At 33.0% G+C, this 72,089-nt stretch overlaps 3 protein-coding genes and 2 long non-coding RNA genes across 8 annotated transcripts in view; 1 reads left to right on the top strand and 4 right to left on the bottom strand.

The window, feature by feature from the left end:
- Positions 1-5,249: 5,249 nt before the first annotated feature.
- LOC140889852 (uncharacterized) lies at positions 5,250-6,396 on the bottom strand. The gene is made up of 2 exons (XM_073297584.1): positions 5,809-6,396; positions 5,250-5,735 (listed from the first exon to the last, which is right to left on the bottom strand). Exons 1-2 carry the CDS (start codon positions 6,394-6,396, stop codon positions 5,250-5,252), a joined length of 1,074 nt encoding a protein of 357 aa, XP_073153685.1.
- A 6,365-nt stretch (positions 6,397-12,761) lies between these two features.
- On the bottom strand, positions 12,762-14,821 carry LOC140886203 (probable aquaporin PIP2-1). Of its 2 annotated transcripts, none has more exons than XM_073292709.1 (4): positions 14,464-14,821; positions 13,715-14,010; positions 13,453-13,593; positions 12,762-13,021 (listed from the first exon to the last, which is right to left on the bottom strand). In XM_073292709.1, exons 1-4 carry the CDS (start codon positions 14,756-14,758, stop codon positions 12,998-13,000), a joined length of 756 nt encoding a protein of 251 aa, XP_073148810.1. In that variant the 5' UTR covers positions 14,759-14,821; the 3' UTR covers positions 12,762-12,997. The 2 variants fall into 2 exon arrangements, with proteins under 2 accessions (XP_073148810.1, XP_073148809.1); XM_073292708.1 differs by having other exon boundaries at positions 12,766-13,064; positions 14,464-14,820.
- A 22,585-nt stretch (positions 14,822-37,406) lies between these two features.
- On the top strand, positions 37,407-50,323 carry LOC140886151 (uncharacterized). Its single transcript, XR_012151445.1, has 3 exons — positions 37,407-37,508; positions 38,073-38,144; positions 50,098-50,323. It is a non-coding gene; the product is annotated as an uncharacterized lncRNA (long non-coding RNA).
- Positions 50,324-50,801: 478 nt separating this feature from the next.
- LOC140886242 (ABC transporter G family member 31) lies at positions 50,802-62,850 on the bottom strand. 2 transcript variants are annotated; one of them, XM_073292758.1, is made up of 24 exons: positions 62,489-62,850; positions 62,234-62,354; positions 62,061-62,149; positions 61,353-61,437; positions 60,963-61,125; positions 60,340-60,416; positions 60,114-60,258; positions 58,794-59,095; positions 58,443-58,724; positions 57,810-58,126; positions 57,572-57,732; positions 57,392-57,495; positions 57,125-57,281; positions 56,468-56,530; positions 56,263-56,357; positions 55,850-56,182; positions 55,465-55,755; positions 55,313-55,396; positions 54,997-55,130; positions 54,669-54,896; positions 53,571-53,742; positions 52,967-53,054; positions 52,068-52,234; positions 50,802-51,263 (listed from the first exon to the last, which is right to left on the bottom strand). In XM_073292758.1, exons 1-24 carry the CDS (start codon positions 62,821-62,823, stop codon positions 50,997-50,999), a joined length of 4,260 nt encoding a protein of 1,419 aa, XP_073148859.1. In that variant the 5' UTR covers positions 62,824-62,850; the 3' UTR covers positions 50,802-50,996. The 2 variants fall into 2 exon arrangements, with proteins under 2 accessions (XP_073148859.1, XP_073148860.1); XM_073292759.1 differs by lacking the exons at positions 60,963-61,125; positions 61,353-61,437; positions 62,061-62,149; positions 62,234-62,354; positions 62,489-62,850 and adding an exon at positions 60,487-60,600.
- Positions 62,851-70,857: 8,007 nt separating this feature from the next.
- LOC140891005 (uncharacterized) overlaps positions 70,858-72,089 on the bottom strand; it is a 2,955-nt gene continuing 1,723 nt past the window's right edge. Inside the window, exons 3-4 of one of the 2 annotated variants that reach the window (XR_012152396.1) lie at positions 71,467-71,525; positions 70,858-71,110 (exon numbers count right to left, since the gene is read on the bottom strand). This is a non-coding gene — a long non-coding RNA (uncharacterized lncRNA). The remainder of the gene's footprint in view (positions 71,111-71,466; positions 71,526-72,089) is intronic. The other variant, XR_012152395.1, reaches the window with a different exon arrangement.

Raw genomic sequence — 72,089 nt, 5'->3', positions numbered from 1 at the left:
AACTAAGGGCTTAGGACCCATAGCTAAGAATCGACGCACAGTGAAACGCTCGTCTTCATGGTGACGATGACGCCGTTCTCGACGAGGCTCCCGGTCGGCATCACCCCAACGCCCACCAACACTGCCATGAGAACTCTGGTCGTCACGATTTGACATCTACAAAAATACCTCAAGATGAGACTAAATCCCAAGAAATCTTTTGCATGCTCTGATACAATAAATGTAGTGACCCTTACCCGGATCACCTACTAAACAGAACTTATGCATGCAATTAACTTAATAAAACAGATATCAGAATAAAACTGCGGAATCCAATAACATTATACAATCCCAAGTAAAGGAATCTGTAATTATCCAATAATATACAACCAAATCGAATAGCTGTATAAACCCAAACAACAGTAATAAAACCTAGACGAAGCTCCAGCTGGCCAACCACTGACTAGCCCCTCCTGGATCCACCCTCCTCGTCCAATCGCAAACCTGCCCCATGGAATAGGGTGTCCAGAAACACAAAGTACGAGACGTGAGCATAAAACGCTCAGTGCGAGAGTATGAGTATACATGCATGCAAAGTGAACTCCCTATAGACTCGAGGTCAAGGATCAGATAACAGAGACAGACCGGGCCCTGGTATGTAGCACGCTGTGCCGTCGCTTCAGGAGGTGGCTCCCATACCGAGATAACCGTGGAAACGCCGGACCCAAATCGATGGAAGTCCATCCACTAACAGGATAGGGTACAACCCTACTAACAGACATCTCGAAGGAGATACAGCAAGATGCAAATGAATGCAGCATAATATCATGGCATATAAATCATGCGGTCACATAATACATGCATACTCAGTCAGGATATCTCGAACAGTACTTTCGTACCTCAATACAGTGCAAGCTCTACCAACTCTAGGTCCTCGCCTATAGTCTGCTCTACACTGCCAAATGATACTACTATCATTAAAGTGCTCTAAAAGCCTTAACTAAGCTATTGCATACTCCTAAATATTTATAGGGAGCAAAAGCTGTACCTTCGTCTGTCGTTAGCCCTTTGATGTCGATGCCTCCAGAACTTGGGCACAACTCCGCTACGACTACCGAACGCCTCGCCGACCTCCGGACCAAGCCTAAGAAGACTAGAACAGCTCCAAAAGGACTAGAAAGGAAAGGAGAACTCGAAATTGGCAAATGAAAGTGAAGTCTCGGCCTTCTATTTATAGACAACGATCGAAACTTCCGATCCTTGATCGGAACGTTCGAACCTCGATCGGAACGTCCGATCCTGCCATCGGAGCTTCCGAAGATCCTGATCTGCCACGTGTCAAAATATCACTTGTTGACTCCGGATAGGGGTGATCGGAGCTTCCGATCCAACCACACGTCATGCCTGACGTAATAACATCGGTGCCTCCGATCGCTCATCGGAGCTTCCGATCCTGTTCGGAGCTTCCGATCGTGCCTTCGGAGCTTCCGATCCGTCCGATGCCTAATTCAATTAATTAGCATTAATCCTTTAATTACTCAATTAGGGCACGGGCTACTACACTCGTATCATATCTTGAGGTCTAACGAGGTAGAATTGTATAGTCCTTTAGCTATCCTATTTAGAAAAACTTATTTTTTGTTGCTAAGTATTTTGTGAACCTGTGAATTTCTTCAGAGCTCAAGTTGTATATCATGCGAGTTAAGTTTAATTGGTAAGTAGACGATAAGCGTAGTTTTGTTGTTAGAAAGTTTTTAAGTCTTGTTCGAGGTCGACATAAATTATTTATTGGTTATATGGACTCTATTGCTTGGAATTCCGACGTAGGATATAAGGTCTGCATAATGTAGGTCGTGCAATGACTTAAAGATCTAAGAATTTGTAGGTTGCAGAACTTATCGGTTGCGGTATGATGACGTTTTTAAGTTTGTAAATTTAGATCGAAAGGAAATTTGAGGAGTGATAAAAAATTCATAGAGGATAAGACCAATTGAGAAGATGTAAGAATTGTAAATTTTATATAGCAATAAGAGTTAGTCAGATCTTTGATGATATAGATATCAATAAGCATCAGAGTGCGCAACGAAAGCTGATTTAGACCAACTCACGTGGGTGCAAAGTTGGAAAATTTAGTGTTGATCTGGTCTAAGATATTCAATCTTGTGTTTTATTTAGTAAAATTAAATTCATTTTCCTAAGTTGCTAAGTTTGGTCTAGCGCTTCTTAAAAGTGTGTAGCACTTTTTCCTAAAATGCATACACTCAAATTTCCTATAGATACACTTATACTTACACAATTAGACTTAAACTAAACCCTAGCCCCAATCTACACAAACAACACACACACTAAACTCACACACACGCCTCTCGATACAACCCATTCTTCCCCTGTTCCTCCATAGAAAACCATCAGCCATCTTTTCCTCTTCAACTCACGTCGTCGTAGCTCCATCTTCCTTCTTAATTTCCGGCGTAGCTCCTCCACGGCGAGCTGAAGGAGTTGGTGCATCCATTTTTCCAGCTCGATTCCAGCTCCTTCCAGCTTCCTCTTCGATCGACACTAAGATTTTGAGCTTCTTATTTCCTTCTATTTTTGGTAGATAAGGCAAGGATATGGATTCATTTTCTCACCTTGTAGATTTATTATGTAGTGTGCTTGGTTTATAAATGCATTTCATTATTTTCGAAAAAAAAATAAAAGAATAGCTGGTGCCCTGTTCGATATTTTCTTCCTCATTTCTGTCGTGAGTTTTGCACTCTTATATGCGAAAGGAATATGTGATATTATAAATACTTGATGAAGATTTGAATGTTTTTTGAGTTGAAATGAAGTTGGCATTGATGCCTTATTATTTCAAAATTTTCAGAAACTTTCTTGACTTGTAAATTCTTGGTTCGATCGGCTGTTTTGTTTGTGATGCTTGGTTGGTGATTTAGGAACTACAATGGGTGAAATTTAGTTCACATGGTAGTGTTTAGGATGGCTCAAAGTCGGTTTGTAAGTTGGATTGGTGGGCCTTTTGAATTTGAGGGCAAGGTGGGGCTCGGTTTTGAGGATGGCTGGGGCTTCCTTAGAACTGAGTAGGTGGGTTTGAGGGGCTGGTTTAGTGGTGTGAGTGAGTCTAATGCATTGGTCATGTTTCTAGTTTATTGGTTTGGGATATTGGAGTCAAATAGCTAAGGTTTTCATTGGATATAAAACTAGGGCATGAGCAGAATTATAGGTGATGTTTGAGCTGTACAGAAACGTATGGCTAAGGTTGGGATAAAATCAGAATTTGGTTATGGGCTCGGGTCTGGAGTTAGTCTTATATTTTAGGAATACTTCGGTGAAAGCGGGAATTAATTTAGTTAAGTTTTGGTCGAGTTCTAAGCATTTGAAGAAATAGGTGCAGAATTCTAGACTTATGAGCTGCTGTCCGGAAATAAATTTGCATAAAATGATTGGATAGGAATATTACCTTGAGAATGACTTCTTGAATTAGTACGAAGTGTATGGGAGTCGTGGCTTCAAGCGGAATCCTTTTTGAATAAGAAATGAGTGAGTTATAAGTTTTACGGGCGAACCGCTCGATATGTCCTAAGCGCAAATCTATGGTTTAGATTCCTATCCTTTGGTTTGTCTCCTAAATCACCATCTCGGTCATTCATGTGTGAGTCATTTGCATGATTATCGAGTAAATGTTTATAAGTACAATTTATTTACATATGCATGCTAAGTCCATAAATCAAGAATGAAAGAAAATATTTTTAGGAATGAAGTGAGATGATTGTGACTATAGAAAGTATGGGTTTGGACGAGTTGGGAGACTTTCTGACTTTTCTTAACAAATTTATGGGTTTGGACGAGTTGGGAGAAATCCCGACTTCCCTTACCAAGTATGGGTTTGGACAAGTTGGGAGAAATCCTGGCTTCCTTTACCAAGTATGGGCAAGACGAGTTGGGGGTTATCCTGACTTCCTTGCAGCATAGTGCACTGCAGCCATGATAATGATCAAAATCACCGAGTCACAATTCAAGTATCTAAGTTCAAATATTTATGACTATGTTTCAGTACAGTTTATTCAGTTACAGTGATTTTATTCGTCTTAGCCATGCATATGTTTCATTTATGTTTACTTTTTTTTTTCCTTTAGAAATAATTTATTTAAATTAAGGGGCGCAAACAAAAGTATTTTTAGTATGAGCTATTTTTAATTTGTGTGTGTATGTATTTATGTAGTACTCGTTATTTCTCCCATATTCTTGTTGGGCCCCTAGACTAACTACATCTACTTGGTGTAGGTATAGGTTATCATTAAGATTGCGGGGCAGGACTATCGAGTGGACTATGATGTGGGCACGGCACATCCCTCTGACCATGCCAGTCTTCAGAAAAAGTTTATTTTAGCACTTTAAAGTCCTTCATCTTGTTAATTTAGTAAATGTAAATGTAAAAATAATATTCTTTGGAATTGTTTGTAGGCACTTATGTACCAAATTGTTTAAATTTTGGATAGTTTGGAGTGTCAATCTTTTTCTTAGGTTTTCGTTATTTTATTTTCTCGTTCTAGTTTATTTAGTTTTGTTGTTTGTATTTTAAATTTGTTGTCTGTGACAGGCGGGTTTGAATATAAATAGAGAGGTCATGCCAAAAATTTTTGAAAATTCGTATTTTTATTTAGTTAATTTAAAGTAGAACTAGGGTCGTTTCATATACAATGTACATCACAAAATTTATTGAATTCTTGGGATGTAAATTCTCCTCCGCGATCGGTGCGTAAACCTTGAATGGATGTGTTTGTCTCTTTTTCAACACGAACTTTAAATATTTTGAAACCATCAAAGGCTTCTAATTTCTCTGTTAAAAATAAAACCCATGTTTTTTGACTAAAATCATCTGTAAAGGTAAGCAAATACCTTTTCTTGCTGTTGGAGAGAGGTTTGATTGGTCCACAAATATCAGCATGTATAAGCTAAAGAATTTTGGTAGCTCTCCAGGTGCTTCTTTTTGGAAAAGAGTCTCTTTGTTGTTTGCCTATCAGACAGTGTTGAAATACCCTTGAAGGAGACTGAAATGAAGGTAAATCATTTACCATGTTCTTTTTCATAAGAGTTTTGAGGCCCATAAAACTCAGTGTCCATATCTGTGATGCCAAAGCTACCCCAAATCATCAGTGATGGTGCTGAAGCAAATAGATTGTGAAGGTTGCGAGATGGCATGCATCACAAACATTCGATTTGCAGTCATCTTTATATCCATAATCAAGCCTTTTTCACAGTGAAACACCTTATATCGGCAATGTTGAAACTGAATAGTAAGCCCCTTTTTCCTGCAGTTGCCCAATACTCAATAGATTACTCTTCAGATCCGGTACATAGAACACTCCAGTGATAATATGAGCTACTCCATGCACCTGTAACCTGACATTTCCCTTCCCTAATACTGCCATGCTGGAGTTGTTGCCGAGTGTTACCGAATCTCTGAAATTTTCATCCATTTCTGAGAAGTATTCCATTTTCCCGCACATATGATTGCTGCATCCAGAGTCAAAGAACCATAAATCTTCATTGTTAGCTTTATTCATATCTACTTGTGCCATTAAAAGCATTTCTTCTTGAGTTTCTGCGTAATTTTCTTCCTCCTCTTTGGACATTCCCTTGAAAATGTCCCAACTTGTGACAACGTTAGCATTCCACAGTGGATTTGTCAAAGCTTTGTCTGCTTCGTCCTCGTCCTCTTCCCCTAGAATATCCACGAACTCGACCCCTGCCTCCTGTGTGATCTCCATGAGTTATTTTCAGAGCTTGTTCTTCTCCAGTATGAGTCCTCATACGTTGCTCATGTACAAGAAGGCTGCTTTGCAACTCATCAATGGTTGGCGAGTTGATATCTCTTGACTCCTCAATTGAACACACAACATAATCAAATTTTGAAGTCATGGATCTCAAAATCTTTTCTATGACAGCAACATCTCCTTTGCTTTCACCATTTACTTTCATCTTTTTAGCAATGGTAAGAGTCCGAGCAAAGTACTCGTTCACCGATTCTCCTTCCTGCATGTGGATAATTTCGAATTCTTTTCGTAGTGTTTGCAACAAAGCACGCTTGACTCGAGTTGTCCCTTGGTATTTCTGTCTCATAGAATCCCATATGTTTTTTGATGTATCAGTGTTGAGGATTGTTTCCAGGACTGAACGATCCAAAGCTTGAAATAGATAGTTTTTTGCCTTCAAATCTTTCAGCTTTTGATCATCAATGTTCTTTCTCTGTGTTTCTGTGAGAACTGCTCCATCTGCTGCCGCAGGAACTCCATTCTCTATTATGCCCCAATATTCCTTTGAACGCAGAAAATTCTCCATGAGCATTGCCCAGTGATCATAATGCCCATCAAATTGAGGGACTTCTTGTTGAACAAATGATCCTTCCGTCGTCATATTTTGAAAGACTGCAGCTTCCAAATGTAATCAGGCCCCTCGAGGCTCTGATGACAAATGATAATGTTTAGAACAAAATGTAAATACAAGATTTGAGAGAAAAGATGTTCTCTGCATTATTACTGTCAAAGTCCATCAGCTATATAAAAATAGCTTACTAACAAACCAAACAAGAAACAAGCAACGATTCCTACAAAAATGGAAAGACTGGAAAAACAAATAATATCATCCTGAACAATAGGGATTTTATTGAACTAAACAACAGCAAACTAGCTTAACATCCTCAGCCTCGGGCGTGACATTATTATTAGTTTATTGCGGTCCAAGAAGATCTCTCCACTTATCTCTCCACTTTTGTGGCCTTCTCTTAGCGCCGCTCTTTACATCTGTCTATCTCCAACGAGTTAAATTTTCTTTTAATATTTTCAATTCTTGTGAATTCCATGAAATTAAGGTCAATTAATATTGGTTTCTATTCTCTCTTCCATTCTTTTAAGGGTTAATTGGGCTTAAATCCCTCTGCCCAATCTTTCAATTGGATTCATTCCCCGTGTATTGTTTTTGGTCTGCACTACGTGGTACAATATATTGTATTTTCATAGCTCCCTAAACTGGTTATTACTATTATACCCCTGCTTCCTTATGAAATATATTAATTATTTGTGTTCCCACTCCAATCGAGAATAGAAATTGCATCTGAAAAAACTCACGGGGACTTGAAGGAGATCATAGCTGGGACAGAGCTAGAAAAACTCACATCGGAGCTGGGGAGAACTCGAATTTATTCGAGCAACCGACCTCAGAGGGACAACAAGCTGACGAATCAAGTGTAAGCTCATCTTTGCACTGGGTTTTCAAACCGACTACTACGAATATTTTTGTTGTTTAATTAGTTAAATGTTAGTGCAAAGTTGAGAGTGAGTTTAAACAATTCATGTATATATATTTTTTATTTTCCAATCACACAACGATTATTACGTGGTTTCACCGTTAAGTTAATTGAACTTTGGTTGTGTGAGGAAGATTGTGGGATCAAAGTGGAAAACGGACTGGTGGATTTCTCCGAGAATGATTGATCGATGGATGGTCGGTTGTAGTGATGTGGCAAGTTATTCCATGTTTTTCAAACTTGATAAATAGCATAGATATGGTATATCCTTGTAAAAAAATATCGTGTATTGTAAAAAAATTGTTTAAAAAATAACCTTAAAACTCATTTTTCAATAATATAAAAGTTCGTACGCACAATAATTTATGCTTACATTTTCCTTGACATTTTGAAGATGAATTGGTCTCATATTTCATTTTCTATAACTATATATAACATGATTGTAGCTTTTGCAAAGTTTGAAAAATCTCATCACAATCCTTAGTTTTCCAAAAAAAAAATTGAAATCTTGCCAATAATAATAATAATAATATTGACGAAAATAGTCGTCGGACTATCTTTCGTTGTTGGCAATCCACATTATTTTTGAATATGTTATACATTCTCGGCTTGTTCCATGCATTGCAATAATATCAGAGTGATTTGATTATGTCGTTGTCAAAGTTTGTTTGTCGACTTCCATAAACTAACGGTGACCCCATGTGTAAACACTTAACCTATTTGAGATTTGACTTTATGTGGATCTGAAAACTTGACTGCATCTACATATCTTATTAAAGAGAACGAAATATGTGTTTTACACAATTCTGTAACATGAAATATTTCACCAAATTGCATAATCAAATAGTGCGACAAATCATGCAATACTCTTAAGCCATAATAATATTTTTTTAAAAATAATTTTTTAAGTTAACATATGAAATATTATTCCAAGCACAAGAAATTTCAAACATTCAATTTATTCAAAAATAGAGCAAATTCAAAAAAAAAAAAAAAAAGTAATAACCATCTCTTCGCACATGTGACCCCTTTCGATTTAAGTCCACGATTAAGACTCAAAAATTATAATGACCCAACAAATTTTGATAGGACACTCAGATTACATAAACTCTTATGCTTTTACTGAGATGACTGATTTGCGGCTAATTAAGAATTAAATTTTTGATTAAAATTGCACGGTTTTGCTGCTGGACTTTAATCACATAACGACATAATGTTATCGTTGATTTTTTATTTTTTATTTTTTAATCATTTGGTCATTAGGGTTGTGTTTTCCTTTTGTTTCTTGTTTTTTTGTTTTTATTTATTTACAGTAAGCTAGCCAGGACTCCCAATGTATTTTCTCGGGTATGATTATCGTTCTAATTCTCATACATATATTTTTCCTTGGAAGTTGGAAACATAATCTCTCCATTTTCGTGTCTTTTGGGCAACAAGCGGAACGGTACTGAAATTGTCTGCCACTTCGCTATGCAATAGTTTATTTTTCTTGTTTTTGTACTATGATCTTTAAATTAACGGTTAATTTTTTTAATTTTTTTTGACGTGGAACCCGCAGCCATTATCTTTCGGTGCACTGTGGATAAACCCCCGAACTAACGCAATAGCCTGCAAACTATGTTAGTCAGGTAAACCACACTAGGCAAGCCCTGTGTGACATGTTAGTCCAAGAAGATGTTGGCAGGGTGAATCGAACTCCTAACCTATGACCAAGAGTTCACTTACTCCACCAACTTGGACACCCCTTTGGGGGCTAAGTGTTAACTTTTTTGGATACTAGTGTGGTGGAATGTTTATTATAAAATCTAAGTGAAAGATTCATGAGTAATGTAATTCCATAGAAAACATTGTTTTTATTATGTATTTGTTTCCTAATATATTATTTCGTAGAAAACATTTTTTTCCCGGGATTCAAGACAAATTTTGCCGTGGGTGTGGTGTCTGTGCTGCTGTTTGATGCTGTGTATGTAATTCTCGCGGTCCATTTTTTTTTTTGTTTTGTTCTTTGACTTGGCCCCTAATATTTGCAGGCTTTCAGAACTTTGGTATGTAATCTTGTAATTAAAGTTTTTTTTCAAAGTGCGCACTCCCTTAGTTCTCATAGAGGCTTTATTTTGCAACAGTGCCATATACACAAGGCCACGAGAGCTCATGTGTTGTAGGTTTGAAATCTTTGCTTCATCGACTACTAGTCTTATTTTGGATCATTTTTTCGGTATGTTTATTTGCGTGGCATATTACCTCAAAGAATATATTATACATGGATCCAGCTCCCTAGCTCAATCGATGCCCGCCCATATTCATAAATAATAATATTGGTATATGTTTTCTTTTGTTAATTTCTAATTATACCAAGTTCAGGGAACAACACAAAAACAAAAAAAATAAAAAAAGGTAATGGCCAAATGTTGTCCAAACTTTACTAATTAATGGTAGTTGTGATTAAGTTTGTATCAATCAATGAGTCGATAATTTTGAAATTGGGTTGCAGTTGTAAAAGCTAATTAATTACAACAACATATTTGTTATTTATTTTCCTTTTTGTCCTTTAGGGTAGGAAGCAAAACTAATTAGAAGCATTCCGGGCAGGGCAGCTTCTTGTAGGAGAAAAAACAGGTTTGTTTTAGGGTTAATATTGGCTTTTGGGGACATACCTAGGGGTGGGTTTTCGGTATACCGTATCTATTATATTTGTATGAAAAAAATTCATATAGATATCGATATTGAAATTTTGAAATTTTGGTATGGAAAAAATTCATATTGATACCGTATAGATACTGGAAAAAAATTCGATATACCAAAAAAATGTCTAAAAATCGAAATAATTTCGGTACGTTATCCCAAAAAATCGATATTTTGGTTCGATAACCCAGCCCTTGACATACCGCATGTGATGGATAATTAATCCATTGCCATACATTAGATTATTTAATAATCTTTAATTTAATAGATAATCCTTGGCACATGAATGGTTGATAAAAAAAACAATCATTATCATATATGTATACTATTAATTATATTGAAGTATTATAGTACTCAGCAAAGTTTGATACACTTTTATATGTGAATGATTAATAAATTATTCTCTCTAATCTCATGTTTGGTATATTTTTAGGGCATGGTAAGCATACTGCATATATGCAAACTTCTCTTAATTCATTTTTTCTTTAAATTCTTGCAAATTATCTTATTATTATTAAAACATCTTCTTTCAATTCCAGGATTTGTTCATGGTGACAGCTTTTGCTCTCATTTTATATTTGATAAAATAAAGTTGTTGTACTATATTTGAAAAGGATTTTCTCTACGAGTTCTAATATTACAAAGAGCTTTACAATTTATTTATAGGAAGAGGATCAAACATGAAGAGAGAAAGAGAGCTATAAGGTTGCTGAAGTTATAATATATATCTTCGATCCCATGCACCATTAATATTTTCACTCGCTAATTTTTCATCTATTTGACGTTACCCAATCTTTTTAGAGGAAAAAAAAAAACCATGCGAACAAAATTTTCTCTAAAATGGTAGGTACGTGTACGTGATCTTCACTCTGCCTTGAAAAATTTGTTCACTAGCTACAAGCAAGACATGTAGATATTTTGAGGTTTCAAACCAATTTTTTTTTTTTTTATCCCTAATAAATATCTTCTTGTCATAAAATTTGCCTGTTTAGTAGTATTTTTTTATTTGCTAACAAAAATTTAAAATAAACTTATATATGTGATGATTTTTTATTATTAATGTAATAAATGAACGATAAAGGATTTTTTTAATATAGGAATTAGGAAGTATTATTTATTTTCATGTTATCATTGCTAGAACCTACCTTAGTGTTCTCATAATTAATAAAACTTATATGGTTGAGTGTTTGTTCTGAATTTGATTTTGTGGATTTATGGTGAACTTATTTGTCAAAGAATTACTGATGATCATCAGCTAAAAATTATTTACGGTATAATATATTTCACCATCTATTGGCTATTTACATCAAATTGTAACAGTACTAAAGAATGAAATTAGCTACCCTCTTGAAGAGTCCAATGGTTCTTAATTTGATAACACATTACATGCTCAAAATTAAAGGGCTATAATAAGAAGTGCAATTGCTGATTTATAACATATTACATGCTCAAAATTAAAGCGCTATAAGAGAAAGAGATCCCGCTTCATCGAGGAGTTGGGGTTTGAGACCCCGACTCCACATTTGTTATTTTCGAGGATTAATGCAAATTAACTTCTCTTCATTCATTTTTTTTTCTTTAAATTCTTGCAAATCTCATTATTATTAAAACATCTTCTTTCAATTCCAGGATTTGTTCATGGTGGCTGAACGATAAAGAATTTTTTTTAATATAGGAATTAGGAAGTATGATTTATTTTTCATGTTATTATTGCTAAAACCTACCTCAGTTTTATCATAAATAAATTGTTGTTGCCAACAATTCATTTTCAAAAAAAACAGTAAGGATATATGTATCGGGGTGTCACAAAACACATCTGATTTACAATAGGCTGGATTTAATGGAAAAAAGTTTTTACCAGATTTTAATTAGTGATAATTATGGTTCAAATCACAATCAACCTTTGATTCATGAAAGTTAAATTTATTTAAACAAAATGCCAATCTTTATCATGTATATATTTACATGTGTGATATATATTTTTAGTTCAGAATTAATTATAGTTTTGTAATTATATAATATCGTATGCTAGTCACTATCATGAAATAAGAAATCATATAATTAAATGGCTGAAACATTTTTTAAATTTTCAAACTTCCGGTATATAGAGTCGAATTAAAATTAAACTAATTTGAAGTCTAACTGAGTCAGGCTTTTCCACGAGAAAAAAAATTCCTAATATTTGATCATAATATTGGAAATCATTTCCTTATATTTATTTGTAATGTTAATTTAATGTTGCATAAAATTGGTTGAGAAAATATTTATTATAACCGACCCGACATATAAAATTCGGGTTCTTTTTAAAAATAATTACCCAACGAAATCAGGCCATATCGGGTACCGTAATCATTGGTGGTTGAGTGTTTGTTCTGAATTTAATTTTGTGGATTTATATATTGTGAACTTTATAAGTCAATTACAATCACTCATCAGTTTAAAATTATTAACGGAATAATATGTTTCACCTTCTATTGTCTATTTGCTTCACGAATTGATTCAGTTTGATCAACTGATTTAAAATATGCGATACATAAATTTGTAGATCAACCAACGAATCCTAAGCTTTTTTTTTTAATCTCGTAAAACATGCAAGACTTGTGACCAAATAGATCCTTAGAAGGATAGAAGATTTTGACTTATTCTTATATTTTTAATACCCCTAATTACTAAATTTCTGGTGCATTAAAAAATTTGATGAAAATACTTACGAGCTTGACAAATTATGCATACAAATTTAGAATGTTTATTTGACGGCTACTATTAGGCATTAACTACCTCTTGAAAAATCCAATGGTGCTTAATTTGACGTATTGTAATCACTCTGAAGAATGGAACAATTAAGAAGTGCACTTGATGATTGATAACATATTACATGCTCAAAATTAAAGGGCTATAAGAAAAAGAGAAGCCAATATATAAAAGGACACATATGGGAAAATTTGTAACCCATATTACATTTTACTTTCCAATATTCTCAATAATTAGAAGAGCTCCTGAATGAACCCAGAGCTTTGATTGCTCCTGCCCTTAGTATAAACTGGTGATAGATGGCTGCAATTGCGGCTCCGATGAAGGGCCCAACCCAAAAAATCCACTGTAAAAACATAATTAAATAATGTGCTAATTAAATTAATATAAATTGGTATTTTGTAACATTTTCTTAAGTACAAAACTGATCCTGTTGGCTAGCATATAAATTAAGGGGAAATTGCATATATTATTCTTGTGAAATCTCTTGTTTGCTGATAACCCCCTATGAAATTTTTTAAAGCTAATAACCCCTTCTGATTCTAGATATGTATCATGCACGCCATTTTCAGCTAAAAATAACGGTATTTTCGTCATTTTTTAGCTGTAAAGGTTTGCTTGCTACATATCTAAAATCACAGGGAGTTATTTGGTTAAGAAACTTTCATAGGGGTTATCAGCAAACCCGAGATTTCACAAGGGTAATATATGCAATTTCCCCTATAATTAAATACCTGATCATCCCAGGCCTTATCTTTGCCAAAGATTACGGCAGCTCCGAAGCTCCGGGCCGGATTGATACCGGTCCCTGTAATTGGGATAGTCGCCAAATGAACCATGAACACGGCAAACCCAATGGGGAGTGGTGCCAGAACCTGTAGTCGAATTCAAAACATGAACATGAAACCACGTACTTAACGAACTAGATTCAAAACCAAAATTAAAATTTGCATGGGTTCGAAAACTCATAATTAATTAATTTGTCCACGCACGCACCGGGACATGGGAGTCTCTGGCATTTCTCTTGGGGTCTGTGGCGGAGAAGACGGTGTAAACGAGCACGAATGTGCCGATGATCTCGGCTGCGAGACCGGTGCCTTTGCTGTAGCCATCGTTCAACATGTTGGCGCCTCCTCCGTATCGAACGTAGTAGGACTTTTGGAATGCCTTGACGAGCCCACAGCCGCAGATGGCTCCCAAACATTGAGCCACCATGTAGAGGATGGCGCGAACCAGCGACACTTTACGAGCTAGGAACAATCCGAATGTCACCGCCGGGTTGATGTGCCCTCCTGCACACATCCATCAACAACTTGTTAGCAAATATTGTTTTGCCTTAAAAGTAGTCGAGCTAGCTAATGGGAATTAGTAGACCAATAAAGTAAATATGTAATCAAATCTTAAGTAACACAATCTCTTACCATTAAAATTCAACGAATTGATCATTTTGAGAAAAATTGCATATAAAAATTCAAGTATTTTTTAATGATAATAATGTCTTGTTTTCCAGCAATAAAGTTGACTACTTTTCTTGTGTATCTATCCGGATATAAATGGACGTCAAAATTTGAAAGCTCGAACCCAACAAAATACATAAGCTCAATATATCGAAAAGACATTAAATATATATCTCAAACAAAAAATAAAGACATTTTAATAGACTTAATTAATTAGTTTACGTTAAAATCAGAATTATATATGTACGTAACGTAAAAGAAGAGAATATTATAGTACTCTAAACTAACCGGAAATGCCAGCGGTGCAGTAAACAAGGATGAAGATCATGCCACCAAAGGCCCAAGCAATTCCGAGAATGCCAACGCCGCCGCACTGATCGGCGGCGTTCTGGCTGCTGTACCCAATCACAGTCAACACAGTAATGTACAAGAACAAGAGGGTGGCAATGAACTCAGCAATTATGGCCCTGTAAAACGACCACTTCCCCAGCTCCTCCCGGTCCACCAGCGGAGCCGGCGGTGGGTCGTGGTAGTCTCTGGCGGAGAATTCGGTGGCGCCACCTTCAACATCCTTAATGCCCATTTGCTAAAATTTAATTTCTTTCTTGTTTTTGTTAATCTGTGTGGCGATGATGAGTGATATATGGAGTAGTGGAGGGATATGATATGATATTTATAGGGGAAGAATATATAAGAGAATGATACATATGATTATATCTATTAAAATTTGCCGCCCCATCCATTCAACAAATTAATTATTTTTCACTTGTTTAATTTCTTTCATCATTTGAGTGAGCCTAGCTACCCCACCACTCACCTCCCCTGTTATCTGATTGGCCTAAACACATTATTTGAGTTGAATTTCAATTTGTATTATATATATACAAGTCGAGTAATTCATGTGATAATTAAGCAACACAAGATGATGCGGCAACATTTATTAAAATTAAATTATATATAAGTGTATTCATGCATGTATTCGCCATTAATCTCTTTCAACTCGGTTTGCTCTATTTTTGAATTTTTATGTTATATGATTGTGTTCTTATTAATTTGTAAAGTAGGATTTTGGATTGCAAGTTGGTGTAAAAAATAAGATATAGGGTTATGATATTGGTATTTGAGATATCAATTATTGAGACTAATTATTTTAGGGCGAGGGACATACTCTCACACTGTTCTAATTTTTTTTTTTTTGGAATGGTGTGTGATGTGGTAATAAATGGGGAATGATTATTCGGTTGATTGTAGAGCTTGTCCGGTGTCTTGCGAATTGGGTGTTATTTAATGGTAGATAACGTGATATTTATATGCATTCTATGCTTACGCAGCATGCTTAGGCTGTGGGTTTTTCAAAAAAAAAATTGTAAATCTTCGTTGACTCATTGCAATTTTTTAATAAAATTGCTAGGTTGGTTGTTAAGTGATGTGAAGTTTTTTTAACAGTTCAAACTTGATTTATCAATGATTTTTTTTGGGGAAAATAAGGTATAGACTGTTCAAACTAAAAAAATCTTTTCTTTTAATTGTATTTTTTCTGCTTTGTTACCGTGAAAGTTGTTTATCATATTTATGACATGTTTTATTTTTTGATTTAGAAATGGTTCGAAAACGAGTAGGATAAGAAAGTAATGTAGATATGCAAATATGTATTATTTCCTATTGGTGTGAGATCCCATTGGTTTCTATTTGTGTGGAGTAATGAAAAAGAAAATTAGTGCTGAGGAACTCAACAAACAGTCCATATGACAGGACAAGTGCGAGAAAGTTTTTAAGTATTGCATTATTGTACCTCCGTCATTATGTGATTCAATTAGTTTACTATTACAATAATTTGATTTGTGTCCAAGTTGAATTTTTGTTAGGATACTTGAGGATTTTCAAGGATGTTGACTTTGCCAATTACAACGTGGGATTCCCAAAGTGTAGAAACCATGGGACTATTCCCGATTGTGGTGTGCTTACTTGCTTATGGACGGAGTGCTATGCTGGCGATGACCCTTTTACATGAAATTATCAGACTGATTTCAACATAGACGGTACAAGTGGCACACGTTGCTGCAACCATACTAAATGACGAATATGGGTTGATGAAAATGGATTCAGGAAAATGAGAATGGAGTGGACAATTAGTTTTGGTATATTTTGTACTGTATTTTGATCGGATGGATAACTGTCTTGATGAAGTTTGTACTGTATTTTGGCAGAATGGATGTGTAATTTTCATTTATTGAATCTCTAATATGTGTCGGTTGTGGTTGTTAACACTTATAAATTGATTACGTCACACTTTTATACAAAATTTGACAAAAAATGATACTTCACATAACCAATGTTATACTACATTTACCTGTTAATGTACCACGAGTCAATACAACTGGTACTATGTTTCTGACCTAGTACCAAAATATTATACCAAGTTAAACTAATTTTATACTACACTTGTCTAATAATGTACTACAAGTTAATACAGCTAGTACTATGTTTTTTAATTCACACCAACACCGTCATGGTAAAAAGTATGAAAGATGTACCAAATTTAACATAACATTATACCACAATAAGTCTCTAGCATACTTTTTTTTCCATCTATTGTACTACTAGTCAATATAATTGGTACTGCATTTCTGACCATGAACCAATACCACCATGGTAAACATGTATGGATGATATACCAAATTTAACATAAACTCATACCGCAAATCGTCTCTATGATACTTCATTTTCCATCTATTGTACTACTGATTAATATAACTAGTACTATGTTTCTGACCACGAACCAACACCACCATGGTAAACATGTTGGAAGATGTACCAAATTTAACAACATATAATACCGCAAATAGCCTCCATTATACCTCAGTTTGCATATATTGTACTACGGGACAATATAATCATTACTGCGTTTCTGACCGCGCACCAACACCACCATGGTTAACATGTATAGAAGATGTACCAAATTTAACATAAACTCATACCGCAAATAGCCTTTATTATACTTCTTTTTCTATACTGTACTACTGATCAATATAACTAGTACTGCGTTTCTTACCACGAACCAATGCTACCATGGTAAATATGCATGGAAGATGTAAAAAATTTAAAAACAAATAATACCTCAAATAGCCTCTATTATACCTCATTTTTTATATATTGTACTATCGGACAATATAACCAGTACTGCGTTTCTGACCATGCACCAACACCACCATGGTAAAATATGTATGGAAGATGTACCAAATTTAACAACACATAATACTGCAAATAGCCTCTATTATACCACATTTTCCATATATTATACTACTGGGCTCTAAAACCGATACTGCATTTCTGACTGCGCACCAACACCACCATAGTAAACATGCATGGAAGATGTATCAAATTTAACAAACCATCATACCACAAATAATCTCTATTATACTTTATTTTTGATCTATTATACTACAGTTCAATATAACCAATGCTACATCTGAACACACACCAACATCACCATTGATGTTACAAAATTAGGACATTGGATGCATACATAAGGTTGTTTTAACCATAGATGCTACAAACATATACATGTGTTTGTTAATCACCATACATGCTATCAAATTCGACATTAGAATGCATAAACATGTGATAATCATTATTGATATTACAAAATTAGACATTTGATGTGTAAACATGTGTTGATCACCATTGATGTTACAAAATTAGGACATTGGATGCATACATAATGTTGTTTTAACCATATATGTTACAAATATATACAATGGATACATATACATGTGTTTGTTAGTCACTATATATGCAATAAAATTAGTCATTTCATGCATAAACATGTGTCAATCATCATTGATGCTATAAAATTAGATATTTTATGCATAAACATGTGTTTATGCACTCTAATGTCTAATTTAGTAGCATATATGGTTCTTAACAAACATATGTATATGTATTCATTGTATATGCTTGTAATATCTATGGTTAAAACAAATTTATCTATGCATGCAATGTCCTGATTTTGTATCATCCATGGTGATTAACACATGTTTACACATCAAATGTCTAATTTTATAGTATAAACCAAAATACTTTAGCTTGAAATGAAGTAGTCAACAATGCAGTACCATTTATATCTATATGTAGTACTTTAGCTAGCAAATAAAATATAATAACATCTAACTGTGGTATGAAAATGTGTTAAATTTGGTACATTTTCTATACATGTTTTATATTATGGTGTTGGTGAGTGGTCAGAAACATAGTACCATTTGTATTTATATGTAGTATCGTTGCTTAAAACTGAAGTATAATAACGTCTAATTGTAGTATGAGAATTTGTTAAATTTGGTACATATTTCATACATGTTTTACATTGTGGTGTTGGTGCGTGATCAGAAACACAGTACCATTTATATCTATACGTAGTACTTTAGTTAGCAAATAAAGTATAATAAACTCGAATTGTGGTGTTGGTGCATGGTTCAGAAACGCAGTACCATTTATATTGATACGTATTACATTTACTTGAAAATGAGTATAATAACATCTAATTGTGGTATGAGAATCTGTTAAATTTAGTACATATTTCATACATGTTTTACATTATGGTGTTGTTGCGTGATTAAAAATGCAGTAGCATTTGTAACTATACGTAGTACTTTTGCTTGAAAATGAAGTATAATAACGTTTAATTTTGGCATGAGAATTTGTTAAATTTGGTACATCTTCCATATATGTTTTACATTGTGGTGTTGGTGCGTGATCAGAAACGTAGTATCATTTGTAACTATACGTAGTATTTTTGCTTGAAAATGAAGTATAATAACGTCTAATTGTGGTACGAGAACTGGTTAAATTTGGTACATCTTTCATCCATGTTTTACAGTGTGGTGTTGGGACGTGATCAGAAACGCAGTACCATTTGTAACTATACGTAGAACTTTTGCTTGAAAATGAAGTATAATAACGTTTAATTGTGATATGAGAATTTGTTAAATTTGGTACATCTTTCATTCATGTTTTACATTATGGTGTTGGTGCGTGATCAGAAACGCAGTACCATTTGTAACTATACGTAGTACTTTTGTTTGAAAATGATGTATAATAACATCTAATTGTGGTATGAGAATTTGTTAAATTTGGTACATCTTTCATACATGTTTTACATTGTGGTGTTGGTGCGTGATCAAAAACGCAGTACCATTTGTAACAATACGTAGTACTTTTGCTTGAAAATAAAGTATAATAATGTCTAATTATGGTATGCGAATTTGTTAAATTTTGTACATCTTTCATAAATATTTTACATTGTGGTGTTGGTGCTTGGTCAGAAACGCAGTACCATTTATAACGATATGTAGTACATTTGCTTGAAAATAAAGTATAATAACATCTAATTGTGGTATGAAAATTGGTTAAATTTGGTCCATCTTTCATACATGTTTTACATTGTGGTGTTGGGGCGTGATCAGAAACGCAGTACCATTTGTAACTATACGTAGTACTTTTGCTTGAAAATGAAGTATAATAACGTTTAATTGTGGTATGAAAATTTGTTAAATTTGGTACATTTTCCATTCATGTTTTACATTATGGTGTTTGTGCGTGATCAGAAACGCACTACCATTTGTAACTATACGTAGTACTTTTGCTTGAAAATGATGTATAATAACGTCTAATTGTGGTATGAAAATTTGTTAAATTTTGTACATCTTCCATACATATTTATATTGTGGTGTTGGTGCGTGATCAAAAACGCAGTACCATTTGTAACGATACGTAGTACTTTTGCTTGACAGTATAATAATGTCTAATTGTGGTATGCGAATTTGTTAAATTTGGTACATCTTACATAAATATTTTACATTGTGGTGTTGGTGCTTGGTCAGAAACGCAGTACTATTTATAACGATATGTAGTACATTTGCTTGAAAATAAAGTATAATAACGTCTAATTGTGGTATGAGAATTAAACATCCATTCTACCAAAATTAAACATCCAACTTCATCAAGTTTTTGATTGGGTATTTATATCCAATTTACCGTATAATATTTGTCGAACAATCAATTATTAGATTAATATCTAATTAGAATTTAAATCTGAAAATTAAATGTAACTATCGAGTAATTACCTCTAAATTTTATTTTATTTTATTTTTAAACAAAGAAGTGTCAATGATCACTTAGTCTGATGGCAACACCTTTCCTAAATTTTGGAGAGGTCAAGGTTCTTATTACTTATAAATTTTATTTTAGTGGTAAAGGAAATAAATGACTTGCTCACTCACGTTAAAAATTTTCCTCTTTCCCTCACTTTTCCGGCATTGGTCACGTTGATTCGCATAGTGTATTAGAAATGGTGGATTTGTAATTAAATTATTGCTCTATTTTCATCTCACCAAATTGGAGTGTAGCTGTAAAACATGTAACATCACTAGAACCGACCATCCATCCATCAATCATTATCGGACTAGAGTAGTCCGCCACCGTCCATTTTCACACAATCTTCCTCCGCCATTAGCTCTTCGCCACCTCACTCCACCCCGCCACCATTGCATCCTATTTTTCGCCTTTCTTTTAGCGGAAATGTATTTCATTAAATTAAATTCGAAGCTATTGCATCATTTCGGCCTTCAAAATCAATTGTAGAATCAATTGTTCGAATCAGAACATGAGCTACTTATTCGTTGATCGACGAGCGAAAGTAAAAGTACATGACGATATTTTTAACGTTATGTTTTTACAATCATAAATAATTAAATCAAAACTAAAGTAATCCTCAGACCTTTTATTCAAAGAATTAAAAACTAACTAGAAGCGCATAAGACTCTATAATGATGCTTGAAAATTAGAGCTCATTTGGCCTCTCTAATACTTAATTAGGGGGTGTTCACGGTTTGGGACAAGAACTGTTCAGCCTAGGGATTTACAGGTCGTCTCAAAGGGATCTGTAGACTCGAGAAAGTGGGCTTTCCATATATTAGAGTTAGCACTAAAATTTGAATCTTATTGTTGTTGTTACTAGAAAGGTATTGGTATAGTCCCTCTCTCCTGTACTGATTTCTTTTTTATATATACAGGTAGGTTTATGGAAAAAAATCAATTCATGGCGCGCCTATCAATGGAGCTCATTTTTATATTTGATTTTAAATTTTGAATTAGGTGTTTCATATTTTCCCCCGTTAATTCTTAAGATGGATATATACAACATATATCATGATGTTCAATTTTTTCTTATATAGGGATTTCATGTATTGGCAAATCTAGGATCTTTATTCATAAAACTATATTATATATCATATTTCAAAATATTGCATGTAGTGAGATTTAAAAATTTTACTACATATAATATTTGATTAGATCAATTTCTAATTAGACATTAAATCTGAAAATTAAATGTAACTATCGAATGTGTATTATTTTCAATATCCAACGTAATTACCTCTAGATTTTTTTTTAATGGGGAAGGAAATAAATGGCTTGCTAACTCACGTTAAATTTTGCCTCTTGACCTCACTTTTCTGGCGTTGGTCACGTTGATTTTTTTTTTTTTCTTTAGGCATTGGTACTCACGTTGATGAGCATAAGTTACTAAAATTCTTAGAGTGATTGAATGAATACACCCCGTTATTTGAAATGGTGGATTTGTAATTGTGTAGTACCCAATTATTGCTCTATTTTCCTCTCACCTAATTGGAGTGTTATGTGAAAATACTATAAAAAAAACGGATTTTTATTGTTATTCAAATATTAACTCGTTCGAGAAATATGATGGCGCTGCATAATTGTATTGTATGTACGTTCGATAAGAATTACATTAGCAATATTTTCTTTTTAATGAAACCATTTTTTTAAAAAAAAAAATCATCAAGTTTAAAGTGGCCAAACACAGGGGCGGACCCATGTAGGGTCCGGAGAGGGCATGGCCCCCCCTCAAATTTTTTTAAAAAATTATTAGTGTATATTTATATTAAGGGCAATTTGCTCAAAATCCCCAAATGCAAACATATTTTGCTTTGGGGTCCCTAATCATAAAATGTGGTACAAAACAATATAATATGTGGTACAAAATCATACAAGATATGGTACAAATTAACAAAAATTGTGGTACAAAAAAGTGGGCAGGGAGTGCAGAGCAAAACATGTTTGCATTGGGGATTTTTGAGCAATTTGCACTTATATTAATTTTTTATTAAATAAAATATGGTAGATGTTAATTTAAATAATATTGATGTATTGTATTTCAAAGAAAATATGTTTAATAACTCATCAAATAATTGTAAATGAATTATTATGAATTGATTATAATATTTTAACTTTTCTGGCCGTCTTTTAGTTGATATAAAATGCACATTCATGATTGTTTTATGAATTGTATCCAATAACGGAGCCATATTTTTATCTCTATTCAAACTAAAATTTTCTAAGCTCTCTATTTTTTTTTATGTGTTGAGCTTTTATCTTTTTATTTTTAAAATTGTTCACAGGGATTTTGACAAAATTGACTAAATGCAATGTATAAAAAATACGTAAAAAAATTAGTTCGTCCAAGCGACCACCCGGGCGAAACAACACATAGTTCCGTCCATAATTGTGCCCCTCTGACCAAATTTTTTGAGTCGGCCCCTAACCAAACATGTAACATCACTAGAACCGACCATCCATCAAGCATTCTAGATTAGTCCACCACCGTCCATTTACACACAATCTTCCTCCGCCATTAGCTCTTCGCCACCTCACTCCACCCCGCAGCCATCATATCATATTTTTTGCCCCGACATCGGCAAATAATTTGATTAATTTTTTATTTTTAAAATTCGAAAATTAGTTTTTTTAGGGAAAACATATTTCGTATTAAACTAAATTCGAATCTATTACATCAATTCGGCCTTCAAAATCAGTTGTAGAACCAATTGTTCGAGCTAGAACATGAGCGGTTTGATTCACTGATCGACGAGCAAAAATAAAGATACATGACGGTATTTTCAACGCCATATTTTTACAGTCATCAATAATTAAACCAAAACTAGAGTAATTCCCAGGCGCCGTTTTATTCAAAGCATTGACAACTAGCTAGAAGCGCATTAGACTCTATAATGATGCTTGAAAATTAGAGCTCCATGAGCCAACTGAGGGCTTCTCTACAGGGCAGATCTAGGATTCTATATTAGTAAGGGTCATGTCAGTATACACAATTATAAAAATAATTATTATATGTTTATATATAATTTTAAATAACAAGAATACAATAAATATTATGACGTCCTGTATTTTTCATTCATACTTATGAAAATACTAGTAAACAGCACATGCGATGCACGTGATGACACTTTGTTTATATAATATATCTATTTATTATTTTTTATAATTATTGAGATTTTCATGGCCTTATAATAAAAAATCATATAAACTTTAATTATTAATTATGAAAATCAACTGAAATAATACAATGATCATTTTTTTTCATTTTTAGTCATATTAATGGTGAATTTGTATTTTCAATCTTGTAACTTGAATTTTTCATTTTTAGTCATATTACGATGCATTTTCATTTTTAATCATGTCACTTGTATATTGTTTTTATTTTGATCATTTAACTCGCATGTTTTTTTTTGTTCTTTTGTGGTATATAAATTTTCTAACTTGTATATTATTTTTATTATTTGTCATTTAACTTGTATTATATCCCTATATATTATTATATGACCTTACTTGTAGTGTAAATAAAATTGCAAATTTGTTATTTCACAATGATAAAACTTTACCTTTTTATTCACAATTTTAGATAGGTAATAGATTCACAATGATAAAACTTTACCCTTTTATCCACACTTTTAGATAGGTAATAAATAATAGATAGATAGATAGTTTTCACAATGATAAAATTTACCTTTTTTATTCACATTTTTAGGTAGATAATAGATTTAATTTATACTCCTGCATTAATTTCGTAAATATGTTTTTAACTCTAACTTTTAATATTATTACCGTAAATTTTAGTTTTTAGTTTTGTTCTTTTTCAAGATTTATATTCTTATATTTTTTTAATTATAACTTTTTATATTAATACCTTAAGTTTTAATTTTTCTTTTATTCTTTTAAAAATTTATTTATCTATTTGATTAACTGTAACTCATTAATTAAACCACAAACTAAAATTTATCTTATTCTTATATATTTTTATATTACCGAACATTACATAAGGTGTAAATAAATAAAAACAAATTGTGAAAAATGAAAAAATAGTTCTTTTCGAAAAAAATAATTAAAAAATGAATTATGTAATGGTATTAATGGACGCATTAGTTGCAATTTAATGAAGATGTATAATGTATTTATGAATATTAATATGTACATATAATATAATAAAAATATTTATTTACTTTTATGTCTCAACTAAAATGTTATTTTTACTTTTATATCTCTATATATTTTTATATGACCTTACTTATAGTGTAAATAAAACGGCAAATTTGTTATTTTACAATGATAAAATTTTATCCTTTTATTCACACTTTTAGATAGGTAAGGTAATAGATTATTAAATATACATGATTTTTTTTAATAATTTGAGTGAAAATATTTTTTATTTGTCAGACATATATATATATATATATATATATATTCACTTTATATATCATTTTTTATATTTTTAAAGCATTATGTAGAAAATCTCAATACAATTAATCAAAATAATACACAATCTAAGGACAAAATAGAAAATTTAGAGTGAAAATATTTATTATGTTAATTGTTTTAGATTGAAATAATACACAATCTAATAAAATAAATATTTACTATCTTTAATAATTTTAATAAATATATATTTTTAATTTTCAACATATAATCATTTTTATATTAATCCAAATAATACACATTAATTTAATAAAATGAATAAGGGGATTTGGAGATAATTTCCTATTACCAAACCCAACTTAGAGATCAGTCCCCATGCCCTTCAATTTAGTACTACACTCCCTGAACCTCAAAAGTTATTTCTTTTAACTCCCTAGTCAACACAATCATGTGTATTTCACCTTCTCTCTCTTCCCTTCACCTCTTTTCTCATGCCGTTTGTTTTTAACCTATTTTCTCACAAGCAGGTTTATTTTTCACCTCTTTTCTTATCTTCTCTTACACGATTTTGACTGTAAAACCCCAGTCATGGACGACGAAGGCCACCGGAGAGGAAGCTGACCTCTTCCCTTCACGTTTTTCACCTGTTTTCTCATCTCCTCTTTCAAGATTTGTACAGTAAAACTCCACCATGTACGAGGAAGGCGACTGGAGAGAAAGCTGACTCCGTGATAAAAATTATACGGTAAATCATCTCCTTGTATTTTTTCTAGTTGATACGATCTTACCTTGCGATTTTCTCCTTTCCTCTATTTAACGATTTCTACATTAAATCCCTAGCCTCTCGGACAACGAAGGTGTTGAAGATGAATCTGAAAACCTTGAATTAATATTTGTAATCCCAGTAAGCATGACAATGTTTCTATAGTTTTCATAGATTTGATTTTTCACATTATGCCTCGTGATTTTGATTCAATTTTCTTGATGCGTATAGGTAGATTTATGTAATTGATTTTGTTGTTTTGAATGCTGCTTTGATTGTTCGAATCAAAGCAGCAGTAGCAGCGAAACTATTAGAAATTCTCTTTGGTGTTATTTTTTTAATTGAATTAGAGATTCCGTTAATATAATCTATGTTTGTGGTTGAATTTTTTGGATTGGAAATTAATGTAAGCTAAGTGGTGTTTTTTTAAGAAAAAAATTAAAGTGTTATTGATTCAATTACACAATTTGATAAATTGCATTGTGTGGTTGTTAAAGGGTCGGAGGAAATAGGTGATTGATTTATTTATTGCATTCAAACTCCTTGTGTGGTGTGTTGATTAATTTAATGTTGCACTTGCGATTTCATATTTTCCTCATATTTTGCAAAACATTTGCGGAATAAAAAGGGTCTGTTGGATGAAGATAATGATCGTTGGTGGTTATATTTTTTAGCTGTATATTCTTCTTGGGTGTCGTTGGTCAATGTTTCGCTCTTTGATCAGGGGCTAAATTTATGTGATTTATTTTGTAGGTTATCGATATAATTTGTGTTATTATGCTATCGTTCAAGAAGGCTGGAAGATCCAAGTGTGTTAACAAAGACAGTTAATTCCTTTGATAATTACATATTTTAGTTGGTAGAAGTTGCAAGTAGTTTTCTGCAATTGTCAATATAAAAGTGAGCTACCAGAAGATATGAAATTGAAAAATTGATGATTAATCACAATCATAAAATATAAGATGGTGTCCAGTCCTTATAATACATTTTATTCGTTTTTTTTGTTTATATTTGAATTTCGTTTAAGCTAAAAATTATGGTTATCGTCTTTTTTTCAAGTTTATGTGCATTTTTTGTTTATTTTGTTGAAGTTTATTTTTCAAACCATTGTTTGTTTGATCGATTTTTTCTTGTAGTTTATTGTACTAAAAAATGGCATAATTTACTCTACATTCATGTTTTTACTTATCTTCTCAAAAAAAAAAATGTAGTGCTACGCTCGAGACGACGATGAAACATGGAACTACGAAAAAGATTGCACGATGAATAGTGTTAGAGCGCGGATTGCGAAAACCATATTATCCGAAAAACATGGTTTGTTTAGTAAAGATCCATGAACTTTAAAATTTGTATTGCAGGATATGTTTATGGTAGAAAACATTTTGAGTTAGTATATGTGTACCTCTTCATAATTAATATGTGTTGGTGTCCAGGACAATGTGCCTATTGCGTTAATATTGCATTTTGATATTCTGATGACTGAGTTTATTTGTGTTTTTTTACAAGCACAACTTAATATATTATAGGTTGTGGAAATTGTGATTTGCATCTAATAGGAAAAATTAGTTAACAAAAATTGTTGTTATAAAACATCTGAATATAGGCATAATTTAGTCCAATACTGGCATAAACTTGATCCAATTCAGCATATATCGAGGCGATTCGAGCATATATATTTGAGAAAAAGATGTTCTAATCTTTCAAAGTATTTTGTCTCCTAGAAAAATGATAGTGGTGAAAATATAACTCTTATTGTAAGTATTGCATTATTGTATCTTTGTCATTATGTGATGCAATTAGTTTACTATTACAATAATTCAATTTGTGTCCAGGTTGAATTTTTGTTAGGATACTTGAGGATTTTCAAGGATGTTGACCTTGCCAATTACAACGTGGGATTCCCAAAGTGTAGAAACCAAGAAATTAATTCCGATTGTGGTGTGTTTACTTGCATATGGACGGAGTGCAATGCTCGCGATGACCTCCTTTTACATGGAATTATCAGACTGACTGCAACTTAGACGGTACAAGGCACACGTTGCTGCAACCATCCTAAATGACGAATATGGGTTGATGAAAATGGATTTAGGCAAATGAGAATGGAGTGGACAATTAGTTTTGGTGTATTTTGTACTATATTTTGATCGAATGGATAATTGTCTTGATGAAGTTTGTACTGTATTTTGGCAGAATGGATGTATAATTTTCATTTATTGAATCGCTAATATGTGTCAGTTGACTAGATATGGTTGTTAACACTTATAAATTGATTACGTCACACTTTTATACAAAATTTGACAATAAATGATACTTCACATAACCAATGTTATATTACATTTACCTGTTAATGTACCACGAGTCAATACAACTGGTATTAAGTTTTTGATCTAGCACCAAAATATTATACCAAATAAACCAATTTTATACTACACTTGTCTACTAATGTACTACGAATTAGTACAGCTAGTACAATGTTTTTCAATATACACCAACACCACCATGGTAAATATGTATGGAAGATACCAAATTTAACATAAACTCATACCGCAAATAGTCTCTATTATACTTCCTTTTTTATCTATTATACTACTGATTAATATAACTAGTACTGCGTTTCTGACCACGAAACCAACACTATCATGATAACATGTTGAAAGATGTACCAAATTTAACAACATATAATACTGCAAATAGCCTCCATTATACCTCATTTTCCATATATTGTACTACTGGATAATATAACCACTAATGCATTTCTGACCGCACACCAACACCACCATGATAAACATGTATAGAAGATGTATCAAATTTAACATAAACTCATACCGCAAACAATCTCTATTGTACTTCCTTTTTTGTACTGTACTACTGATCAATATAACTAGTACTGCATTTCTTACCACGAACCAACACCACCATAGTAAATATGTATGGAAGATGTAAAAAATTTAAAAACACATAATACCTCAAATAGCCTCTATTATACCTCATTTTTCATATACTGTACTACCGGACAATATAACCAGTATTGGGTTTCTAACCATGCACTAACACCATCATGGTAAACATGTATGGAAGATGTACCAAATTTAACAACACATAATACCGCAAATAGCCCCTATTATACCACATTTTCCATATATTATACTACTGGGCTCTAAAACCGATACTGCGTTTTTGACTGCGCACCAACACCACCATAGTAACATGTATGGAAGATGTACCAAATTTAACAAACCATCATACCACAAATAGTCTCCATTATACTTTATTTTTGATCTATTGTACTACTGGTCAATATAACCGGTACTACGTCTGATCACACACCAACATCACCATTGATGTTACAAAATTAGGACATTAGATGCATACATAAGGTTGTTTTAACCATAGATGTTACAAACATATACAATGGATACATATACATGTATTTGTTAATCACCATACATGCTATCAAATTAGACATTGGAATGCATAAACATGTGATAATCATTATTGATGCTAAAAAATTAGAAATTTGATTTGTAAACATGTGTTGATCACCATTGATGTTACAAAATTAGGACATTGAATGCATACATAATGTTGTTTTAACCATAGATGTTACAAACATATATAATGGATACATATACATGTGTTTGTTAATCACCATATATGCTACAAAATTAGCCATTTCATGCATAAACATGTGCCAAATCATCATTGATGCTATAAAATTAGACAATTTATGCATAAACATGTGTTTATGCATTCTAATGTCTAATTTAGTAGCATATATGGTTATTAACAAACAATTGTATATGTATCCATTGTAAATGTTTGTAACATCTATGGTTAAAATAATTATATTTATTCCTACAATGTCTTGATTTTGTATCATCAATGGTGATTAACAAATGTTTTCACATCAAATGTCTAATTTTGTAGTATAAATCAAAATACTTTAGCTTGAAAATGAAGTGGTCAGCAACGCAGTACCATTTATATCTATATGTAGTACTTTAGCTAGGAAATAAAGTATAATAGCGTCTAACCGTGGTATGAAAATGTGTTAAATTTGGTACATCTTCTATACATGTTTTAAATTATGGTGTTGGTGCATGGTCAGAAACATAGTACCATTTGTATTGATACGTAGTACCTTTGCTTAAAACTGAAGTATAATAACGTCTAATCGTGGTATGAGAATTTGTTAGATTTATTACATCTTTCATACATATTTTACATTGTGATGTTGGTGCGTGGTCAGAAACACAGTACCATTTATATATATACGTAGTACTTTAGCTAGCAAATAAAGTATAATAACCTCAAATTGTGGTGTTGGTGCATGGTTCAGAAAAGCAGTATTATTTGTATTGATACGTAGTACGTTTACTTGAAAATGAAGTATAATAACCTCTAATTGTGGTATGAAAATCTGTTAAATTTAGTACAAATTTCATACATATTTTACATTGTGGTGTTGGTGCGTGATCAGAAACGCAATATTATTTGTAATGATACGTAGTAATTTTGCTTGAAAATGAAGTATAATAACATCTAATTGTGGTATGAGAATTTGTTAAATTTGGTACATCTTTCATACATGTTTTACATTGTGGTGCTGGTACGTGATCAGAAACGCAGTTCCATTTGTAACTATACGTACTTTTGCGTGAAAATGAAGTATAATAGAGTCTAATTGTGGTATGAAAATTTGTTAAATTTGGTACATCTTTCATATATATTTTATATTATGGTGTTGGTACGTGATCAGAAACGCAATACTACTTGTAATGATACGTAGTACTTTTGCTTGAAATGAAATATAATACTATGTCTAATTGTGGTATGAGAATTTGTTAAATTTGATACAACTTCCATACATGTTTTACATTTGGACATTTTTATAATAACTTAACTTTTGCACAATTTAGTCCAATACTGGCATACACTTAATCCAATTCATCATATATCGAGGCAATTGGAGCATATATATTTGGGAAAAAGATGTGCTAATCTTTCAAAGTCTTTTGTCTCCTAGAAGAATGATAGTGGTGGAAATATAACTGTTCTTGTGATTTGTATTTAATAGGAACACAATTATTTTAAAATAAATTTTGGTATAATATAGATTAATTTAAACACATTTTAATCTAATACTGGCATAATATCGATCCAATTCAGCATATATTGAAGTGATTCGAGCATATATATTTGGGAGTACTCCTCTTTCAAAATATTATGTCTCTTAGAAGAATAATAGTGATGAAAATATAACTCTTCTTGTGATTTGTATCTAATAAGAATAAAATTATTTTAAAATAATTTTTGGTATAAAATAACTTAACTTGGACAAATATAAGTCCAATACTGGCATAAACTTAATCCAGTTCAGCATACATCGAGGCGATTCGAGCATATATATTTGGGAAAAAGATGTGCTAATCTTTCAAAGTATTTTCTCCTAGAAGAATGATAGTGATGGAAATAGCGACATAATCTTAATTCATTTCGGCATATCTCACGGACTAATTACGATTGATTTTAAAAAAAATTTGTGCTTATAAAAATTTCAGCATAATCTCCTCGTAAATAGGACATCCCGAAAAACTCAGACATCAGTGTATATAAAAATAATTCAAACTATGACCTTAACAATTTAAAATATTACACCAACAAGTGCCGACCAGGCATAAAAATTAAATGAAACATCTAATAAACAGTTGAGTATATGACTTACCACCACACAAATACATGGCTTACCACTCAACAAAATACAATAAAATCAAAGTGAGTCTCGCAAAAGGACCAAGGGAATGATGCATCACCATTACTTTCGCGAGATCGAGTAAACCTTCTTGTAGACGTGGTTTTGCAAAGTCTGTGATCTACCATTTGCCTTTCCCTATGACATTAGAAAACAAATTAGTATTTTTTTTTCCAAATAAATCATAATATATCAAAACAAAATTATAGGATCATAATATTACTTGTACGCCAAGCTACTAAAAACTATGTTAACAAAACATAATCTTCATTAACAAATTAGAAAAATTGATTAAACAATGACCAAATCTGATAAACATTTTTACAAACTACAAGAACACTATAACAACAAAATTATAATATATAGTTATATACAACTAAAAAGAAAGTGTCAAATCGACAATATATTACAACAATCACCAACAAAAAAATCACAAATAAATTTGAGCAAAATACACAACAACCAACAGCTGGAAAAAATAAGGAATTCGAAGTACAATTACCAGCAAACAAATAACATGAAGATTAATCAAACAAATATAAGTTTCAACCTTAAACCAACACAAACTAAAAAGAATCCAAATATGTTCAAGATTTATCTTTTTTCTTAACTTTCTAATTATTTCATTAAAAAAAAATCTTGATAAGTAAGAAATACTTGTTCAAAACAAATTTTTAGGAATCATTTCATAAATATAATAACACATATTAATTATCATTGACTCATAAACAATAAGTTCACAAAATAATAGCAGTAAACCGAGATTAAAAACCAACTTGAACTCAAGAAATTCAAATCATCTAATCTTCTCTATAATCATAAAAATTTAAAAAATGGAATCAATGACACTTCAATTTTTCTTTTTAAAAAAACATCGATTAGCTTACATTAATTTCCAATTCGAAAAATATATCCAGAAACATAGATTATATTAACGGAATCTCTAATTCAATTCAAATCAAAAAAATACCACCAAAGAAAATTTTAATAGGATCATTGATGTCGTTGCTTTGATTCGAACAATCAAAGCAACATTCAAAACAACAAAATCAATTACATCAATCTACATATACACATCAAGAAAATTGAATCAAAATCATGAGGCATAATGTGAAAAATCAAATCTAGGAAAACTACAGAAACATTGGCATGCTTACTGGGATTACAAATATTAATTCAAGGTTTTCAGATTCATCTTCAGCACCTTCGTTGTCCGAGAGGCTAGGGATTTAATGTAGAAATCATGAAATAGAGGAGAGGAGAAAATTGCAAGGTAAGATCGTATCAACTAGAAAAAATACAAGGATATGATTTACCGTATAATTTTTATCACGGAGTCAGCTTTCTCTCGAGTCGCCTTCCTTGTCCATCGTGGAGTTTTACTGTTCAAATCTTGAAAGAGGAGATGAGAAAAGAGGTGAAAAACGTGAAGGGAAGAGGTCAGCTTCCTCTTCGGTGGCCTTTGTCGTCCATGGCTGGGGTTTTACAGTCAAAATCGTGTAAGAGAAGATAAGAAAATAGGTGAAAAATAAACTTGCTTGTGAGAAAATAGGTTAAAAACAAACGGGATGAGAAAAGAGGTGAAGGGAAGAGAGAGAAGGTGAAATACACGTGATTGTGTTGACCAGGGAGTTAAAAGAAATAAATTTTGAGGTTCAGGGAGTGCAGTACTAAATTGAAGGGCATGTGGACTGATCTCTAAGTTGGGTTTGGTAATAGAGATTTATCTCCAAATATCCGAAATAAATATTTATTATCTTTAATAATTTTAATTAATAGATATTTTTTTCCTACATCTAATCATTTTTATTTTTATTTTTTTTAGATTTTCCTAAAAATTATGCACGATAAATGTTATTTCTCTAATTTATTTTTATTATCAAATTTTTATTCAATTTTGACGTATTGTTGTTTTCAAATTTTCTTAAAATTATGTTGTAACCAAATTTTATTTTTTCATTACATATATTTCTCAGAAAAAATCACTTTGATGCTCATGGGTTTTAAATTTTGTTTTCTTAAATTCATAAAAAATAATTCAAACCAATTCACTGAAGGTGAAGTTTTATAATTAAATAAGATGTGAATTAACACAATGTATTTTTTTAAAAAAATTATATAAAAATATTTTATTCATTGTTTGCATTTATATTCTAATAGTATATGATTAACTTTATAAATGTAGTATGATATTTAAAAAATCAATTAACACGTGTCTCGCACGTTAGACACGTGAAAATATATTAGATATAACATAAGACAAATCATAAATTTAAATTTATTCACCTTTAAAATTAAACTAAAATAAGTAATAATTAAAATTCAAATCAAATTTCTAATATTTGATGAAGTCTTATGTTTGAGTCTTAAATTTTGGGAAAATTACATATATCATCCTTGTGAAATCCCGTGTTAGCTAATAACCCCATGTGAAAATTTTTTAAGCTAATAACCCCCTGTGATTCTAGATTTGTAGCATACACACCCTTTTCAGCTAAAAAATGACGAAAATACCCCTACATAAAATAAATGATAAATTAAATAGTTCATAAAAGGCAAGGGCATTTTCGTCATTTTTTAGCCAGAAGGGGTGTGTATGCTACAAATCTAGAATCACAGGGGGTTATTAGCTTAAAATTTTTTCACAGGGGGTTATTAGCTAACACGAGATTTCACAAGGGTGATATATGCAATTTACCCTTAAATTTATTTAGATAAATGTGATGGATTACATTTTGACATTTATTTTAGGAAAAATTGCTTTTTTGGTTCTATAAGTTCTTTATTTGTAATTTTGATACTTTGTGTTATCAGATTTCAAAGTCTGTTGTATTTGATTTGTTTTATTTTTTTTTTTACGATTTTAAATTCCTTTTTTCAATGTGATACTTTTGTAGCGTAGACATTTATAGTATTGCATCAACATTTTCGATGAAAAATAACTTAAATTGCCAAAAATCGAAATACTTAAGACTAATGCAACTGAAATTTCGATATCGCTAAAAGCCCTCTATATCTGATAAGTCCTCGTGTTTCAAATTTTGGACATAATACAACGTATAGATAAGGGGATGCGCTCAAACTTGAAAACATAGGGGATATAAGTGCTCAAGATTTAAAAACACAAGGAGTTAATAGATAATTCATTTTTCATAATGGGTTTTTAGAAATCTTGAGATTTCATAAGGGTAATTATCTCGTATGAAAATATAGACCCAAAATCATAATTTGCAAATATTAGCGGAACAAAATTACAATTTTTTCATTATTTTTCCAAAATTATCTTTGATTTATTAATATTTATGAATGAAATTTATAATATTTAATTTTATTTAAATTCCAAATTATCCATAAATTTTATATATTTTTTTAATTTTTTATATATATTTTCCACCAAATGTTCATGCAATTATTTATCGACAAATTCTCTAATGAATTTTTTTTATTTGTATTCACACTTTTAAAGATAAAATTATTAAATATACATGATTTTTTTAAAATAATTTCAGTTAAAATATATATATTTTTTTTCAAACATATATTCACTTTATACATCAATTTTTATATTTTTAAAACACTATGTAGAAAATCTCATATCAATACAATTAATCGAATTAATATACAATCTAAGGGCAAAATAAAAAATCCACAGTAAAAAAACTTAGTCCTTCTATTTACACTTTTATAGTCATAATAAAATAAATATATATTATCTTTAATAATTTTAAATAATACATGCATATTTTTATTTTCCAACATCTGAATCATTTTTATGTTAATTGTTTTTAGATTTTCCTAATAATTATGTTTCGATAAAATTTTATTTCTCTAATTTATTTTTATGATCAAATATCTATTGAATTATGACGTATCATTATTTTCAATTTTTTTATAAGTATGTCGTAACCAAATTTTATTTTATTTTTTAAAAATGTGTTTTAAATTTTGTTTTTTTAAATTGATAGAAAATAATTCAAACCAATTCATTGAAGGTGAATTTTTATAATAAAATAAGAGGTGAATAGACACAATGTATTTATAATAACAAAGAAATTATATGAAATAATTTATTTTTTTATTTCATTTATATTGCTATAGTATATGATTAAATTTACAAATGCAATATGATATTTTAAAAACCAATTAAAATGTTGTGTTTAAAGAGTTCAAAAAAATATATAGTATTTTTTATTTTCTTTCTAATATAGCATGATATTATTAACATATTATCACATTTTGAAACTTATTCTTCATAAAATTTATGGTGATGTTATATATGTATATATTATATTAAACACAAATTTTGTAAAAGTGTAAATATTGCTTAAATATTTTAAATGATCAGTTATTTTATTGTCATAGTACAAAAAGTATGAGAATTCTTCTATTGCTATATTTGTTATAATTCTTATCTTATGTAATTCATTATCTATTTCAATATGATTAATTCATCATTTTTATTAGTATCTTACTATTCTATTATTATAATCATAACAGTTTTTTGCTCTTAATTTATCTCATAATTCTATATTTTTCAAGATAAAAAATCATTATTATCCATAAATATTAATATTAAAAATAAAAATAAAAATGATTCACTTAGAACATAATCTACAAGAGCAGACCTAATTAAAAAAACCCAAAAATAAAACTCACTAAAAAAACTCAGATATTAAGAGTCAATTAAAAATCCAATAAAAATAAGACGCAATAAAACAAACAAACTCAATATTAAGACCCAATTTAAAAAAACCCAAAAAAAGTACACTCACTAAAAAAACTCAGATATTAAGAGTCAATTAAAACCCAATAAAAATAAACTCAATAAACCCAATAAAAATAAGACGCAATAAAAACAAACTCAATTATTAGTCCATTAAAAAACCCAATAAACCCAATAAAATTAAGACGCAATGAAAACAAACTCAATTATTAACCCATTAATCCATGTAGGGAGAGAGGGAAATTATTGTGATTCAATAAAATTAAGACGCAATAAAAACAAACTCAATTATTAACCCATTAATCCATATAGGGGAGAGAAAAGAATTATTGTGCTTCCTCAAATGTCCTTATAATTTTCATGCAGTTCTCAGAAATACCCCTTGTATTTAACACTCTAATGAACAAAATTTGGGCAATTATAACAATACACAATAAAAAAAACTTTGCCTCAATTCACCATTTTATAGTAGAAATAGATGAATGCGGAAAATGCAAAATAGTTTTTTGATTTTTTTAAAAGATGCGTTGTGTTCGTAGGTATAAAATACCATGCATAAAATTAAGTTCAATCAACGAGTCAAAAATCATATGACTCAAAACTTGTATAAAAATCTCATTGAACAGAATGATACTAACGTATACAAGGACACCAGAACTTCCTCTTACATGTAACTCGAAATTGTAAAATACGCGCTGTCTCAAAATAACGTATTTAAAACATGATTCGTTCTTAAAAATAATATGCTAAAACATTATTTTCCAATAAGCATGCATAATTCATAATAGTAATATAATGCATAAATTTTATAATGTATTTTTTTTTTATTTTGAAGACACTAGTGGATATGAGTTTGTTTTTTGTACGTCCAAGTCCATGAATAAATTTTTATTCAAAAAAAGCATTGCAACTTGCAAGCAATTAAATAAGATCAACCATTCATCTTCTTGTGATTAAAAACTTTTCCGAATTTAAAAATTTTCGGGCTCCATCATTTATCACGGGTTGTATATTAGTGAGCTGAACATTTGAAGGCAATCTCATGCTTGCTTTGCTCCTACGTAAATTAATATTAGTAGAAGTTGGTCCTATTTCATCGGCGTTGTTTTATTCAAGTTTATTGAATAAATAAATTAATATAAAAACACTTATGAAACCATCTCACGAATCATTTTTTGAGATGAGTCTACTGCCCGATTGATCAATGGAAAAAATATAAAATTATAATGAAAAGATAGAAGGATTAATAGACGATGGAGGCAGAGTGAGCATTTGGTTAAACCAAATTAACTGACCCATCTAAAAATTGTCAAATCCATTAAATCATTTCGTTTTTTTTTTAAAAAAATCGAAAATTAATTTTATATAGATTTTGGGTAATGGCCCATGGGCTTGCCGAATTCAATCCTAAAACCCTAAACCAAAATTAATCGTTCATCTCTCATTAATCTCTCTGCGCTCTTTGTCTTCGATGATCGATTTATCGTTACTGTTTCGGAAAGCGGGTGACATGTACTAAACCCGGAAAGGTGAATTTCTCTCGTTCCCTGAGAAGTGAGAACAGTCACTGTGCTTCCTTAGATTAATTTTCATATTTTTTTTGTAATAATTTTTCCATGTTTTGAATGTGAAATTACATATACTCTTGTGCTTTTACTTGTATGCGATGACTAGTGAATTAGATTTTTGATTAAAATTGCACGGTTTTGCTGCTCGCATAACGACATAATGTTATCGTTAATTTTTTTATTTTTTTTAATCATTTGATCATTAGGGTTGCGTTTTCCTTTTGTTTTTTGTTTTACAGTAAGCTAGCCACGGATTCCCAATGTATTTCCTTGGGTATGATTATTGTTCTAATTCTCATAAATATATTTTTCCTAGGAAACATAATCTCTCCATTACGCATGAGTTTATTCTTGTTTTTGTACTATGATCTTTAAATAGTCTTTTTGGGGTACTATATAGTGTGGTGTAATGTTTATTATTATAATATAAAATCTAGGTGAAATTAAGATTCATGAGTAATGAATTATCCTGAGGTTTTCGTTTTTGTTATGTATTTGTTCGCTAATATATATAATATTTCGTAGGAAGCATTTTGTTGCGGGATTCAAGACAAATTTTGCCATGGGTGTGATGTCTGTGCTGCTGTTTGATGCTGTGTATGTAATTCCAATCCATTGTTACTTACTATTCTCTCACGGTCCTTTAATATTTTTGTTTGATCGATCTTTCACTTGCCCACTTCGCTACGCATGAGTTTATTCTTGTTTTTGTACTATATTCCGGGCAGGGCTCCTTCTTGGAGGAGAAGGAGAAAAAATGTGGGGACCTCGGGTTGCTAATCTCTTTTTAGGGCAACTAATGATTAATTAAACAATTAATCAAACAATTAAAGAATAATAAATCAAGAGCAGAATTTTTTTTTTTTTTTTTAAAAATCCGGAGCCTCGCTCGATCGGGCAAAATCAGCCGATCGAGCGAGCACCAAAACCCTGCTCTCGGTTCCCAAAATATATCGGCCTCGCTCAATCGGATGAACTCGTCCGATCGAGCGAGCCCAATATTTCATTTCTCTGTTTTTGCAAATTGATGGCCGCGCTCGATCCTAACTTTTCACAGGATCGAGCATGCCATCAATTCCAAAAAAACCAGAATCATTTTTCTGCTGTCAATCCTCAAATTTCAATCTCAACAATCCAAAACTCAACCTGAATCATGGTTGATCAAGATAGGAACATGCATATAATCATATATAACGACATGAGCATATAATCATGCGATTCTTACATCAAACGGATATCGTAAAAAGCATTAAATCACAAGCTACACTAAAATCATAAGTGAGCTTCCCGTATCAAGTCTTCTACTAAGTTTGATGTACTCTAATACATATTCGTTTAGCTATAACCCAAGTCCTCACGTACCAAGTCTCGCTCCCAAGCTGTCAATGTCATCTCAGACCAGCTCCTGCCCCATCTGTTGTGATGCACACATACAAAACAAAACAACAGCCGGATAAACTCCGATGAGAAATCATCTCAGTATAAGCAACATATCAAAAGCGTTAAATAAATCATATCGACTCTATTTAATTGACTCAACAATAGAGTAAATAACGCTTCTTTCGATCGATCGAGAATTGATTCATTTCACTTCGTTGCCATCAAGATTCATAACTGATCTTGACATGGATATCCATCTATCGTAATCATTCAGGATTCGAAAATAAGGTCGCCCTCCGACCTTGGCATAGAATCAATTCAATATCATCATCATATCATAATCGTATCGACTCAAATCAAAGATCCACTACCTGGGATGGATCGACAACATCAAAATCAAATCAAAGAAATAAATACGTATGTGATTTTGGCGGGATAACTCGAGAAGAATCGATCTTGAGTTTCAAAGTCCCTGACTCTCGATGTCGTCATTATACCTCTGTATACCTCGGTTCTGAATGCTTCAATCTGAAATATAATCATCAAAACAGAAACATCAAACTTCATTCCATTTAAGCATTTCAGAATCAAGTCAATTTTATCAATATATCTTCATTCGAATTCATTTCAAACCTCACTTCGTCTTCTTCGGTTCATAATTGGAGTCATGCGTCGTTCGTCTTCCAAACTTGACTGAAATAGACGAATAAAATTGCTATATCATCAGCAACATCTCAATAACATCTTAGTTCAGTCATTGGTTATCAAAAATGGCTTCAAAACTTCAATCGACGGCGTAGCGATTCAAAATCGGTAACCGACGAAATATCGAAATCATTCAAACTTTATGTACACTCATGTATATATATCAAACCAACAATATATCTAACTGATTCAACTAAAATCATTGTCATTTCAGCATCATAATCTCGAACTCAACAGCATCATATTCTCAGAATTCATAAACCGCAAAAAACCAACGGCGTAATGGCTCAAATTTGATACCCGAACAATGTCTCAATCCTTTCAAACTCTTTTACATATTAAACCAGCCAACATATATCATAAATCAGCCATATTAGAAGGATGAGAGTTCGAACCATAAGCTGGAAATTCACATCTCATGCAAACAATAGTTGTTCGTCTATTCGGTTTCGATATCGGAACATATACAAGTTGAAGAACATGATTATATATCAACATACTGATTTCTGTAATATTTCGATCCATAAACATACATGAAGTACTCAGAAACTTACATCAATTCGAAGGCCTCGTTGCAAGAATTCCAGAACACTTTTCGGAATCGAAATCGGACGAGCAGATTAAAAGTTACGGCGATTTGAACAAATCGAAATCTAAAGAAAAAGGAAGAACTCCCGGCTCTCGGCTCTCCTTTGCTCTGTTTTCATACTTCTCCATAAATTCACACGTATCAAATCTGATATACTTAAGGTAAAATCGGATATGTATTGCATATTTGCAATTTAGTCCCTCAAGTTTTCATTAATTGCAATTCAGTCCTCGGCCTTCGTTTTAATTCAATTTCAATCCAAAATAATTTAAGAATATTAGAATTAAAATCGAAACTTTACATATTCCAAAATTAAATATACTCGGATTAAAATTAAATAAAATCGGATTAATCAAATAATCCCGGCCTTTTGCATTTCAGCCCTTCAAACTTCGATATTTTCAAATCAGTCTCTGATCGAGTTTCATCTTCGAAATAATCATATTAATTCCCGAAACGTGGAATTTTATCTTAAATTTCATAAATATTCAAATCGAATATTTATTCTTTTAATTTAAGAATTCCCGAAATTTACTTCCCAAAACCCGTAAAATTCTCAAATTAATATTTTCGGCTCGAAAATTAAATCTATCATTTCTATAACTTCTCAAATCAATATTAGCCCATAATATGGAATTAAATTCTCAAATCCCATAATTATTCATTTAATATTTCTGGGCCTTACAAAAAATTGGCTTGTTTTTGGGTTATTATTGACATACTGTGATGGATTATCTATTACCATACATTAGATTAATATTTAATAAGCTTTAATTTAAGGGAAAATTGCATATATCACCCTTGTGAAATCGCATGTTTGCTTATAACCCCCTATGAATATTTTTTGAGCTAGAAGCCCTTTATAATTCTAAATCTGTAGCATACACCCCCTTCTGGCTAAAAAATGACTAAAATATCCTTAATGTTATAATACAATTTAATATTAAAATATATTTCGTGTATGACAAATATTATGATAAAATAATTATATATAATTTTCATAGTTATTTAAATAAAATTTTATTATTTTCCTCAATTAAATATAGAATTATAAAACAAAATTAATTTAATTATTTATTTAAGTAAGGGTATTTTTGTTAATTTTTAACTGAAAATGGTGTGTATGCTACAAATTTTGAATCACAGGGGTTATTAGCTTAAAAAAAATTCATAGGAAGTTATTAGCAAACTCGGGATTTCACAGGGGTGATATATGCAATTTTTTCTTAATTTAATTTACTATCTCCCTTCCTTCCTTTCTTTATCTTTATTTTTTTCTAACAAAACTAGCTTCAAAAAATGAGAAAGTCCTTGGCACATGAATGGTTGATAAAAAACAATCATTATCATATATATACTATTATATTGAAGTATTAATTATAGTACTCTTTATATCAATTAAACTATCAAAATCATTAATTAATTCATGTAGTTTATCTATAATAAGATTATATATATATATATATATATATATATATATATATATATATATATATATTAAGACAATATCATTATTTTTTTTATCTCTCTGTATTAAAGAATTACAATTATAAATATTGAATTACAATATTTATATAATAAGATGATATATAATTTTGGGGAAATGACATATATCACTCCTGTGAAATCTTGGATTTGCTGTGAACTCCCTATGAAAGTTTTTTGAGTTAGTAGCCCTCTGTGATTCTAGATCTGTAGCATACACATCTCTTTTGGCTAAAAAATGACGAAAGTGCCCTTTGATTTTTATGAACTCTTTAATTTATCACCTTTTATTGAAGATTTAAATGAAAACACCAATGCATTAGCTTAAATTTTAAATTAAGTTTATTTATACAATCATTTTAATTAATTTAAATATTAAATTGTATTTAAAAAATAATTAAACTTATTACATAATTTAATGTAATAATAAAATTTAATATTAAAAAATATTTCGTGTATAACAAATATTAATAAAAAAAAATAATTATATATAATTTTCATAGTTGTTTAACTAAAATTTGATTATTTTATCCAATTAAATATAGAATTATAAAACAAAATTAATTTAATTATTTATTTAAGTATGGGTATTTTCGTTATTTTTTAGCTGGAAAGGGTGCGTATGCTACAAATCTAGTATCATAAGGGGTTATTAGCTTAAAAAAATTTCATAGGGCGTTATCAGCAAATCCGGGATTTCACAAGGGTGATATATGCAATTTTCCCCTATAATTTTTTTAGTCCACTAACTTGTATATATAATTTTAAGAGAATTAATAAGATTATAGGATTTTATTTTTTATCTTAGGAAAACATGTACATAAGGATATATGTATATTAACAGATAAAAATATGTTTGATTTTATGAAAGCGAATCTTTTTTTATTTATCTTGATTAATAATTATCATTATATTATTATAAATTTAATATATACAGATATAGGGAGGGAGATTTCGAAAAAGGTGAATAAGAGTATTCGAAATTGGAATTTTGCTCTTTAAGTTGGAACAAATTTTATTTTCAAACAACTCTTCAATATCCTCGAGCAAACTCTCACATTTCACAGAGTTTTCAGTTCTTTTCAGTGTTGGCGGTTTAAACAAATGAAAGCGTTTCAACAGAGTTTCCATCGGAGTAGCAGTCATATCCCCCATATCTCTCAAAGTACTACCCTGTTCAGTTCTAGGCATTTCTGTTGTCGGTGGCACTATCGGTTCTACTCTCGGTGCTTCGGTTGCTTGTGGCACTGTTGGTGCTATCACTGCCTATTCTGGCAAAGGAACTGTACCAATCTGTCTCGTCTCTGGTCTTCAAGGCATATCTGATTATCAAATAGATTAGTACACAATGCAATCTCAAATATACAAATCTGTTTCAGTCCTCCTCTGATTAGCATTTTCATGTCTTCTCACGAGATCGAGTTCTGATTCATTTTCAGTCAAGGCATGCTTCCAATCAAATCATAAAAGCAGGTAGCATGCACTTCTCAAAGCTGTAAATCAATTCATATAATAAACATGCTTCAAGAATAAATAAACAATCAGATAGAAGACTCAATCTACCCCGCTCATTCTAGTTCAGTCCAAGAACTAACTTCGCTTTGATACCACATGTTGTGGGGCCTCGGGTTGCTAATCTCATTCTTAGGACAATTACTAATTAAACATCATTAAGTAAACAAGGAAGGAAGAAGATCAAATAAATTTTTATTTTTATTTTTTTTTCAACCATGGGTGCGCTCGGTCGGTCAAAAACAGCCGACCGAGCGCCCCTTCTTAACCCAACTTTCGGGTTGGGAATTCAGAGGCTGCGCCCGGTCTGCCAAAAAGAGCAGATCGGCCTCAGCTCTGGGCAGTCCTTTGCTCTGTTTTCCAGCAGCAAAATTTGATCCTTTCAACCACTCCAATCCATCATATTGAAATCCCAAAACATGTATACATACATAGAACAACATCTAAACATGTGTACAAGTAGTTGATACATCAAACTAGAGGTTTGGAATTCAACAAAAGCATGAAGTTATACAAGGTGTTCATCAACTTCTCAAGAACATCAACTAAAGTGTTTTCTAACATGCTAGCTAGGAGTTATATACATCATTTCAACTACAAACAACCCGAGTCCGCATATAATATTCTCTCATGAGCTACTCTCGTCGACTTGGGCCAGCTCCTGCCCCATCTGTTGTCTTGCACACATACAAAACAAGACAACAGCCGGAAACGTCCGATGAGAATACAATCTCAGTATAATCAACATATATACGCGTTAAATAACAGCATATCGACTCTAGACATTTCAACTCGAGAATAGAGTAAACGCATATATAAAGAATTGATTCATATCACACTCTTTGCCATCAAGATTCGTATACGATCTTGACATGGATATCCATCTATCGTCGTCTCATCAGACTCGAAAATAAGGTCGTCTTAGACCTTGGCATAGAATCAATTCATATCTCATATCGAATAAATATCCACTACCTGATATGGATCGACAACATCATAACATAATCAAAACGATAAACAAGTATGCGATTTTGGCGGGACAACTCAAGAAGCTTCATTCTTGAGTTTCAAATCCCTGACTTGCGATGTCGTCTTATACCTTTTTGTTTTATCTTGGTTCTTGAAGCTTCAAATCTGAAATATAACAACAAGAACTCATATATCATAATCTATTCAACTTCACATACAAATCTGCTCACTTTCATCATTCTATTCTCAAAGAACAACTTCAAACCTCAAGCAAATCTTCTTCGGTTCGAAGGCGGATTTTTCGAGTCGATCAAACTCTTGTCAAAGCTGAAAATAACGTGGTCATAAGCTCAATTTATCATCAACACATTCAATCATACTCAGCTCTAATAACAAGATATCAAACTAGCTTCAAATCGTTAACCGACGGCGTAACGACTGCAAATCTGTAACCGAAACGATATCGAACTCGAATACCAATCTCATATACGTCAAAACCAAATTTTATTAGCCATAAACCATCGAAAACCAGCATAATCATATTCTATACAAATCGGAATACATGCTGAAATAATCATAAATTCATTCAACCACTAATCCTCAGTCCGGTTTCGATATTGGAATACATAAAAGCTCAAGAACAACTATTCATATTCATAATCTGATTTCTCTAACATACAACATCTCAAAACAGATAGAATCATGAAGATAATTACACCAAATCGAAGCTTGTCTCAAGAGGATCGCAACACTATGTCCGGAATTGAAATCGGATAACCGGATAAAAAGATATGAAGATTTGAAAATGAACTTTCAAAGGAAAAAGAAGGGTCTCGGTTCTTTAGCTGCCAAAGTCTGAATTTCTGAATGAGAATATACATATCACACGTGCAAGTGGATGACTAAGCAAGGAAATAAGATATATTCAAGCCAAATTGCATTTTGACCCCTGAAACTTTAGAATTTGTAATTTAGTCCTCGGCCCTTATTTTTATCCAATTTCAATCCTAAATAATTTAAGAATATTAGAATTTAAATCAAAACTCTAAAAATTCTCAAATTAAATAATCCAGGATTAAAATTAAATAATCTCGGATTAAATCAAATAATCCCGGGCCTTTCAGTTGTTTTCGTGTATTCCACTATACTGAGGAGCAGGACATAGAAGCTTTCAACTTCTTGTAGGAGGAACATGCTCGCAAATTGTGCAAATCCACGTCAGAACCCATGTTGCACTAGCATGGTGCAGCTACTTGGGCAGAGTTCCATGCCGCGTTTATGTAGCTATATTTTCCTCCTGCACTCCGCCAGGACAAAACCATTGAGCTCCTGGATCTTAAGAAGGGCAGTTTTACTGTTTACGAGTATCAGAAAAATTTCTTCGAGTTGCTGTCTTTTTTCTCGTGCATCTCTGTTAGTTCGGAGGCCAAGTATGAACTATTCCTCCGAGGCCTCAATCCGGAGATTTTCGACCAAATTTCTGTTTGCGATGATCCGACATCGTATGAGGGGTTTGTGAACCGATGTCGACATGCAGAGAATAGTATCCAGCGCAACAGGTTCATTCATTCTTCTCGTTCAGCTAGTACTTTGGGACCCAAGACCCAATATTTCAAGAAGTCTTCTGCATCTTCTTATTCCTCAGGTTCTGGAGGTGTCTTTTGTTTTGGGAAGAATAAGGGAAAATGCGAGCATTTTGGAGGTAGATATCCGTCCGAAAAGTGCCATAAGGCGGCAGGAGCTTGCTTCCGTTGTGGCGAGGTTGGTGACATGAAGAGGGATTGACCCCAGATAGTTGGATTATCAGCGTCTGGTTTTGGTTCTCAGGCTTCGGTACCACAGAAGCCACAAGGACAATCGATGAGGAGCACTAATCTGAGACATCGTGTTCCGTGCAGGTGTTTGCAATGAGTCAGGATCAGGCTCAGGAAGAGAACAAGAGGGTCATTGCAGGTACATTTATGTTTTGGTATTCCTACATTCGTTCTCATTGATACAGATGCATCGCATTCTTTTATATCTTCCCGCTTTGTTAAGCGTCATAGATTTCCGTATGTATTCCTGGATGTTGTAATTTTTTTTATCTACCCCAACCGGCCATTTAGATTTGGCCAAGCATCTAGTGATGGGTTGTTCTTTAGCATTCAAGGGTTTTGAGTTTGCAGCGAACCTGATTATTTTAGACTGTATTTTGGGTATTGATCTTTTGAGTTTGTTCCGAGCTACTGTGGACTGTTAGCAGAAGATTGTTCAATTTCGTTCGGTTGAGGGAGATAGTTGGTTTTTATATGGTGAGGAGTGCAACCCTCTATACCTTTGGTATCAGCTCTCAGAGCTTGTCGAGCTTTGGAGGCGTGCGGGGAAGTCTACCTTATCTATGTGATTGACACGTCTATAGAGATTAAGGCTTTTGAGGAGTTACCTGTTGTTTGTGAATGCCCAGATGTTTTTCCTCATGAGATCCTAGGTTTTCCTCCAGTCAGAGAGGTCAAGTTTGGGATTGAGCTTGTGCTAGGGACAACTCCGATTTCTCGTGCACCCTATCTTCTGGTGCCGTCAGAGATGAGAGAGTTGCAACAGCAGTTGCAGCAGTTATAACACTTGTTAGACAAAGGATACATTTTTCCGAGCGTTTCGCCTTGGGGAGCGCCAGTATTTGTCGTCAAGAAGAAGGATGGTTATATGTGTATCTGTATTGATTACAGACAGTTGAAACAAGTAACGATCGAGAACAAGTATCTTTTACCGTGCATTGATGGTCGATCAGCTCCTGGGTACATCAGTGTATTCCAAGATTGAATTGAGGTCAGTTATCATCAGTTGCGATTTTTAGAGAAAGACATTTCGAAGACTGTGTTTTGTACAAGGTATGGTCACTATGAGTTCCTAGTGATGCTTTTTGGATTGACGAACAAACCTACAGTCTTCATGGATTTGATGAACAGGTTTTTGCGGAATTATTTGGATAAGTCTGTTGTGGTGTTTATCGACAATATTTTGGTCTATTCATGTAGTGTTGATGAGCATGTGCAGCACTTGAGGTTGTACTACAAACTCATCGTGAGATGCAATTGTATTCCAAGTTCAGCAAGTGAGAGTTTTGGATTGAACGAGTGGAGTTGCTTGGTCATGTCATTTCCCAGGATGGTGTTTCAGTCGATCCGAATATCCTGTGCTTACTTTGCCATCTGGTTCTAGAGGTTATGTGGTCTACAAAGATGCATCTCTTCAGGTTTTGGGTTGTGCGCTGACACAGAATGGGTATATGATTTCCTATGCTTCCCGAGCTGAAATCCCATGAGGAGAATTATCTAATGCATGATTTAGAGCTTGCAGCGATTGTTTTTGCACTCAAGATATGGAGACATTACTTGTACGATGAGCGCTTTTAGATCTACTATGACCACAATAGTTTGAAATATCTGTCACTCATGCTTAGTTGAACATGAGGCACTGACGTTGGATGGATCTTCTCAAGGATTATTATTGCGAAATCAAGTAACATCCAGGTTCTACGAATCCAGTAGCAGATGTGCTTAGCCGTAAGGTGTATGTTAGTGCTCTTCACACCAGTGAAATGTCCAGTGCCGTTTAGAAGTGGTGTTCTTTGGGTTTTACTTTTCTCCACAAGAAAGAACAGCAACGGATCCGAGTCTTTTCAGTGTTAGCTGAGCCAGCTTTGTTTACTCGTATTCGGCGAATGCAATTTTCAGATCTGAAGAAGCAAAAGTTAGTCAGGCTTGCTCAGGGAGACAACACTTATAGTTTCCATTCTCAGTCGGATGGATTGTTGTGTTTGTCTAGAATAGTAGTGGTGCCTGATGATTCGACTTTGCGTGAGGAGGTTTTATCTCAAGCCCATCGTAGTAAATTCACCGTGCACCTAGGAAGTACAAAGATGTACAAGGATCTTAGTACGAGGTTTTGGTGGAAAGGAATAAAGTGCGATGTGTACCATTTTTTTGTACAAATGCCTTGTTTGTCAGCAAGTCAAGGCTAAGCATCGTCGACCGGGTGGTCTACTTTAGAGTTTGGAGATTTCGGAGTGTAAGTGGAAGCATGTGACTGGATTTTGTAACCCACTTTTTGATGTCCTCCAAGCATTGTGATGCCATTGGGTTGTTGTGGACAGGTTGTCCAAGTATACGGAAGTTCAGTTAGATCCCTACTTGTCATACGTCGAGAAACCGCTTAGGATTATCGATAGGAAAGAAAAAGTTCTTCGGAACAAAAACATTCTCCCAGTCATGGTTCCGTGGCAGCGTCGAGGCACTACGAGGTGATTTGGGAGTGAGAGAGTCGTATGCGTTCTGAGTATCCTGATTTGTTTTAATTGTATTTTCCTTTGAGTAGTTCAGTTGTATTTGTAAACTGCGGTGTTGTAATGAGCTTGTTTTTCAGTGATGTTTCGTTGTGATTACCCTAGTCTGGATTTCGAGGACAAAATCTCTTAAGTTGGGGAGAATGTAGTAGTCCAATTCTTTATTAAGCTAATCAACTACCTAAACATATTTAATTGGTCAAAATCTAGTCAAGGTCTCTTTGTTCGGGTTTATAGAGTTAAAAATCGGATTCAGAACGTTCAGAAATAGTTAGGAAGACCCTAGGGCCCCAAGTAATTCTGAAGATCCGAACTGAGCCGAAGAATAGATCGGTGGTTCCGAACCCTTCAAAAGAAAGATTGTAGTTCGGATGCAGAGGGTGAGTTCGGAAGCTTCGAACTCGAGATCCAAAGCTCTGAACTGGTTCAGATGACAAGGTTGTAGTTCGGATGCACCGAGTAGTTCGGAACAAGATTGTAGTTTGGATGCAGAGGTTGAGTACGGAAGCTCTGAACTGGTTCAGATGACAATGTTTTAGTTCGGATGCACTGAGTAGTTCGGAAGTTCCGAACTGCAGATTGAAAGATCCGATCGCCTTTGGATAAGATAGTATGAGCTTTGTAATTAGTAATTTGACTCGAGGTAGTTCGCTAGTTCCGAACCCAAGTTCGGAAGGTCCGAACTCTGCAAGCATAGTGAGTTATCCAATCAAAAGACACGTGTTCGGTGGAGAGAGTTTGGAAGCTCCGAAGTCACGATAGGACATTCCGAACTCAAATCCAAAGAACCAAACTAGGGATCGGAAGGTTCGAACTTTTCCTATAAATAGGGGGTCCGAGTTCATTTCTTCTTGCACATTTCTCACTCTTCTCTCTCGGTTCTAGTCTACTTTTGAGGGCTTCTAGGCATCGGATCGAGGGTCGGGGATAGCAAAGAGCTACGGGGATCGTAGCGGAGTTGTGTCTAGAGTTTGTGGTCATCGCCATCAAAGAGATGACGATGGACGCATGTATAATTCTAAACTCTGATTAGCTTCTGGGAGTAGTTATTAGTCTAGTTAAGACTTTTAGTACGCAAAGAGTGATATGGTGATTACTTGTTTATAGGCTTGGACTTGAGTACCCGAGTTGCTTGAGTAGAAGTACAGACATACTATCCGAGATATTCTGGTTGATTATGCATGTTTTATGTTTGCATGTTTATATGGCATGTTTTGTGTGCATATATTATGTCACGATTATTATGTTGCATACATTATCATGTTGAGTCTGTACCTTGATATAACCCATAATGGGGTCGCTCAACCCCGAGTTCTTGAGTGGATGGTTGGACACGTTGGTGTGGGATCAGGTCACCGATATCCACAGTTTTATTCTGGTGTGTGAGCTTCCTCCTGATGCGACGATTCATTGTGCTACATACCATGACGTCACTTGATTGAGCAAAAGCTTTTATTGTGATAGGATTTCGCTATCCGTTCATTTGCATTAGCATTCATATCATGAGTATACTCATATTTTCGTATTGGGAGTTATTGCTCACGTCCTCGGTTTTGTCTTGGACACCCCATCAACGGAACATGGATTAGGTTGGACGGAGTAGGAGGTAGCGGTCGCTGAGGTTGCTGCAATTCCGTGGTTGGCGTTGTTTTCATTATGAGGTTTCTTTTGAGGATATTTACTTCGATGGGGTTTTATAATCAATGTTTCACCATTGGTTTTAGGGTCGGTTGTATTCCACTGGTTGGTTTGTTGTAAAACTTTATTTCTATTGTTTTAATGGTTATTATGTTTTAAGATCTATTTAACTCCATGTCTAAGAATGTCTAGTAGATAATCCCGAAGCGGGTTCACTGCATCTAGACTTAAATATTGGTTCTTTATTATGCATGTTTAGCAACAATTGTATCAAAGAAATTTTTTTTTTTGTTTTTTTAGCATGAAACGCATACTTTATTAGCAAAAAAATAAGTCATGGCCCCCAAGGGGGTGTCCAAGTTGGTGGAGTAGGTGAATTCTTGACCAGAGGTCAGGAGTTCGATTCCCCCTACCAATACCTTCTTGGACTAGTCTGTCACACAGGACTTGTCTAGTATGGTTTACCTAGCTAACGTAGTTTGCAAGCTATTGCGTTAGTTCGGGGGTTTACCCAGTGCGCACCGAAGGTAGTGGCTGCAGGTTCCCACGTTACAAAAAAAATAATAATAACAAAAAAAATAAGTCATGAGTTACAACATATTTCAAAAAGACAGGAATGACATCTAACAAAACAAAGTTACTTCCCCTTTGTTAGTAAACATCTTTGAGCAAGTTCACGAGCCAAATACTTTGCATTACATTTACAATATTGAATTGAAGTTGAAGGTACACGAGATCATTGGTTTCTAATGATCTCAGCTATGGGATCTTCCACATAATAAGGGGCATAATATTTGATGACTTGAACCACCCTAAGAGCGCGGTTTCCACTACAAGCGAAAAACCAAAATCATCGTTTTTGGAAATTGAGAACTTTGAGAGAGACAGCAAATATGGAAAAGAAGAAGACGCTAAATCCAACAAGCACAGCAACTGTAACTCCAAGCATTCCTGGACCATATCCGAATCGTGCTTCAATGAAGTCCTTCACCGAACCTTCAAATCCAGGTCCTACAACCATTGTCTCAACATCACCAAGTTGGGATGTTATTATACCTCGTAAAGTCCAAGCAATCGGGCAGACATAATAGAACCATATCCACCATCCAGGAATTTGCTGAATAAAATTATTTTATCAGTATTAAATTTGAAATAAAAGTAAAGTTTAACAAAATATTTTTTTAAGAATCGTTTTGGAAGTGATATCTATCAATATATAATGTCTTATCATGTAAGAATTTGCATGCTCTCGCACCAAAGTTATCTAAAATATGACTTCTGCATTGCCTCGTTTTCTACTATTTTAATTCAGAAGTCAAAGAGTGAAGAAAGTTTCACGATACAGCTTACCACGAATGAAGCTTTGCAATAACTAATTGTTCATGTATATTGCAAAGAAACTGGAGAAATTGAGACAAATTTAGTTACCTAAATGCTATAAAACTTCCCACTGCTACATTTAATACTATGAAATTTGTTGATTCTTTATTTGCTCCTATTGTTTCGCCAAAATCATTTTGGTCTTACTTGCCCGCAATGTGTAAAAAAAAACTCCATCACTTGTTAATTTTAGGAACTCATGATCCTCAATGTTAATTCATTACTAAAAAGAGAAAACTAATGGAAGAATGATCAAAATAATTTTTATCCCAAACAATCAGGACCAAAGTGGTTGTGAAGAAAAATGTAATTATCATGTGCAAATAAGTTTCCAATTTTGAGGGAAGTCAGAACACTTTCTGTGCAACAGTGCAAGTACCCTTTTCCTTAGGATTTAACAGATAATGATAAAAATTGTCTATGATCCAAAATCGGGTAAACTTTTTGGCATATCACAAAAAAGGATCAAAATACTTTTAGAGCCAATCAACAGGGATACAAAAAGTAGATATCCCGAAATTTGTCAAGGAAAAATACTTACAGGTTTTGGAACCAAAAATCCTGAGAGGAGATTCCATAATGAATAAAAGGCCGAGGAAATGACGGAAGCCAAGTTTTGAGTGGGAGTAAGACCAACGACCATCATCCCATAGAAGGTGAAATATGTGAATGTAAGAAACATAAACAGGAGATACAGGAAAAATTTACCTGCAGAGACATAAATAAGTGACAAATAAATACTGATTAGTATGTGATTGCACATCCTCAAATCTTCATCCATTTTTTTGAAGAATTGATTCATGATTTTAATATGATAGAGAGTAGTTGCCAAATACGTTTTCGTGAACCCAAATTCATCACTAGACCATATTTGGTAGAAACAAACGAGTTACATTCTAATTTCTATACATGAGAAAAGAAGGAAAATCTAAAGATGCAGATATTAAATCTAGCATAAACCATTGAAAAGCAGTTGAAAGAGCTGAATAAATGTTTTTCTCCCACCACCATACTGAAAATTCGAAATGTGACAAAAAAAAACATCATTCACTAATAGGAGACTTTTATTTGGATGCTAAATGTACATGAGTAACATTTTCCTTGGTGCTTGATTATATCCTCTGTACATAATCACAATCCTAAATTACTGCAATTTTCCTTCACTTAGATTTTAAAATGATTGCTTTGAGTTTCAGTTACGTAAATGGATAGATACATTTTTGTGCTCTAAAATTAAAATTAAGGCGTTGATGTCCCAATACGAAACTATTCATTTCAATTTCCATGATGTGATGCTTCAACAATGATAGGAGAAACATGGTAGCAACGGTAGATTTCATTGTCATAAAAAAAACAATTACAGGAGAAACACAAAACATAATGAGTTCCACATGGAGGAACGAAAACATTGACAAGAAAGTTAGGAAAATGAAACCGTACCAGCTGTCCTCTCAAAGTTGATCATGAAGTATGTAATAATTCCATATGATATTGTTTGGACCAGAATGTATGGAATTTCCACAAGGCCCTGAAGCGAGATATTAAATTGGTAAGTGAACACAATATCATCAAACCAAAAATGAAAATTTTAAGAAATATATCCAGATTCCTTGCAGCATATCAAGAAAAAAAATAATACAAACAGGGACAGGCCCTAGAGCCAGAATACTTTGTTTTCTTACAGTTGATCGCTCTGAAAATTCATATTGCAGCAATTAGAAATACTGAATAATTTTCTTCATACCATCAAAGACAATGCAAAACACAATAATCAGAACCATTCACAGATATACTATACAATATTTACTGTTGTGGTTTAAATTATAGAGTGACTGTTAGAGAAGGAGCAGAAATTTAGAATGAAATTGTGAGCCAAGAAAAAAGGCCAATCTACAAAGTTTATGCAAGACAATCGTTGAGCACTCTGATTTTATTACATTTTCCATCCGAAATTATATTACATTTTGTTATTTTCTCCTACGCAATTTTGTGATCATATCAGCCACCTTATTATGCAACTAAATCAGTTTAACAAAATACTAACCTGGGCAAATGCATAAGGAAATGGAGAGTACATTCCAGCAGCTTTTTCTCGGTAGAAAACTGTTCTCTCTATGGATACTACTGGTTGTACTGAAGATGCATTGTTGACCCCAAGAAACAGAACAGAAGAATAAAGCGCTCCTAGTACCACAAATAAGTTTTGAGTCGAATCCCTGTACAATCACTAGAATGTTGTAGTGTTGTTCCATTGAGATTCCATGCATGAAGACAAAAAAAATCTTCTAAAAATCTTAAAGATAAGTAACTGAATATAGTGTTTATCTTGTAATTGGTTCTAGAGGTCATGTTCTTAATTTTGTGAAACCTAAGACACCCCTCCACCTCCACCCTCCAGTTTATTTTAGTTTCAAACAATTCAAAGGTTGAAATGATGAAGAATCATGGCTGCCATAATTTTGTGGATTAATGAAGCTTTATGGCAGATTTAAAAAGGAGGTCACCACTCGGTTTTCTGCACCTATAAAACCCGAGCTACCACTTCAAAGCTTGACATACAAGCCCCTATACACTCTCCACAAATCTCGTAGCTTATAACTTAGGCAAGGTCTGTCTTAGATTAAACTCTTGGGGCAAAGGAAAGGTCAGGCAGGTACTCCGCACCCAGTTTTTGTTTCAGCACCTCGAGGCATTTTAGCTACAATCAGTAACTGGACTCACTGTTTCAAGTATTACATCCAGTGTGTTTAAATCGAAATGAGTTTGCTTATCAGTTTTACAAAGGCTTGCAGATTCTGAATTCTGAAATGGTATATGTTCATCTCATTATTTTTGAAGCTTTGAATCGTTTTGGAACTAAGTGGTGAAGATATGTATTCCGATCTAGTAGGTTGAAGTCAATTTTTGTCCAATATGATGTAAATTTAACTTGGAATTAAAAAGTTATACTTATTGAAGTTATCTAGTAGGCTGATTATTGTAACTTAAGACGATGGATAACACAAAAGTAGAGATATTACTACGTGGAGAAATCAGCTAACAGAAAATATGGTAAAATAGTAATGCAAGTATGTAAGATATTGATAAATGGATAAATTAGCTAACAGAAAAGATAGTAAAATGGTATCACACGTAAGATTACCTTTTTGAGCCGACATTCCAAAATATAGTGCCAATGATCATTGCGCTTACTGTTGTAAAGACCAGTCTCACAACATTGTACAGTGGGCTTCGCCAATACACGAGATTTTGCTTCCAAAGGCATATACTAAATTGAGAAATTGCATCTTTAGAATATGTGGAGCTAAATTTCAGGGGCTCTGATTGTTCAGGTGGAATACTAAATCTCTGAATGGAAGCTTCAACATCCCTATATTAATTGAAAGTTTCTTAATTATAATAAGGCCTTGGCAATAGTAAATATCATAAAAACCTTTTAATGGGAACTTAATGGCATTGAATAACATTACCAATACTGCTTGGAATTACTGTAAATCACCGCAAAATCTTTTCCAATCCTCTCTTCAACAAAAGGTGTGCTTATCTCAAGCATCCAAGTTGCAGGATTGTATCCATTTGGTATTGGGGGAATTCCACTAATCTCCTGAAGTAAGAAAAGAAATTTAAAATAATCTAAAATACAAATAAAACAATGTTAAATTTAACCCATCAAATTCTCTGCACTACTGGAGATGATAAAACATTTCAAACATTTTTTAGCTTCTAGGAAACTTATCAACGTGTTTTAGCCAATTCAGGATGTTTTTATAATAGACAATGTTTCACCTGAAAATAGTTTATCATGGTTTGTGATTTCTCACCAAGCTTTCCACCATATATCACTCTTCCCCCTCGCTTCATTAGAAGTAGCTGCAATATTTAACCACCATCAGTTAATCTAGCATCTAATCAAGTGCACTTGGTACCCGGATATCTACCTCATCAAAGGCTTCAAATATCTCAATACTTGGCTGATGAATCGTGCAAACAACAGTTCTTCCAGTATCAACTGTATTACGAACTGTCCGCATGACAATGGCTGCTGCTCGTGCATCAAGACCAGATGTAGGTTCATCCATAAAAATGATTGATGGATTTGCAACAAGTTCCACTGCAATTGTTAATCGTTTTCTTTGTTCTGTGGATAAGCCAGTACTCCCTGGCAAGCCTACCAAAGCATGTCTCAGAGAGTCAAGTTCTACTAATCGCATTACCTCTTCAACAAACTCCTGAAAAATGGTTTGTTTGTAATCCGGTGTTGAAAACAAAATATTAGCATAGTAGAATTGAAAAATGAGTCAGAGATATTTCATAGTATCTTACTCGTCTTTGTTCTTCATTCACTTCCTCTGGAAGACGAAGAAATGAGGAAAACCAGAGAGACTCGTGAACTGTCACTTGAGGAGAATGTATATCGCTTTGTTCGACATATCCTGATATTCTAGCAAATGTTTTTTGCTCCTTAGGGTAACCAGATATTTTAATATCTCCCTCTATGTACCCATTAGTCTTCCTGCCAGCAAGTACATCCATCAACGTAGTCTTTCCTGCTCCACTTGACCCAACTAATGCAGTAAGAACACCAGGTGAGAATACTCCGCTGACATTGGATAACAATTGCAACCTTGTTTCTGGGACACCTTGTGAACTCATTTCCTTGAAATCAGGAGGTATATCATAATCTGATATTGGAAGCATAGAACATTCGTAGGACCAAGTTGCACAAAAACTGGTACCTTGGGCATATCAACAAAGTAATTGACATTATGGAAAGTCATGGTTAATGGTCGAAATGGGAGAATCATTCCTTTCTTTGTTTTTTCATCCATTCCTAAGATTATATAAGATTTATCAGCTTAACCTGCTATATCAGTTAAGAAATGAGGACAACTTTCCCCCCTTCTTGCGCGCAATTGGAAAATGGTTTTGTTGACTTCGTACCGTTGCTCACTGAATTTCCAAGGTCATCATCCTGTGAAACAATTGTTTGTGATTTTTTCATAGCTGCAATAACAATCAAAAGGTGTTAAAAACTGGAGAAGTTGTTTATTTCCAAGAACATGATGCCAGGTTGATAGCACTTAATTTAAAAAATTATTTATAGAATATGATGTTTTTTTTAGTTTACTAATTTTGTCGTTTCCATGAAAAAGACATTCTCCAATTCAATACCTTGTGGAGCTTGGAATTGTACATGATCTTTGTGTGGATCGATATTCAAGAGATATCAATATGCAATCATTAACATCAATACTACACCTTGCATTTTGTAAGCATCATTTCATTTTGTAGGAATTTTTCAGCTTCTTTTGTAAAGGAATAAATTCATGCTTCAACCATAGCGTCTTCCTGGAGACTACACATAGTGTATTGAACATTGAAGGATGAATGCATTCAAGCCTTCAACCATAGCGTCTTCCTGGAGACTACACATAGTGTATTGAACATTGAAGGATAAATGCATTCAAGCGGTAAGATGATACTTTTCCTAGCCCAAACCTAGTTTTGTTTACCATCCCAATAATTCTGCTTTGTCTTTTGCTTTTTTTAGTGATAATACCAACAGTAAGTTGATTTCGAATGTTATTGACAGCTTACGTTTGAGAAAGGCAAGCCCCAATGTCACGGTGATGTTGAAAAACAGGGCATATGCTAGTAACACACCAACTCCAAGCCAATACCAATATCTATCAGCGGGTAAACTATGAAGCTGGAGAACAGTGTTTCCAAGTGTAGAGTTTCCTGCAGCTGATATCTGTGAAATTGCATTTCACCATAAATAAAAAACAATACATGTTGATGGAATTTCTCTTCTATAACTTTATATATATTAGAAGTCTCTGCTTAGCTATCCAGATAGCATACCTCCATCCATCTTGTGGCAGTAAATTCATTAACAGAAATTGCACGCTGCCCATAGGACAATGGAGACACCCAGAAGGCCCAGACCCACCATGGCTTGATCATTTCTGAAAGAGAAACTTAATCATTCCAAATAAAAAAAAATCATTAAGAGCAATCTTTGTAATAAATACTAGCACTCACCTTTTGGTAAAATAAATCCACCTAATAAAAAGACTATCAGTAAGGCAGCTGATCCAAAAGTATTCGCGATGATCATATCTCTAGCAAGACAAGCCATTGTCCGGAAAAGGCCCAATGCCATTTGGTGCACTGAGAAGAGTAAAAACATAAAACGGAAAAACCTGAAATATTTAAGACAGAAGAATTAGATTATTTAAATACATGTATAGAATGAGCATAAATAATTAATAGGGCATACCTTCCAGCCCCAGGAGCAAATCCTACTGAATAATAAACAATGGAAGACCATACTACAGCCTCGATCAATGAGTAAGGGACACGAAGAATGAAACTGGAGAGAGACCATGTCCAAGCAGGATAGAAAAGATTATCTCGTTGCTTGTAAAATACCGGAAGTCGAAATATCATAAGAGGTAGCTCTGAAAATCCATTAAACATCATATGCACGAGACCAAAAAACAAACATGAAAGGTACAGGTCACCATTTGTCACATCAACAGGGTGTAGCTTCGTTCGAAGAAACATAGTACAGGTCACAAATCCAACAAATGCAACCTGTAAAATGCATGTTAGCTCAATAACAAATTCCCAAGAGCTAGGATTTAATTTATGACATGAACAGTTATGTGCTGATCGAGGACATATATTCAATATGTGCATCACGGGAGCTGAACACCATTCCAACAAGCTAGCATCTACTGTATATTTTTAAGCTTTAACAAGTTACTTGGACTTGCCCTTTTTCCCTTGTTATGAATGCTAAGAAAATGTAGACGACTCAAATATTGTCAAATTATGGTAGCGTAATACATCAGGACCCCAAAATGCACATGAAAGATTAAAAAAAATCAATTAAAGGAAGGTAAAGTACCTGACATGTTCTAAAGATGTACAGAAAACTATGCCTGTTGATCAGAAGCAACTCTCTGGAAAAACATGCTTTGAAGAGCACCCATTTTGACACGGCAAACTTTGTTGTGGGAAGAGCTGAAGAGTGGTTTCTGGATTTATCGTATGGAACAGAGAGAAAAGATTTTAGGTCCTGAGCATATCTAGAATTCCTAAAATCTTCAGCTAGTTTTGACACCGGAACAAACTCATATGGTTTGGAATGATCACTCCAGTATTGTGCCTGATCCTTTCTTGATGTTACCTAGAAATTCACAGTTTAGATGAGGCTCGAATGATTGATAACAAGAACCAGAAACAGCTAACAATTTACCTCTTGAAGAAAATCAGCAATACTCTTACGAGGAGGCAAACGAAAACCCAATGACTCAAAAAACTCAATAACATTGGCCTTAGGTCCTTGATATATAAGATATCCTTCAGAAAGCAGTATCAGATCATCAAAAAGTTCAAAAGTTTCAGGAGCAGGCTGAAGAAGTGCCATTAAAACCGTTCCTTCCATCACATGAACAAAATTTCTTATACAATTTACAATTTGGTATGTTGTAGAGCTATCTAGCCCGGTTGATATCTCATCCATAAAAAGTGTTTTCCTAGGCCCAACCACCATTTCTCCTGAACAAGCAAGACAATATCAGCGTTTCAACCAAAGTTACATGGAGACCTCAGTAGGAACCGTCTAAGTATTGCATGTGCATTAACATGGTTAAAATCAAGAAACATGCAATAAAAAATACAGTTAATTAACTGAAAACTGTCATGATAGACTTACATCGTGTGCCTCAAAAAAATGTCTCTGGTGGTTCTTAAAAAACTCTTCACAAATTTTCTCATAGATTTCCTTTCTTCTTACTGATCGACAATTTTTATTAAGTATTTATGTTTATACTAGTTAACCCAATTAGATTTCGATTTTTCTCATTTGCAAATGAAAAGGATAAATAAAATCTAATGCTTATATTTTCTTAACTTTTTCTCTTTTAAAACATGAAAAATTCTGGAAGGGATTTATAAATCATATTTTATTATATATGGATGTGCATCCATTTAACTTCATGTTCTCCCTCATCATTTCTGACACTGCATTCACGCTAGACCTTTTATGAATGAAAGAAAACCATGCCAATAAACTCGATACCACACTAAAATATCTCATCCTCATCGCAAGGTATGCATCAAGGCATTTGTGTAAGGTGTGTGCCTCTAGTCAAGGACCATAGAATAGATCACAATCAACCACTGAAACTTGCACTAAACTTGTTCTTGCAGCCATTTTGTTGACAAATATTCTAAGCTGAAGATCTTAAAAAAGTGAAATATATGGTTTTGACATGTGCCGTTTTGTATTCTCACTTATAAATATATCCAAATTTGTTAATAACCGTGAAAGAGCATCTATTTGCAGCCAAACTGGGTTTTATTATTTTATTTTTAAAAGAGTTTTTTTTTTCCCCATTTTATATTTACAGGTAAAATGCAACTACCCCTTTACACCAGAATCTGGCAGGAAGATCATTTGCTTAAATTTATGAGCCAAGTCTAAATGAAATACTTAATAATAGTGTATGCATGTGCACACATTCATATTCACATGAAATCCAAAGAAAACATGCATAAGAGAGTACAGATAGACCTGTAGTCACTCTCTTTTTTTGTCCCCCTGAAACACCCCGGAGCATATCATTGCCAACTAATGTATCAGAGCATATATCTAGACCGAGAACTTTCAAGATGTAGTCTGTAGAGACGCTATGTCTCTTACCACCAACAGAGGATGCCTGAGAAACAATATTCATTTTCACAGTTATAGGCAATATTCAACATTAATCTATGTTTGAAAAATTCAAATTTACTGGCACCTTCATATAAGCATCTATCTCAGGGCGGGGACGTATATTTTTTTCCTTCTCCAACCGAGTAAGATCATCCATATATCCTGCCACATAAACATAAAAAATTTGAAATATCCATACCCTCTTCATATATACTTGGTGAAACAACTATACCAAAATGATATCTTGAAATCACAGACTTAAAACTTGTAGCAAGGCCAAGAACACTGCAAACAGATTTCATAGTTGCCTGTCGAGTAAGAGGAACAGAAAGAATCAACCTTATATTGAGAAACTGAAAATACATGGTGTTTTCTTTAGTTATTTTTCATAAGTAATACTCTCTTTTTGGGTCTCAAACAGGAGTAAAAACATATATCAACTGGAATTCAGTTATCATCTCAAACATCATTCTGAGATCCTTTGTTGAATGGATAAGCACATTAAAAAATTAAAATAAAGAACATCATCAAATATAATGTATCACGCCGACTCCTAATTAAAACTTTCTCATGACATAACCTTTAAAAAAACTTGAGACAACTTCTTTAGAAAATTTTGAATTGGATTAGTGACCAGGTACAAATTTAAGGTTTGGGATAAAATGTTTAAATTATCCCAAAATCGTGGAAGAAAATTACACGGCAAACCTGAAAAACCATCACTTGAGCCTTGGCATCTAGCTGCAAAATCTAGTGTTTCTCTGACAGTTATCTCTGCGATGTGATTATCTGTCTGGCTAATGTATGCAGATGTCCGTTGGACAAAAAAATCATCAAGCTGATGTCCATTGTATGTGATATTTCCACTTTTCTGAGACAAAAAAAATTCCTCATGAACACTGTGTTAGATCAATGGAATCCGGATATATCCACAATGGTATGATATTGTCCACTTTGGCTATAAACCCTCATGGTTTTGTTTTTTAAGATGACTGGCTACTTGGTGGACAATCATAAGACGGCGGTGTCTGCAGTTTTACATGTGCAAGCGTTGTTTTAGTGTATGTTAAAGTGATGCACTAATATGCATATACAGACCTTCAAACCACTTTCAAGTTTTCCTGCAAGAGCCAGAAGCAAAGTCGATTTTCCAGAACCTGGCGGCCCCAAAAGCAGCGTCATCCTAGTGAGAGTTCAGTAAATAGATTATAAGATTATGTTTGTATATGAAAAAAAGACCTATTTCCATGGTGCACCAACGTTGATAAATTGGTTTATTATTTGTTCTACACGTCTTATCTTTGTTTTTCAAATTTTTGGCATCTTTCAAATACGTAAGTAATCCTTTGGTATGACCGCAATCATTCAAGATGTATTTGGCATAAAAACATAAAGAGGCAAATTTTAAGCTTAATATCAAATCCCATGAATGAGACAAGTTATTTAGTTGGTTGCTGTCCTATATGGATCACAATCAGATCAAAGCCATGTAAGGAAAAATGAACCTCGTTATCAATTCTTTACCACCCAAATTTTGGCATCATTTTGCATGAGAAACCTATTGTCATTCTAAAATCATTCTGTCTATTATACAGCAGTCACGTGGGACATTATCTGAAAAATGTAAGTGGAGGCGAATAATTTGGGCATGGCGGTCTCGGGATGACTAAGAAACAGATGTGAGGATCCAAATGCATCATATCATATCATAAAATGATAAATATGATGGCCAGCCAACATTTTGCAGTGAAAATATACTTATCGATCGCATGCGAGAACCTTCACGGGTCAGTGACTGGTGCTCACCTTCCTGGTTTAACCACCCCACTGATGTCATTCAGGATGGTCAGAGCATGTCTTTTGGGCGAAAATAACCTCAATTTGGTTAATAAATGCTGAAATAACATCCAAAAGAAAATCGGAGTTGAGAAACTCTGGAAAAACACAATTAATGGAACCGAGTGTGCAAAATGCATTACCTCAATGGTATCACGCGAGTAGTTTACCAAAGTCGGAAGAGCTCTGGAACCTAAATGTACGTTGGCAGAGACATGAAGGTTCTCAAATCGAACTTCAACTTTCGGAATCTCCAAACCCACTCTGTCGATATATTTTTAATTAAACAAATAGTGTACGTAGCAAGTAGTCGTAGAGGATTGAGTTATCTACTTAATTCGTAACGGAAGAAGAAAATTGAATCAGTATCATAACGCATGAATGAAGATGATAATTACGTATCAAGACGTTCTTTGATTCCAGAAAGGAGTTTGAAGTTGTCCTGATCGTTGGTGGCGAGCGCTCTCTTAACCACAAGCTCGCGATTGGAACGATTAAGCCTCCTGACGTCGATGGTGTCAGTATACTCCTCGCCGCCACTAGTGTCCGATGGAGTGCGCTTGAGCAGAGCGAAATTGGTGCGGTGCCTCGACGGAAGATTCTCGATCGCCGCCCAGCGCAGCTCCTCCTCATCCTGCGCCACCGAGTCGGCGTTGGACGGCCGCGAGAAGCTTCTCTCCCCTTTAATTTCCACGTCAAACTCAAAGAACTCGCTGCCATTGGAGGAAGCCATTGCCGAATTGTTCCTGAAAATGAAACAGCGATGATGAGATTTCAAACGTGAGTTTGTTGGAGACGGAGCATGATACTTGTTGCGCAGGCCGCGAATTTTGAAGCATGCACGGAAATCAAAAGACTAGTATACCCTTAGAGGAAAATATTTCAAATTTATACTGCTCTTTTTTGTTTGTTTAATTTAATTTAATTTAATTCTTTTTAATTTTTAAAGCGTATATATTGAATAGATCTTATATATATATTAGAAACAAATTGTTGGTATTATTTTGAGATTTATTATTAGTAATTCAATGAATCTGTTTAATTTGAACATTAATTGATAATATAAGTACTAATTTAAGAGCATTGACTGACAACGTAAATAGTACTGAAACGAAAGAGAGTAATAGTCTGATAGATTATGTCGATTTTGAGAAGAATTACACCTTGTATTTTGCGTTTATTTTGAGAAATGAGATTGTGCAAGGATATATTAAAATTTGATTATTAATATAATTTGATAGGATATGAATTGGTTATGGAAAAATAATAATATGTTTAGTTTGATGGAAATTTGATATTGATTTTTTTTTTCAATTTTGCAACTAAACATAGAATTAGTCAGTATTAATTATGTTATCTCTAATTTATCAAAGCAAGTAAACGTAACATATATATATATATATATACTAGCGTCTCTTACACGGTATGCGTGCATATACATAATTTTTTATATCAATTGATTTTCATGTTATTTTTATAAGTCACATGATAAATTATATATTCAAAAGTTTAAAAGTGACAAGTATCTAATCTAAAATTTTAAAAATACAAACAAAGATAGCGAATGGTAAATAAGATAAAATATAATGGCTAAAAAAAGAGAAGACCATATAAAATGACTAATTTGTCTAATAATTATGGTTTTTTTGGGAAATAAATTAGACATAATCGTAATTTCATCTCAAGCTTCATCAATTAATTGAAATTTATTTAATTAAAGACTCTCTACTATAATAATATAGTAATATATATATAAGCAAAAAAATCTGCTAAAAATAGAAATAATAGTATTTTTCCGCCCAAAAGTCATTTTTGAAATAGTAAAAAAGCTATAATTAAATTTAAAATTACAAATTAGATGAGATTGATTTTAAAATTATAGATAGAGATAATATTGAATATTCCAAAAAAAAATAATATTATGAGTGATAAACTAGTTGATCTAAAAATTTTAAAATATAGATAGAAATACGATGTAATTTAAAAAAATTAAAGAACATTTTATCGTGATCAAACAAAATTTAATTTTTCTTTGTAATAGGGTGCTTGTTTTGTCTATCTATCTATATATCTTTTAAAAAAAATTAAATTAGTTTTTTTTTCATGATCAAACAAAAATTAATTTTTTTTAATATGATGGTTATTTGAAATAATTGCATTATTGTGAGTAAATTATAATTTGATAAAATAATCTTTTATAACATTTTTCATGTTTTTTATGTTCCATTTGTGTACCACATCTTATCAAATTGTTACGTGGTATATATTTTATTAGTATTTCTTATATTTTATTTTTCTATGTTTCTATTTCAATTTTTTAAAAATTAAAAAATTTATTTAACATTTAAAAATTTTCTCTTTTATTTTTTTCATAGAATACAAGTATAGCATGTGTCAGATTTTTAGTTATTAGATAAATAAATCTCTTACAAAAATAAAAAAAAATTTAAATTTATAGCGTTTAAAAGAATATTTAGATATTCTTTCTCAACAATCAAAACAAAACAAAAGATTTGCGATTTTTTTATATTTCAGAACTTAATATGCACAGAAAAATAATTCAGAAGAAAATATATTCATCGAAATATAACGATTTTAATATGTGTACAAATTCAAAATAAATAAATAGTTAAAAGAAGTCGAAAAATACTCTTTATAAAAAATCTACAGTCATGATCAGGCTTCATGTTACTTCTCTCTTCAAGCAATCTCTATTTATAGTGTCCTTTGCTTGAAGAGTCATAATGTTCATCTGAAGATCATTAATGCAAATGTACTATGCATGTTGTCCATCCTTAATGTGTAGTAAGCTTTAATAAATGTGGGATTTGATTCTTTTCCAATCAAGAAGGCAACGGTTGCAGACACTCTCTAAGTGCAGACTTAACAGTGAATATTTCGGAAAAACATTTCGATTTTCTTGATTTCTTGTTGGCTGTGCAAAGTAAGTTTTTGAAAGCAGTAGAAAACTCTGGGAATGTTGTATCTTGGATTAGAAGACTCCCCTAAGGACCATTGTGATATATATGCTTATAAGATTAAACGGTCGAGGAGCTGTCTGGATCAGGCGAGTAGATCTTGTTATGTTGACCGGTCGAGAGACTTCTTGTGACCAGATGAGTAGACCCAAGGGCGAGCGGTTGACAACCTGTTTTTACATGAAAGGCAGCCAGATCTACAACAATGATTTATTTTTTGTTATCACCAAAACTTAGAGATTCAACAATATCCTTTTTTTATAGACGGGATGTAAGGTTTTCGCATGTATTAGAATTCGGATTGTAAGTATTAGGTTTTGTAAGAATCAACTTGATGTAACATAACGTGTTTTTCTTGTATTAAGTATTTGGAAAATTTATAGTATTGATTTCAGACATTAGGTATATTATTTAACAGTTTTATTGCACATCTTTCAATGGGGATTGATTGCATTAAATGCTAAGTATTTATCAAATTATCAGGACATGTTTTAGAAATTTAGTATCTGGTCTTGATGTTTGTTTCCAGAGGTGATCATTAAAAATATCATAGTCACAGTGTTGAAGGATATTGAGTGCGGTGGACTGTGTTGTATTCGTTTGTTGGAGGCGATGGTATTTTTTATTTGAATTTAAAGGGAGCACGATCATATGGAGATTATACATGGGAGGCTACCTCGGTCTAGTTGGACTACACAGTCACAAAAGGTTTAGATATCCTATAGCATCTAGTGGTTAATGGATTTCTTGTTGAGATTGTAGAGTTTTCTCTAGTGGTGAGATTTAGTTGGTACTGGTTTTGTGCCAATGGTTATTTTTAGCAATCGTCTGACGCCGTTAAAGATATCGATATGAAATCTTTGGGTGTGAGATTTCTTTGATTGCAGTTTTCTTGGGATAAGATAATTCCTTGATGAACCACAATTTTGAGATTTGATTGGAGTGAAACTCTAAATCCAGTTTATACAAATCAGTAATGTGAGGTTCCGGTAGAAATCAGAAACCAGAAATTGTTGTTTACACGTGATTGATCTTTTAAGGCTATGTGCAGAGCCACTGTGGATTGATATCAATAGATAATACAATTTCGTCCGGTAGGTGACGACAAGTAGTTCTTTACTAAGGGAAAGTGAATTCCGATGACGATTGTAATTGTTTTGGAAGCCTGTCATGTTTTAGAAATTGGCGAAGGAAGATTACCGTTGGGAGACCACCAATACATTTATCACAGAGTGTTGAAACTCATGATATTTCAGTTGTCCGAAGGTCTTCATAGTTGTTCCAGATGAGATTGCGGGGCTTTCTATTGATCGAAAAGGAGAAATTGAGATTCCACTTTTTTGGGGGATATATCCTAATTACTGAGTACTCTACTGTCTGATACTATCAAAAATAAGGAAACAAGAGCAGCGGGGTAAGATCTAATGTTTCGCCTTTGGGAAATTCTAGTGCTTATTGGTAAATAGAAATATGGTTCTAGGTAATTTTTTATTGACTGCAGATAGTTGAACCAAGAAACAATTAAGTGATGTGTTGATTAGCTCGAGAGTACACTTAGGTATTAAGTGATTGTTGAGATCTAATTAAGATAGGATAAGAGTAAAGATTCAGGTACTCCGGGTAAGTTTTTTTAGAAGGAATAGACCCTAGGTGTTCCATAAATTTCAATCGTTTGACAATACTCTAGATATTTACAGAGATTTTCCAATTGAGTCTTTTGAGACTAACTAGAGGAATTTGTTAAGGAAACTATCTAAGGCATGTCGGTTATTCAGGGCATGATTGAATATGCACAGTATTAAGAGATTCTATGCCGATTCTTTTATGAAATTCAGAGTTATAATATGGCTGAATAGGTATAATCATTTCAATGAGATCTATCAATATTGAGACACTGATTGACCTAGAAGTGTTCAACAGTAGTAGCTGAGACGTGCAGTTTCTTGGATCTGGCAAGATTGCGTTCGCCAGAGTCCTCGAGTTTATCTTTCAATCCTTTAGATAATTGACACGATAAACTAGACAGAGATAAATAAGAGATAACCTAGATTGCGAAGAAGTTTTGATAACATCGCAAGTGCCTGATTTCTGCACTTGGGTTGGAAAAGTTGTGTAAGTTAGGAATTTGGCAAACTTACTATTGTCTTTGGGTAAAAGATTAATTATATTCTAATTTTTATTAAGACCATCAGTACAAAACCTTGTATTAGAATATGTTACCAAGTATTCTGGAGGTTGCACTTTGCACAATATTAAACGCGAGCCCTATTTTGTTCACTCTGTTGGGATCGTTCGACTGGTGGGATGGAGTCTCCTTGACTGAATGAGTTTCCAACTCAGCTGAGTTCAATTGTGGTTAGTAACTGTACTCTTGTCTTTCTCACGTGTCGATGTTTATGGACCAACAAATATATGTGCGAGAAGGTCAACTAACAAATTGAATAAATATGTGAGTAAGTGAGTGTGTGCTTGACTAATGAGTAAAGAACACAAAAACAAATTCTGGATGTTCAGAGAATTCTTCTCTTCTGATATTTTTACGGGAAACCTTATATCAAAAGTTATTGACTTTAAGTGATGGTCTCTGAGAAGTTGATCAACTTATTGTACTTATGTCAGTTTCCATGACTGGTTCAGTTGAGATAGTTCAATTGGCTTATGATCAACTGATTCAGTTTTGCTCTGCTCAACTGAATCCAGTTTAACTTGACTAGTCTAGTCGTGGTAGTATCTAGTTGAGCTTGGGGACTAGTTGGCTAAGTTCAGTTGCCTTTGTCCAGTCGTCATATCTTTAACTTGGGCAACTTTCCAGTCTTGTAAGCTTGTCCAGCCGTCATGTCTCCAGTTTCACTCGTGGACAAGTTCTGTTCTCATGAAGATAGTTTGTGACGTCCCATATTTTTAAATATTTACAAGAATATAGATGCGGAAAAGTGTGGGAAAATTTTCAAATATAAAATTTCAGGGCATGAATCGCGTTCGCAAATTCAATGACTCGAGATTGAAATTAAAATCTAATGACTCTAACGTGCATAAAAATATTTGAACAAAAGGATGCAACCCTACAATCAACAATCGGTTCCTATACAAGCACGTCAAAACTACAACTTATAAAGAAAACCTGAACCAACAATTAAAATCTTAGGAAAGTAACGAAACGGGAGTTTCGATAAAATAAACTTAGTGCGGAAAATACCTTTTAAAACATTCGTGAAACCATGCATAAACTATCATAATAAAATAAACAACATAAAGGATAAAAACTTAAAATCAATAAAACTCGTCGTCACGAGACCGTCATTGAAAATACTAAAATCTAAACTTTTCTTTAACACTGACTCTTAACAGTCGTGCATCAAATATTTTAATAATGAAATAATAATAAACATATGAAAACTTCTTGCTTTAAAATGTCAGAGCTTCGAAACTGTCGTGCCATGCAATGTCTTCGCCTCTTGGATCTTCAGCCTTTCCACCAAAGCTTTTAATTCATTTACATCTCAAATCTAACTGCACCAATCAAGCATAGTGAATCTAATAACTCAACAAGAATATACATACATATATCGTATATGAAACATAAAAATTATTGCAAAGACATAACATAAACATATCGTAAAAACTTGTTGTTTAGGGTGATGAGATACATGTAATTGTGGTAAACATATCATATCGTATCCTATAAGCACATGGGGTTCCCGTGATCACGGTCGTTGTACAACGAACATATAGATGTACCATCTCTACTAGCCTTGGCTGATATGCTCACCGAATACCATCCATACTGGCCTTAGCTAAAGGCGTACCATCTCTGTACCGTCCATACTAGCCTTGGCGAATATGCGCACCGAATACAATCCATACTTGCCTTGGCTAATATGCGCACCATCTCTTTGCCGTCCATACTGGTCTTGGCCAATATGCGCACCGAATACCGTCCATACTGACCTTGACCAATATGCGCATCTTCATTCTTTAGAAAAGCCCCTCCGAAGCTCATCTCAGAGTACCAATCCCGTACTTATACCACAAGAACACATACAATATCAAAATATTTTCATGCATCGTTGAAACATCATCATACTTTTCATAACTTCATCGTCATAAGCATTTTATTTATAAAGTTTCTCATAACATCATCATACTCATCATAAAACATTTGCATCATAAGGCTTCTTGTCTTTCATGAAACATAATTAAAAATATCTTAAAATCATCATGTCTTCATGAAACTAAAAATAACTTGAAACTTAACATGTCATGCTCTTAAAATTCTTTCATGCTTGAAAATCATGCGTGCTATTTAAATAAAAAAAAGTACATCATCTTTAAGTTCATAAAATTTCATGCTTTCATAATGAACATAACTTTCGTGGGAACATACTAGCATATAATGCATTACATAACTAAACCGATTCACGTGAGTTGTTCTTTCCGTTCTTGACATTAAAACTTAAAAATTTTTGCATTGAAACTCTTAAAAATATTTAAAACACCTTAAAATATCATGAACATGAATTTAGGATTCAAAAACAGCGGAAAAAAAATACTACTGGGCAGCTCGAACCGTGCAAGGGCGCCACCCTGCTCTAGTGTAGGAACTAGGGCACCTAAAAGCTGGCGCCCTAGCGCTGCCCCCAGTGCGCGGGCGCTACAAAAGCAGCACCCCTGCACTGTTGTGCGTCGGCGGCCGCGCGCAGGGCACGACTCTCGATTTTATTCGCCTTTTTCGGTCTTTTTTGGTACCTTTTCAAGGCTACTCACTCACTCCTTAAAATTTATGATAAAAAACAAGAGAAACTTCAAAATCATAGTAAAGATTCATCCGAAAACAACCATCTTCAAAATATTTACATCTAAATTTTCATTGAAAATACGCACACCAAAATTTTCATATTCGCACAACTTTTTCATCAAATCTTAAAAATCTTTAGACGAAACATTTTTATCACTGAAACATTGATTTTTCACATGAAGAATCTTTAAAGCTTGAAAGGATTTGATCAAAAACACCACAACTTCAAAACTTTAAACTAAAAACACGTACATCATACTCACACCAAAAATCTGAGATTTAAACATCTTGGAATCATTTTCTCATCAAAATCTTTCCCATAAACATCAAGAACGATTCATGTTTCACAGTTCTACATCATGCTCATAAAAAAATCATAGAATAAATTCAATATACATAACTTACACATTGGCAGACATCTTTTTCATATCAAAATACTTATATTCTCGATTGGTGGTTTCAAAAATATTTAAAACTTGTCTTTCTCACTACTAGAATATATGCATTTAATGACATTTAAAAGTGTCATCGTATATTACTTATCATGACACTTTAGATATAGTGACATTAAGTTAAAGTGCCTTCTATTGTGATGTCGTCTAAAGTTTTGTGACATTTTCTAGTGTCACTATAACATAAAAATAGTCACACCACTAATGTCGTGAATAATTGTTATAATGACAAAAAACGTGTCGCCATAAAGTTTTTAATGACATTTATAAATGTCAGCTTTTCATATATATAAATACACTAAAAGGATTTATAATGACATGCTTAAATGTCATCTTTTCTTATATATAACACTATAAGATTTAAAATGACATTCATAAATGTCATCTTTCATATACATAAATGCATTACAATTTTTTAGCCCATTTATAAATTATTATATAAATATCATATTTTAATATTTTTAAAAAATCACAAATTCAATATTAAAAGCAACTCAAAATTCTAAAAATTATAAATTATTTCCACATATCGAAGTACTCAATCGAAATAACAATTTATTAACAACCAATGTTTAGGTACATAGAATTCATACAAACCTTCTCTTAATATATCAAGAAGCTACCAGCTTCTCATAACATATCAAATAAGCCGAAGTACACTAAAATCAAATGAATTAATAATAACAACGAACAAGGGATGGCAACATTGTTCTTCAGAGATCCTTCATCATCTCGACAAATGCTACGATGAATTCATTTGGCCTCGTGAACTTTTGATCATATCGAGTTTCCAACCTAAAAGATAAAATAAACTAGCAATTATATTCTATTTTTTTTACTTGAATAGGTATGCCCAGCACATGCAAACATAGGATACTATCAAAAGAGATAGCTGTACATTAAAAGTTTCAATACAACAGGCGAAATGTGAATATCTTGAATCATGCATCAAACATAACAACAAAAGGTACCAAAGGAAATTCACAATAAGTCATGAGCAATGTTCACAGAATCACAAACTCAAGTGACAACTGACAACATAAAAATTGATAACTTTATAAATTCATAATAGATATTGAAATGTGAGATCTATACCAGATTATCGAAACATAAAAATTTTAAAAAAAATTCTAGTAATCGAGAAACTTTACCAGTGATTTTCTCCATTTTTTTAGTGTTACCAATTATAAATCCTCAAAGATCTATCACTCTGGAATCATGAATAAAAGTCATTACCACATAAAGTTTTTAAAAAAAGTAAAAATGAATAATAAAAAAATACAAAAACTAACGTCACTCATACAAAGTAAAAATTTTAGTACTACACTACCCAAACAACCAAAATATGATATCATACTATCATTGTTTAATATTATTCAATGTGATAATAATACACTAATATATTTTAAACATAAACGCACATACTTATTAAATCAACCAGATGTCATGTTTGGTGCTTCAGTTTGCAATTTTGGTAGAAGTATCATATGAGATAAAAAGAACTTCTCCTTATTGAAGCCTAGAAATATGGTTCAAATTATAGCTTTTTTTATATGAATTTGGTAAAATTGTTATTCAAAGCAGGACACAATATTGTAGATCACATAAACAAAAAAACTTTCCTATCTGCAACTCCTTTAAAGAGCTCTAAAATCAAAGATTCAATACCTTCATCATCGATAACCAAGACAACTGTTTATGCTTACTTATTTGCCAATGGTTGAACATCCTATGATTTCATATTGAAATGCACTTTTATCCTAGTTCACATGAT

The sequence above is a fragment of the Henckelia pumila genome, chromosome 3 (assembly GCF_033568475.1).
Source record: "Henckelia pumila isolate YLH828 chromosome 3, ASM3356847v2, whole genome shotgun sequence".
Taxonomy (NCBI): Eukaryota; Viridiplantae; Streptophyta; class Magnoliopsida; order Lamiales; family Gesneriaceae; genus Henckelia; species Henckelia pumila.
This window is presented reverse-complemented; position numbering and strand designations above follow the sequence as displayed.

Coding starts and splice junctions, on each gene's coding strand:
- LOC140889852 (XM_073297584.1), bottom strand. CDS start 6,396: ATGACGACGGAAGGATCATTTGTTCAACAAGAAGTCCCTCAATTTGAT. Junction 5,736..5,808: donor AGTTGCAAAGCAGCCTTCTT/GTACATGAGCAA, acceptor GAGATCACACAG/GAGGCAGGGGTCGAGTTCGT.
- LOC140886203 (XM_073292708.1), bottom strand. CDS start 14,758: ATGGGCATTAAGGATGTTGAAGGTGGCGCCACCGAATTCTCCGCCAGA. Junction 14,011..14,463: donor CTGCACCGCTGGCATTTCCG/GTTAGTTTAGAG, acceptor GGATGTGTGCAG/GAGGGCACATCAACCCGGCG. Junction 13,594..13,714: donor CCAGAGACTCCCATGTCCCG/GTGCGTGCGTGG, acceptor ATTCGACTACAG/GTTCTGGCACCACTCCCCAT.
- LOC140886242 (XM_073292758.1), bottom strand. CDS start 62,823: ATGGCTTCCTCCAATGGCAGCGAGTTCTTTGAGTTTGACGTGGAAATT. Junction 57,282..57,391: donor CTGCCACAAGATGGATGGAG/GTATGCTATCTG, acceptor GCAATTTCACAG/ATATCAGCTGCAGGAAACTC. Junction 53,055..53,570: donor TTCCTTATGCATTTGCCCAG/GTTAGTATTTTG, acceptor ATCTCGCTTCAG/GGCCTTGTGGAAATTCCATA.